Below are 72089 nucleotides of genomic sequence, written 5' to 3'. Positions count from 1 at the left end.
CTTGAGATGCTCTGGTAGCTTCTTCAACTCCTCCCTGACTTTGGATTCGGTCTCTAGCTCTTGCTTTGCTTGTTCTATGGACTCAGTGGGAATAGGTGAATTGTAGTTCCGCTCAACTAAGTCCTCCAGCTGCTCCAGCTAGAGTGAATCCTTCTCTGAAATTTCTTGAAGAAAATCTAAGGTTAAATTGTTGTCAAGATAATTTAATTAATTTAATTCATCAATAAAATTACAGTTTTCTTCCTGAGGTTGGCATAATGCTTTGTTCATTGAACACGTGACTTTAGCTCCACCAATACTCAATAATATTTATCCTTGAGTGACATTAATGCTCGCTTGAGCGGTTGCAAGGAAAGATCTTCCCAAAATTATTGGAATGCCGCGATCTTCACTCATTTCCATGATAATGAAATCTGCAGGGAAGAAAAAATTATTTACTTGCACCAGTACATCATTAACAATCCCTTTCGAGAGTCTTATTGATTTATCTTTAAGTTTAATTACAGTTTTACATGGCTCAAGTTCATAAAGCCCTAATTTACTAAAAGAAAAAAAGGCATAAGATTGATACTAACTCTTAAGTCGCATAGTGCCTTAATCGGTTTCAGATTTCCTATAGTAAAAATAATAATAATATTTCCAAGATCGTTGAGTTTCTTGGGCAGCTCCTCGGTAAACATGGCGTTGCACACACTTTTGAGTTGCACCGCTGGATCCATGTCAGGAAATTATTGTTTTTTATTGATTATATCCTTTATAAACTTAGTGTATTGTGGCATCTGTAGCAAAGCATTAGAAAAATGAATAGTGACTTTAAGATTACGAAAGGTGTGCACAAACTTTTCAAACTCCTTGGCGTTGTCCTTCTTCATGAACCTTACTGGAAATGAGGCCCTAGCTATCGCTTGGGGTGGCTTCGTCTCTATCTGAGTAGGCACCCAAACGGCTTGCGTCGCTCATGGCTCAGTCGGACAAATTTTCTCATTCGGGGCTTGATTAATATCATCCTTTATAGGTAAAGTATTCTAAAACAATGTGGGTAGAAAAGTGATTAATACTTCTATTTGGCAGCGGTGGTGATGCAGGTCGCTTCCCACCCCTTGTCTCTACAGCCAGGCAACGTTTCTTTTTGCCTTAGCTTCAATGCTTCAGCTATCTGTCCAACCTGTATTTTTAGCATTTTTTGATTGAGGCAGATATATGTCTCTGGAACTCCTGGTTTGCCCGCTCAGTATTTCTCCATAGTTCCTCCAAACTTAGCAGTTGACTTGTCGCTGTGGGAGACTGGGCAAAGACAGGTGCCTACTGCGGAAAGTGAGGGGTCTGAAAATATGCTTGTCGTGGATAATATCCCCGTCGTAATGTTGTGGCCCAATGAACTGTTGTGGCTGGTTGAATTGTTATTGAGGGCGAGGACTGGCAAGCCTTTGGGGTTGCCCCTTCTGGAACTGCTGATATTGAGGTTGATTCCTGTTGGCCATATAGAAAACCTCCGCTGGGTCCTGAGTCTGCTCTGTTTAGCTCTCAGCGACCTGCAGACTAGATTGGTCAACAAAGGCGCATTCCTCAGTGGTCACAACCTTATTAATTACCTATTTATTCTTTTTATTACCATATAGATCCTTCTTCACGAGTTTAGTCAACTCTTTAACTTGGATAAACATATTGTTTAGCTGTGCATCGTGCGAAATAATGGCAGGAACCTGGTATAGTACTCACGATGGCTCCAGCCTGTTGGCTTCTAGCCAGTTTGTCTGGTTGGCCGCCATCTTCTCAATCAAAGCCCTCGCTACAGAAATGGATCATGCCATGTGCGAGCTTCCTGCTGCCACATCCAGAGACATCCTTATTTAAATAATGATCCCAAAATAGAAGATCTGGAGCTCCATGAAATTAGGAATCTCATGGTGTGGGCAATTGCAGAGCAACTGCTTTTAGCGACTTCAAGCTTTGGGAAGGGTCTCATCAGCAACCATTTTGAAACTCAGTATCTCGTTCGCTGACTGATGGTTTTGGATACATGATGGTATTTGCTGAAGAAAGCCTGCTCTACTTTCTTAAAAGATTCAAGAATTGGGTAAAGCAAGTCGAACCTAACACGGCCCGACCGTGTATAATTATAACCAATATGATTTTCTTACCCACAAAGTTCAATAGAACAAATGGATTAAGAAAATGTATGAAAGAAAAGAGAAGGAAGAAGAAACGGTAGTGCAAAGAATGTGAATTAGTATGGATAATAACCAACCACGAGGATAAGTCTCGGACCTGAAATCAATCCATAGGTAAAAAAAAAACAATAGGCTAAATCCCATTGCAAAGGATTAGAAGCCACAAACCGATGAAATCACTCCAAAGACCCGATTTGAGACTCTAAATGCGAGGATATCACTCCCTAACACTAGAAAATTATAAAAGTGAAATTCGATTCAAGATGTAAAAAAGGTTTCCACTACAAATATAGGCAAGGACCTTATATAGAGGTCCTTGAGGAAAATAAAAGGCAACAAATAATAAAGGAAACAAACCAAAAGGTAAGTCTAACTATAAGGAAATAAATAATTATGAAAGTTTTTGATATGGAATTATATTATATGGAAACTTATAATAAAAGGAAATATATATTAAGGTAACTTCTAGAAGCCTCCATAAATGATGATTCCCTTGATAATCTTCCATGATTAGCGATTCTCTCTATAATTGATGACTCTCTAGATAATCTTCCATGATTAGCGATTCTCTCCATAAGTGATGATTCCCATGATAATCTTCCATGATTAGCGATTCTATTGATCTTTCAATTGGGATTCTTGCAGGTCCCATTGAAGGAGCGTCAGGTGAGGGCTAAGTGGTCTTCAAGCATCATCCTTAAATTGATTCTCCATGAAAAGTCGTCCGATCAATGCAGTGATGGATTTTTTAAACTGATGAGCTCAGCTTCGAGTGATGGGTCCCACGGGCATTTTAATGCTTGAAGATTGGATGTCCTCATCAGAACCACCTCTTGGCTTTACCTGCTAAAGAGAAGGGAAACAATATTAGTTTACCAGCGTCCTCCGTGATGCAATATGATTTGGAGGTGGCAGCGATTTTGTTGAAGTTCTAGAGATGCTTATAGGGGCTTTCATTGGGTAGCCTATGCAACTAGCTCTAGCTGGCCAGTCCACTAGTGTTGGGTTCACCTCATAGTTGCTAGAGCCTCTGGCATAGAACTAGTAATTAAAGTATTATCCAGAAGAGACTGATAGTGAACGTCTATCCGGACTTTAGCAGTTGGGCGATCAGTTGCCCTGTGTCCCTGAAATTGTCTCTAGTGGGGCTCAGTAGTAGGTGAGGGTGGAGTATTGGTAGCAGGATTCGCAGTGGCGTGGCAGTATGAGCCGTTTGGGCAACGATGAATGCGGTCTGGGCAGCCTGATCCTGCTCAACTTGAGCGAGATACCTGCATCCCAGCCATTCTCTGCTACAGGCTAGTCAGCGTCCTAATGATCTGCTCTTCAGTAGACGTCAGGATATAGGGAACAGTAGTTGGTTGGGGTACAGTGAGGACTTGGAGGGGAACCTCCTGCGAAGATTCAGATATGGCAGAATTGGTGGATGTCCCAGCGGCAGTCTGAAAAACTGAGACAACGGTGACATGGGAAGTGGAGTTTCCTTGGTTCGCCATAATCCATTCTTGAGTAGCTTCTCTAAACAAACATCTCTGAATGCGAGAAGAAAGAGTAGGGCTGGTTTCATGCTGAAAACATCTAGGACCCATAAATTAAAAATTGCCACATCAAAGAAAAAGTTAGTACAGACACAAGAATTAAAAAATAACAGAATTTAAAGGTAAATTATGGCGCAGAACTTGATTAGTTTAATATTTCATTATTTGAGTTTAAAATCCCTGGCAATGGCGCCAAATTATGATAAGCGAAAATTTGTTTAAACAAGAAATTTATTATGAGTTCATTGAGTAAATTGTGCATTATTGTGTATGATCAGATATAGATAAAAGAAATGAAGTTGTAGACCCTGAATCACATTATCAGAAATATTTATACTGTTTTTACTTGTGAGTTTCCCCGTCGAACACAGGGATTTTAAGTGATGAAATCAAATCAAGAATTTTATACAAGTTAAGCGCAATGGAAAAGCGGTAAGGCTCGCTCACTCGTGAGATAGTCAAGGAGTTAAACTAAGACATAATTAAAGTAAAGCGAGTAAAGTGAGCGGCTGGTGAAAATTGTAGTGAGGATAGTGCGCGAGCGGTGGATGCAGTGAGAGCAGTAGTGACCTATGGCAAACGGGATGAATCTGCGCGGGATATAGATATATGAGTGATACTATATGAGTGGAGAAGGGGGATCATATAATGTTGTGTCTGACTTGTCCGTTCCTTAATGGCTAGAATTTCATGGATGAAATGAGCGAGCGATGTTAGTGAGTAAGAGAAACATATATTTACAACACGTAATGATAGAAGAAATGAATGTAACAGAAAGATTAACACAAAAACTAAAATTTATGGTTCTTGACCTTAAGAGATTTACAACAAGACTTCAATGACGCCTAGAATCAAAACATTATAAGCAATAAATACTACTATCACTAGACATTTCTATGACCTAATAGACAAATGCCTATGCCCCTTTAATTATTCTAAACTATGTCTCATTAGTGGCTTTACCCTTTTGTTACCTCTCTTTAATTGGAATCTAATTCAGAACAACAGTTAAGCAGGTCGACAAGGCTCCCGCGTACTAAACTATATTGAACTTCTTAAATTTTGTAAAGTATGAATACTTGAATGTAGTTTTTCTTACAAATGGAAGCAGCAAACTCATTTTGAATGGCGGGTTCCAGAACATCAGTAATGTACCGAGATAGATCCAGTGTGGATCCGTGAAGGGATGACCGAATTTCCTAACGAATTTACTCTTAAAGTAAGCTGGTGGGAATGTTGATAATCTGATCCGACCTTCTAGCAGCTGTGGATGCCTCATAATCTGGAAAATTATCAGGTGCAAGGTGGGATAATGAATCGGCGATGATTTCTTTATTTTTAAAGATCTCTGCAGTTGTCTGTGGCATCAATTCTCTTTTGAAGTTGCATGCAAAAGTTGCGAGACGTTGGTGTCCCACTGGGTGTGCCAATTCTATTGTCGTAAAAAAATCACCTCCGGTGGCTTAATCGGAAGCCTGCTAGAATCGATTTGTTCGAAGGGTTTCATGATCTTCTGAAGAAAAGATTCGGGCTATCTTGTGATGAACAAATAATTAATTTAAAAAGAAAGCAAAATAAGGTTGATAAACAAGAAAGAAAAGTGTAAATAAAATTGGACTTAATGGAGGAAAACTGTAAAATATGGAAAAAATACAGAGAAAAATAATGCAAAGAAAAATTAAATTGAAGAAGAAGAAGAATTGATCTGTATGGCGTCTCTTTTTTTGATATGATCTATTCAACTTTTAATCTTGTTATTTTTTGAATGTTTTGATAAGGTCTTATCCGTATATTTTCTCCAACAAATTGAACCACCTTTATAGCCACTTCTTTGACCTTCTAACTCCGTTGTGCTGGTTCCAAGTCGAGCTGGGTCATTGGGCTGGACAGCCTTGCAAGCCCGTTCGTTGATCTGGATCTTCTGCAGGGCCGCAAACCTCTTTGGACTTGGGCTACGCTTGTAATGGGCCAACCCAATTAATTTTGGATGTGTACATTACGTCAATAGTTATATTTACTATTTAATTTTTGAATCAGTTTTTAATAATAAATTTTATTTTTGTATTGTATTGCAAATGTAAATTAATATGAAAACAATACCGTTCTATAAATATTTTTCTTCTATGATAATACCTTATATATCTTTTTCAAATTAATATGAAACACATTACCTTTTAATAAAAGGAAAGGTTAATAAAAGAAACAAACAAAACAGAGAAAGAATGAAAGAGAAAATTGAAAAAAAAATAATTCTACACATATACTCAATTATTATTTTTATATTTTATTTATCTTACTAACAAAATATATTCTACATTTTTTACAAAAATTGTCTTTTTTGTCCTCCGGCCGTGCATCATGTTCACACGATGGCTATTCTACGTGCGGCCACGCGTTGCCAGAGGAAAGAAATGATAATTTTTGTAAACGTATAGAATATATTTTTTACCGAGATAAATTAAGAATAAAAATGATAATTGAATGTACGTTGAATTTTAATTTTTTTTTTCAATAACAAAAAAAGAAAAGGATAACTAATAAAAATAAATAAAGTAATTTTTTTTTAGTCCCACAACTGAACCCCTTATTATTTTGATCCCATAACTGGAATGAATTTTTTTGCACATTTAGTCATCCGACGCCGGAAATGTCTGCGTGGCACCTACGTGACATGCTGGAGGACACATGTCCACTACGTTATCGCCACATGTCGAATATGTAGATAATTTTTATTTTTATTTTTAAAATAAAAAATAATAAAAATAAAAATAAAATAAAATAAGTTAATAAATAAAATTTTAAAAATATAAAATATAAAATAAAATTTAAAATTTAAAATAATGTTATAAAATACAAACAATAATTATAATTGTTACGTATGAAAATTATAATTAGGTTAAAAAGCCCAAGTCAGAAAGGGAGATGGGCCTACAATGGGGTCTGTTAAGTCGATCAGGGAGTGTTTCGAGAAAATCGGGTGAAATAGACGTATTTCTACGGAAAGTCCGAAGGTCGGAAAGTCCGCAGGTCGGATGGTCCGCAGGTCGGAAGGTCCGCAGGTCAGAAAGTCCGCAGGTCAGAAGGTCCGCAGGTCGGAAAGTCCGAAGGTCGGATGATCCGTAGGTCGGAAGATCCGCGGGTCGGAAAGTCCGCAGGTCGGATGGTCCGCAGGTCGGAAAGGTTCGCAGGTCGGAAAGTATGCAGGTTGGAAGGTCTGTAAGTCGGATAGTCCGCAAGTCGGGAGGTTTGTGGCTGGACCAATAAGTCGGGAAGTATGTGGTCGGACCAACAGGTCGGTTGGTTGGCGGTCGGATAGGCAAGTCGGGTAGTTCGCCAGTCGGGAGGTTTGCGGCTGGGCTAACAAGTCGAGAGGTCTGCGGTCGGACCAACAGGTCGGTTGTTGTGGAGGTCGGGTGCTGCGGAAAGTAAGTGAGAACAATAGCTTGGTTGGCTGAAAACACGTGTCAGTAGAGAAGGAGGTAGAGAACGGTTAAGAGAAATATTGTAACCGTTCGGGCGACGGTTCCAAGCACCGTTTCTGAAGGGTATTTAAGGATTGGGATTTGCAACTGGCAGGACATCTTCAATCATCTTCGATCGACATCAAAGTCAAGAGATTCGGGGATCATCACTTTAAATTTTCAATCTTTTATTTTCCAGTTTATTTTTTTTTATGTACAGTACAGTGTTTAGAGATTCCTAATCTCAGGCACTAATTAATCAAGTTCGAAGATAAATTCCTATTTTCGGATTATACTTTTTTATTGTTGAAAAAATACATCAACAAATTGGCGACCAAAGTGGGAGCAAGGCAAGATTGTTGATCCTACATCATCAGAAAATTTCATACGACTGAGGTCTGGCCGAATCATCAGAAAGATCGATATGGCAGGCTCACAACCTCAATCATCATCACTACTAGTAGTAGAAAATATTTCACCACCTGTCATGCCAAATTCAGGGGAGATTCCCCAACCACCTACCGATTGGTTGGCTTATGTTCAAAAATTGAACAATCAGCAAGCTTCGGCGATGCAAAATATGTTGCGCGAGCAACAGAACATCATGTTGCGTGAGCAACAAAATCTCATGCAGAACATGTTAGATCAAGCGTTGTCAAGGGTTACCCTCCAACCCACTCAGACGCCACCAGGGATATCACCATCAAGAATGCAAGCAAATTTCGCAGGACCATCATATGTAGACAACACACTTCCAAGTGCCACAACGTTCAACCGAATAGATAGGAGAAAGACTCCTTTAACTTTCCCTAACAATGTTCCTTTGGGACCAAGAGTTGATAATTTGCAGCCAAACGTTGTAAGGGAAGAGAGGCAAGGAGCACATGTGCAAGATCCCATCTTCATCCCTGACCAACAACATCCTCGTGTGGATCCTGAAGAGATTGCACAAGTTTTGAGAGTGCATTTCGGCTTGAATCCTCAGATGGCCAACCGCCCTGCTTATCAAAGACCTTTTCCCGAAAGGATCATTAACGATTATCCACTGCCAAGGAATTACCGATCACCTGATTTCCATGCTTTTTCAGTGGAAGATGGATCCTCTACCATAGAGCATGTGTTTCGCTTTACAGCACAGTTAGGGAAAGTTGGAAATAATCCTTTTTATAAACTACAATTATTTGGGTTATCTCTCACCAGAACAGCTTTCTCATGGTTTGTAAACCTGCCACCTGGGCAAATACAAACTTGGGAAGGATTAGAAATGACGTTCCATGCTAGGTTCTTCAATCCTTTACCGACTGTTTCTCTTACCGATTTATTGGAATTGAAACAATATCCAGAATAGTCAGCCTCACAGTTTATTGAAAGGGTGCGTTTGATGAAAGGACGTTGTCCTACTGTAATCAATGAAAAGGAAATGACCAACGTAGTGGCAGGAACATGCATGGTCGCCTAAGAGAGGCGCTCACTGCCCATGATGTGGAAGATTTGGCAAGTCTTGCTTCCAAGGCTGAATGTTTATAGTCCCTTTTTAGAGAAAAAGGATCAGAATTTCAGGCGCAGTAAAGTTCAGCATATGGCAAGCATGGAAACAAAAGCATACAACTTTGATTATGATTAGACAGAAGAAATTGAGGCTGAAATCATTACGGGAAAACCTTATGTATGCTCTAAGTTAAAGCCAGTACCAGGAACTGAAGGAAAAGGGCAACCGACCTTTGACAATTCAAAGGCCGATGAGATTTTTGACATTTTGCTAACAGATGGCCAGATCCGAATTCCAAAGGGGCAGAGGTTGGCTACTAAGGAAGAAATCAAAGGGAGGCCATACTGTAAGTGGCATAATTCTTCTACACATAATACAAGTCAATGCACTCATTTTCGAAATGAGATCCAGAAGGCTATTAAGGCAGGTCGGCTCAAATATATCACTTTGGGTGTCGAGCAACAACCTTTTTCCAAAAGTAACCACAACAATGGTTAATATACAAGCAAGTTCTAGATCAGAAAAAAGGAATTCATCAAACAGTGGCCGACCATAAGAAAAATTCAAGGTCTGTGAAAAAACAGTGGCTGAAAAATGGGATAACCAAGATGGTTCTTTTAATGCGGAATTAAAGGAGCAAGCGTTGGTTCGGGACCACCCGACTAGGAGGACGGGTTCGGTCGGAAGCAAATGGACTCGAAATAAGAAACCTTTACCAATTGCTGTGGATCCTCGCTTCCCAGGCATGAATCGTACTTAGATTTGGAATGCCAAGCGCAGGTATGCTGCGAGATACAGAGACAAGGTCGCTTCCTCGAGGCAACCGAATATGCAAGGCACTATTACTTCTCCAGAAGAAGGCCGGTCTATACGGGTCGCCTCATCAAAGCAACTGAACGACAGCTGAGGCGCTACTAAGTATACGGAAAGAGGTCGGTCCATCAGGGTCATCTCGTTTGAGCAGCCGAATGAGGCAGAAGGTGGTCGGCCCGTAGGGGTCGCCTCGTCAAAGCAGCCGACCAGCATACAAAATACTCTTAATTACAATGAGGCAGGTTGGCCCATGCATAGAAAGGGTAAAGGTGTATCAGGTGAAAGAATTGAAGGTTTCAGGTGTCAGTTTTGTGAGCAGATCAACATCAATCCATCTTTGGAGGAGTTTCGTTTGGAATCTCTGACAGTTCAACTTGAAACTGATGCCAGGGAAGAAATTCCGGAAGATCATTCAAGGTCCGTCAAGTCTCGACTAGGGCCACGTGTTCCCTGCCGAATGACAGAAATTAACTGGGTTGAAGAAGAACCCTTGTGGGCAAGTCTGGTGGATGATTATATAGAAGAGCCAGAATGGGCAAAGATTTCAGATCCTGATTTTAAATCAGAGGTTCCTCCAATAGTCTTCCCTCCCATTCCAGAAAGCACAACATCTCATTTAAAGCCTCTGTATGTTAATGCACATATTTGCGGGAAACCAATCACAAAAGTCTTTATAGACAACGGAGCCGTCTTCAATGTGATGCCTTTAAAGACTCTAAAAAAGTTAGGGAAGGGAATTCACGATCTATCTCCTGTGGATTTTGAGATGACCAGCTTTACAGGGCAACTGACCAGACCAGAAGGTATGATGGTCGCCTCAATTGAAGTCGGTCCCAAAAAGATCTCTTATGTTTTCTACGTCGTGGATGCAGATACTACATATTCAATCCTACTTGGATGAGATTGGATTCATGCATCTAAATGTGTGCCATCAACACTGCATCAACAACTAATGTTCTGGGAAGGCAATCAGGTCTTCAAAATGGAAGCAAATGACAATCCTTTCGGAGCATCAGAACAAGTTGAAGAATCAGTTTTTTATTCTGGTCATGTACCTTCAATGTCTCAGTTTTTTATGGCTAATGAATACCCAAAAAAGGGTTTAAAATTCATCGGCCAGAATTCAATGTTCTTTTAAAAGAACAACTGTACTGTATGGCTCTTGAGGAAGCCAAACCTACTTTTTATAATATATTTCTTAAGGAATGTGCAAATTTACAAGATTATAGTATACTTATTAATCAGTATTATTTAAACTAGCTTTTGAAAAAAATAGAAAAAATCAAAAAGATACATGTTGTTCATTTCCAAGAAGATGAAAAATTTCGTTGGCCTGATCTATTAGAGAAAACAGAGCCAACTTTCTCAGCACAAGTTCCTTTACTGGAATTTAACTTAGGAACCGACCTGGTTCCAAAAATAATCAGGATGAGTGATTATTTATTTGAAGAGCAAAAAACATTGATGCTCGAAGTTATAAAAAAAACATTGATGCTCGAAGTTATAAAACATTGATTGTTTAGCTTGGGATTATTCAGAAATGTCTAGTCTGGAGCGAAGTCTGATAGAGCATCGGTTGCCTATTAAAAAGGATTTCAAGCCTTACAAGCAATCTCCAAGGCGCATGAGTCTTGATTTAATGCCTCAGATTAAAGAAGAAATTCAGAAACTTTTAAAAGTAGGTTTCATTCAGCCTTGTCGTTATGCAGATTGGTTAGCCAATATTGTACTAGTGGTTAAGAAGAATGGGAAGATCAGGATATGCATCGATTTCAGAGATCTTAATATGGACACTCCTAAAGATGAATACGTGATGCCTATGGCTGATATGTTAGTTGACTCAGCAGCAGGGCATAAAATTCTCAGTTTGATGGATGGTTATGCAGGTTATAACCAAATCTTTTTGGCAGAAGAAGACATTCACAAGACAACATTCAGATGTCCAAGAGCTTTAGGTATTTATGAGTGGACTGTTATGCCTTTTGGTTTAAAGAATGCAGGGGCGACTTATCAGAGGGCCATGAATTCAATCTTTCATGATCTCATTGGTAAATCTATGGAGGTATACATTGATGATGTTATAGTCAAATCTTCCAGTTTTGAAGAGCATTTGAAAGATCTTAAAGATGCTTTTAGTCGGATGAAGAAATACAAGTTGAAGATGAATCCAACTAAGTGTGCTTTCGGTATCTCAGTCGGACGTTTCTTGGGGTTTTTGGTTCATGAAAGGGGAATACAGATTGATGCTAATAAATTATCTCAGGCGGTTCATTTCCAATGCTGCTGGCAAGGTCAGACCAATCACTAAATTATTGAAGGCAGGAAGAAGTGCTTTTGAGTGGGGACCAGACCAACAGACAGCCTTAGAAGCTATAAAGCAAGCGTTGGCTCAACCACCTGTGTTGATGCCTTTCAAGGAAGGTCGACCCCTCAAACTTTATTTGGCAAATACCTATGAAGTGGTCAGTTGTTTGTTAGCTCAGGATGGAGATGATGGAAAAGAAAGGGCAATTTATTACTTAAGCAAGAGTCTCACATGACCAGAATTAAATTATACAATGCCAGAGAAGATGTGTTATTCATTGGTGTTTGCATGCACCAAACTTGAACATTATATGTTGCCCAGAAGAGTTGAGGTTATTTCAAAGATTGATCTCATCAAGTTAATTTTACAACGACCTACGATGCAGGGTAGACTTATGAAGTGGGCTATTAAATTAACACCTTTCGATTTGTATCATTCCCCTTTGAGAGCGGTCAAAGGCCAAGTAATAGCAAATTTTTTGGCAGACTTCACAGGTCATGAACAGCAACCGACTGGGTGTATATCTTATGTAAGCACCCGAAATTGGTTAATGTTTTTTTATGGTTCTTCTTCAGAAAACAGGTCGGGTGCAGGTGTTTTGTTGGAAGGACCAGACGGTCAAAGGGTCAAATTACAGTTGCAATTAGAAGCCATGACCCATAATTCAGCAGAATATGAGGCTTTAATCTTGGGATTGGAGGCCTTGATAGCCAGGAAAGTTCAGTCGGTTATTATAAGAGGGGACTCTCAGTTGGTAATTAACCAAGTGAAGAAACAATATGTTTGCAATTATCCCCATCTACGCAAATACAGGGATTTGGTAGGTCGGTTGCTATCAAAGATCTCCGAAGTAATAATTGAGTTCATCCCTAGAAAGGAGAATCATTTTGCATATGACTTAGCTCAAAAAGCTTGCAAGGGAATCCCAAAAGATATATGTGGCGAGGTCGGCCCTGAGACAGAAACAGGAACTGACTGGAGGACATGACTGGTAATGTATCTACAAGATCAAGGAGCAAATGTACCGATTGGAATTCGACTAAAAGCTTTACGATTCCAATTAGTAGAAGGAGTGCTATATAAGAGAACATTCGAAGGATTACTCTTGAAATGTTTGGGGCCCAAGCAGGCTTTGGAGGTGATGACAGAAGTGCACAGTGGAATTTGTGGAGCTCATCGGGCAGGCCTGAATATGAGATGGGCTATTCATCGTTTGGGTTTCTTTTGGCCAAAGATTTTTTAAGATTGCATACAATTCGCCAAAGGCTGCCAAGAATGTCAGAGTCATGGGCAGTTGAATCACTTCCCAGTCATAGAATTGCAGACTATGGTAAAACCATGGCCCTTTAAATCTTGGGCTATGGATATCTTTGGTAAAATTCATCCTCCTTCGTCCAAACATCATTGTTTTATTTTGGTAGCAACGGATTATTTCACCAAATGGGTGGAGGTGGTTGCTTTGAAAAATGTAGATCAGAATGAGGTGATTGAGTTTGTGCTGAATCAGATCATATATAGGTATGGTATTCCTCATTCAGTAACAACCGACCAAGGTTTGGTCTTTACTGGGGAGAAGATTTTAAGCTTTCTTGGCAGAGTTTGGTATTCGTCTGAATCATTCTTCGCCTTATTATCCCCAGGCTAATGGGCAGGCAGAAGCAGCGAACAAGATCATTATTGGAATTATCAAGAAAACGATTGAAGGGAACCCAAGGAAATGGCATTTGTTATTATCTCGAGCCCTATGGGCACATAGGAATAGCAGAAATTCTGCCACAGGGTTTTCACCGTATCAACTCACCTTTTGACAGGATGCCGTGTTGCCAGCCGAAGTTCAAGTTTCATCTGGACGTACAAGTTTTACCAATGATGACTTTACTGAGGAATATCAACAAATTATGTTGCAGCAATTGGAAAGTCTGGATGTCAACCGACTTCATGCAATTGATCAGATTGTGAAGCAGAATGAAATCAGGGCTAAGACTTGTGGGAAGAAGGTTTTTTATAGAACATTCAAAGAAGGAGACCTGGTTTGGAAGACTATCCTTCCTACATATAAGCAGGTTGATCAATTAGAAAAATGGTCTCCGAATTGGGAGGGACCATTCATAGTTCAACAGGAGATCGGAAATGGTGCCTTTATTATTATAAATCAAGAAGGTAAAAGGGTACACGACTGTATTAATGCTAAATATCTGAAGAGGTATTTTTCTGCCTTTTCGGATAACAAGAAAGCATGAAACAGTGACTTTTTCAGAACCCGTTTGCCAAGGGTTCGAACCTAACAAGGGTTCATTCATTATCAGATATTGAGTCGTGCAGAGGGTTAATTTCTTCTGAGTCAGAATCTTCATTCCAATGATTAGGGATTACTAGGTCGGTACTTCTCCCATTGATCCTGCATCTTCTCAAGATCTTAGTCGGTCCGAACTTTCATGTCTATCACGGCTTGGCGCTCACGATCAACAAGAGTGCGTAATCTTGAAAAGATTACGCTCTGATTGGAGAAGGTATGATCCCAGCCAAGGTCTGGGAGTATGGCTGTCACATGGTGTTCAATGAAATCCATGTGATGATCAATGTCAGGAAGGCGATTTTGAATATGCCGAAGAGTTTCATATCCTTCTAATACATTTTCCATCAGACGAATAACACGATGAATGATTTTTCTGCCTCGTTTGGAAAATCTGAATTTGAAATCTAACTGTTTGAGTATGTATAAAAGGTCCTCGGCATGGCCTCCAACAGGATGATTACCCACAAAGAAGGGTTGAATAACACCTTGCCAATTGTTTACAAGAACATGAGGACGGTGGGGTGGCATTTTCAATATTTGTTAGTTGGCGTGCTCAAGGTTCGATTTGTGGTTAAACGTTTGTTTGTTGTTTTGCAAGGACTGCAAGTGTTTATAAGGAAGACGAGTTGGATTGATTCCCTGGAGGGTCGGAGTTTTGGAAAGTGATCCTTAACATTAGGACAAAAATTTATTTACCAAGTCAAAGTTTCCAAAAGTTTACAGAAGAGATCCTAAAGCAATTTTAATCTGGGACCATTTATCTTATGTCCTGGAGAGTCGCCTGTTATTAACAGCCGACTGATAGTGCCTTATAAGTTGGGATCGGGCATGAATCTTTAATTCCTGATCCAGGTCGGCTGAATTTTTCTTGTTCCGATCAATCAGACATTGTTCGTCTCTTATGTGGTCTTCCAAAATAGACTTTTCTTGATGAAGTGTTCTCAATTCAGCCTCCCTTTGTTGGATCGATTCTTCTATTTGTGCCTTGGCATTAGAAAGGCCCTCTAGTCTGCCAGTTGCTTGTTGAATAGATTCCTTGGTTTTAGTCAGGGAAGTCTCCAGACTTATTTGATCCAAGTCGAACGAGGGCGTTTTTCAGTTGTCAAAAGTTGAGCGAACAAAACTTCATTTCGGAGTTCGGATAGTCGCTCCATTAGCTGGTGAAGAATGGAGGTAGCAGCCGATTATGAAGGCACTTGAAATAAAAGATCACCAATGGCTTGAAGAAGACCGTCAAGTAAGTCTGATCTCAGGTCAGGGAAAGGTAGGTCAATTGCTTGCGCAATTATAGATCGGGTGTCCGTCAGAGTTGGCACAGCCGACAAGAGGGCTATATCAGAACATCCCTGGAAGAAAGGATGTTTATTTCAGAATAAATGGAGCGTAAATATTGAGAATTGACTGTGGAAGTTGAACTTACTTCTGGACGGATCGTGGTCGCGGAAGGCGCCAAAAGCGTTATAAGTCTGGAAGGCTGGGCGGCTAGTATTACGATGACCGACTCGTCGGCTGCTTCAAATGGACGTTGTGGTATGGATCTGGGTCCCTGAATGATGGAGATATAGTGTGTCAAAGATCATGTTGACACTAGCTTATAGTTTGGAAGTAGGAATCTCAAGTGTTTACCAGGTTAACAGAGGTCTCTGAGTCAGATGAGGGAATCTCTTGTAATTCTTGTAAGAGTCCTCTCGGTTGAGCAGGTACAGGTTCTCCTTCCTGTCTGTCTACTTCTGGAAGAGAGTCTACTGCCCTTGGGTCTGCTACTCTCAAGTCGGCAACCCCTAGTTCTGCTGCCCTTAGGTCTGCTACTCCTAAGTCTGCTACCCTAAGGTCAGGTGCATCTAGGGTGGTTGCAACAAGTTCGTCGGGAGAGTTACAGACAACCCGCCTCAGGGATAGTTCTGTCTTTTGAGGCGACCGCAGCAGAAGCGGTTGCACTAGAGGCGACTGTAGCAGAAATAGACGCCGGCGTGGCCATTGGCGTCATATCAAGAAGAGATGGGTCTGAAGCTACATAAGGCGACCTACCCATCTCTAGAGCAGTCGCTCACTGTTAGATGAAATCCTTGTCGTTGCCAGTTCGGCTGGTGAAGGCGCCTGCATTAAGGTCTGTCGTTTGGTCGGGGGTTCAGACGCATAAAGTTGGTCGGTTGGTGGCTTTGCTGCGTTGTTTGGGTTTGGAGCAGGTTGGACGGTCGCCCCGGTTAAAGTCGGACCTGAATAAAAAATATAAGGATTAATAAAATGGTAAGGAAAGAATCAGACTAAGTTAGGAAAATGAGAATATACCGGGACGAGGTCGGGTCTTTATGGGGGCCCGACCTGATGGGCAGTCTATCAAGGTCGGTTGATTGTTTCCAGAGATGGGAAAAGCTTGAGTCTGAGGAGCTCTTCTTTTCCTCTGCGGAGTGCCCGATCCGGTGCCTTGAATGATTAATTTCCTTTTGTATTGGTTAATGGGGTTGCCCCCGACACCACTACAGGCTGGGGCAGAAGAAAGCCCAGCAGGCGATCTTTGTCAGGAGCAATTAAGACCCAAGTAACCGACCACCACTCGCGAAAGGATTCAACTGAAGTTGGAGAAGTTCGGAAGGGAATGTAGGAGTTGAAAGTTATGTAATTAGTGAGTTGGGATATGTACGGGGCAATCAAATCAGGAATGACTCTCCCATCTGGACTTTGAATTATTAAATGTGGATGGGCAATGGGACCAGGTAAGCCTTGTTGGCATCCAAATTGGCGTGCCAAAAATTGAGGCTGGTAGTTGAAGGTATAAAATGCTTTGGGGCCTTTCTTATCCATTTTCTTGCTAATAAATAAGGACCTGGGCTTAAGAGCAGCATCCCAGGACGAAGAGTAAGTTGGATGTGGAAGTGGGTCTGGTTGAGACAAAGGTGAAGATATAGGGAATGGCCAAAACAGGTCAGATGCATAACCGATGTACTTTCAGTGCATATAAAATCGGGAGCTACTACGGTCGTCGGTCAAAATAGCAGTGATGATAGGGTCGGATGCTTGGAGGTTGTTGCAACCTAAACAAAGTCGGTTAAGGGCTATTCCTAGAAACTTCTCAAGTGTGGGAGCAACGGGAGGTTGACCAAGTTTGAAAGCGTCAGGAAAATAGAGACGGAACCATAGTTCTAAGAACCAAAAAGGACCCGATGCGGCGGTATCTAATTTTTTACCGTTCTCATGTGTAAGGCGGGCGCTAACCCTGGATAACCTTTCAAAAAGATTGGCAAGGAAAAGAGTACCCAGAGAAAAGAAGCGGCCAGAGGCTATATGTATGGCCAAATCAAGATGAGTGGGAAGGACACACTTCGAAGGAGAAATGATGACATACTTACAGAGCCAAAAGAGCAGAAAGGCAGTATGTTCGCGGTTGGTGACAGGGATACGGTCTGCTCCTTGTTGATCGTTTAAAAATTTGGTCCAGCCCCATTCATTAATGCTAGCCAGCGACCAGCCTGTATGGTCTGCACTGGGCTCTTGTCCGTCTAGGGTACCCATTACAGGGTCTTCTCCTATGACTGGTAGATGAGCGATCATGGCCACATTCATGAGTGTGGGGCCGATGGGGGCTGTTGGAAGAAGGAAGGCGCAAATCTCGGGGTGCCAGAACGCCGATATTGCTAGAAGAACTTTCTCATGTAAATGACATGGGAGAGTAGACAGGAGTATGGCCTGGTCGATGTGTGGTTTTTCCATTGATCTTGAAAGTGTTCCGCGACCCTTTTATACCAGGTGCGGTAGGGATCCTTGGGATCCGTCAGATGAGTTTTGATGTTATCGTGGAGGCGGACTGCGTTGTAGTTAGGATTGTTGACAACTAGTAGGCTTCGGGCTTCCAAGACTTCTCTCATTCGGTTGGAGTCTTCAGAAGTGGTGCAATATGGACGAATGGTTGGAGTGAGCATTTTCGTCGCCACGAGAGTTGTTTCAGGGATTGATCCGTCGAAGGGAAGTGCAGGAATATATTGGTTCGCGATGCTTTGGAGTTGCAGAGACTGCGAGTAACAGAGGCTAGTATTGAAGAAGAGAGAGTTTTGTGGCACCAGATGTGTTGCAGTAACTGATTGCAGTTGCAGAGGCAATTCCTCAATAGGGTTGTGGTCTGCGAACTTCTAAACGGCGATTGAGGAATGACGTTTGAAAATCCGATGGCGGCGGGCAAATTGTTACGTATGAAAATTATAATTAGGTTAAAAAGCCCAAGTCAGAAAGGGAGATGGGCCTACAATGGGGTCTGTTAAGTCGATCAAGGAGTGTTTTGGGAAAATCGGGTGAAATAGACGTATTTCTACGGAAAGTCCGAAGGTCGGATGGTCCGCAGGTCGGAAGGTCCGCAGGTTGGAAAGTCCGCAGGTCGGATGGTCCGCAGGTCGGAAGGTCCGCAGGTCGGAAAGTCCGCAGGTCGGATGGTCCGCAGGTCGGAAGGTCCGCAGGTCGGAAAGTCCGCAGGTCGGATGGTTCGCAGGTCGGAAGGTCCGCAGGTCGGAAAGTCCGCAGGTCGGATGGTCCGCAGATCGGAAGGTCCGCAGGTCGGAAAGTCCGCAGGTCGGATGGTCCGCAGATCGGAAGGTTCGCATGTCGGAAAGTCTGTAGGTCGGAAGATCTGTAAGTCGGATAGTCCGCAAGTCGGGAGGTTTATGGCTGGACCAATAAGTCGGGAGGTATGCGGTCGGACCAACAGGTCGGTTGGTTGGCGGTCGGATAGGCAAGTCGGGTAGTTTGCCAGTCGGGAGGTTTGCGGCTGGGCTAACAAGTCGGGAGGTCTGCGGTCGGACCAACAGGTCGGTTGTTGTGGAGGTCGGGTGCTGCGGAAAGTAAGTGAGAACAATAGCTTGGTCGGCTGAAAACACGTGTCAGTAGAGAAGGAGGTAGGGAACGGTTAAGAGAAATATTGTAACCGTTCGGGCGACGGTTCCAAGTACCGTTTCTGAAAGGTATTTAAGGATTGGAATTTGCAACTGGCAGGACATCTTCAATCATCTTCAATCGATATCAAAGTCAAGAGATTCGGGGATCATCACTTTAAATTTTCAATCTTTTATTTTCCAGTTTATTTTTTTATGTATCGTACAGTGTTTAGAGATTCCTAATCTCAAGCACTAATTAATCAAGTTCGAAGATAAATTCCTATTTTCGGATTTTACTTTTTTATTGTTGAAAAAATACATCAACAATAATATATAAGATAAATAAAGATATAGATATAATATAGTATATATGAAAATATTCTCTATGATATATATAGTAACGTATGTAAGATTATTTATATTTAAGAGAGAGACTTGGATAGAGAAATAAAGAGAAAAAGGAAAATTGCAGTATTTCTTTCATTTCATTAAATCAACCTATTTATACATATTTGATAACGGAATGAGTCACCATAACTAATTACATGGCAACTTGGAGTTATAACATGTCTTAAAACATATGACACCTACTAATATTTAATTGACACGTGTGTCATAACACTCCCCCTTATGTGTCATTAATTGAAATGTATATACTTCGTTAAAATCTTATTAAGAAAAAACCTAATGGGATGAAAACCCTAGCGAAGGAATTTTTTTTATATTTATATATTAAAAATACTCCCCCTGATGCGGACTTCATTTGAAATCTCGTAGCCGATGCATCCCGATGTTCTTCACCAGTTTCTCGAACATTGCGGTCGGTAAAGCCTTGGTCAACAAGTGTGCTAAATTCCGGTCCGATCGAGTCTGCTGCACATCTATTTCACTATTTTCCTGGAGATCGTGAGTAAAGAAAAATTTCGGTGAAATATTTTTCGTTCTATCTCCCTTGATATATCCTTCTTTTAGTTGAGCTATACAAGCTGCATTATCTTCATGTAAAATAGTAGGAGGACTATCTTTTTCAAATTTCAAGCCATAATTCTGTAAAATTTGATGAATCATTGATCTCAGCCAAACACACTCTCGATTGGCCTTATGAATTGATATGATTTATGCATGATCTGAAGATGTGGCGGTTATATTTGTTTAGTGGATCTCCAAGATACCACTGTACCGCCACAAGTAAATATTATAGTCAGACTAAGACTTGGCTTTATGCTGGTAAAAAAGATACCCAATATTTTCATATCCAATCAATTCATATCGAGATCATTTTGGATATAATAGGCCGAGATCAATAGATCATTGGAGATAACAAAAAATATGTTTGATTCATTTCCAATGTCGTTGTGTTGGCATTGTACTAAATCTGGTAATAAATTTACAGCAACTATTATATATGGTCTAGTACTGTTAGCCAGATATATTAGTGCGTCAATAGCACTTTTATGCAAATTGATGTACCAAAATTCCATTTTCCAAATGTTCAAGCTGTAGACCAAGACAAAATTTCGTTTTTCCGAAATCCTTAATTTCAAACTCTCTTTTCAAATATTCAATAGCTTTCTGGACCTCTTCAGGGGTTCCAATTAAATTCAAGTCATCCACATAAAAAAAAATATTATCAAAACTTTTCTCTCATTTTTCTTTATAAAAAGACATGGAAAAACAGAATCATTGGCATATCCTTCTTTCAATAATGATTCACTGAGACGATTATATCACATACGACCAGATTGCTTGAGCCCATAAAAGACTTTTGTGATTTAATAGAATAACATTCTTTTGGTTTTGATTTGTATGCATTAGGCGTACTAAATCCTTTAGGAATTTTCATTTATATATCATTATCCAACGAGCAATATAAATAGGCAGTTACGACGTCCATCAGACGCATATTCAAATTTTCATGTACTGCCAAACCGACAAGATATCGAAATGTTATTTCATCCATTACTGGAGAATATGTTTCAGTAAAATCAATTCCAGGTCTTTGTGAAAAACCTTGGGCAACTAGTCTTACTTTATATCTGGCAAACTCATTATTCTCATTTCATTTTCGAACAAATACTCATTTATACCTAACAGGCTTAACCACTTCGGGTGTTTGAACAATGGCTCCAAAAAATTTCCGTTCTGCAAGTGAATTTAACTCAGACTGGATCGTATCTTTCCATTTTGGCCAATATTTTCTTTTCCGACATTCATTAACTGATCTAGGTTCAGGATCCACGTCATTATCTATTATATCAAGTGTTACATTATATGCAAAACCATTATCCATAATTGTATCATTTCGGTTCCAATGCTTGCCAGTAGTAACATAATTTGTTGAATTTTCAATAATTTCATTCTCTTTAGAATAAATTCTATTATGATTAACATCCTCAACAAGTTTATCAGGATCAATTTCTTTAGAATCTTATCCACGTTACTACTTGTTTCTTGAGGATTTTGATTAACATTTAAATCTTCAATCATTTAATTTGTTCCTTTTTTTCTTTCGAGGATTTTTATCTTTGGAAAATACAGGTCTGCCACGCTTTAGTCGTGCATTTAATTCATTAGTACTTTCTAGTTTTTCTTCAGGAATAATAATTTTAGTAGGTACATTTTCAGCAGCTATATAAGATCTAGTGACCCTGCTGGCGTCACAAAAAGCATCAGACAACTAATTTGTTATTCGCTGCAAGTGTAAAATTCTTTACACCTCTGATTCACTTTGACTTGTACGAGGATTAAGAACATTGAACGATTTTTTCCAAGTAATTTCCTTTTTCAGTTGATTAGTTCTTTCCCTAATGTTGGAAAATGTGACTAATCAAACTGATAGTCAACAAATCAAGTCATAAATAAATAACTAATTAATGGTTCAAGATATTTAATAATAGATGGTAATTCATATCCGAAATATATCCCCAATCTCCGTTGGGGGCCCAATTTTGTACGTTGGGACAATGCAATTGGCACATAAACTGTGCACTTAAAAGTTCTCAAATGTGAAATATTGGGCTTTTCATTGTACACCAATTGTACTAGGGAGTAGTTATAATAGATTGCCGGTCTTAATTTTATCAGTGTTGCTGCATAGATAATTGCATGTCCCCAAGGAGATACTGGAAGTTTGGATTTCATTAACATAGGTCTTGCAATTAATTGAAACTTTTTTATAAATGATTCATCTAGAACATTTTGAATATGTACATGAGGTACAAGATGTTCAATGTCAATTCCAATAGACATACAATAATCATCAAACGTCTTAGATGAAAATTCACCAGCATTATCAAGACAAATTTTCTTTATTGGGTGATCTGGAAACTGAGTTCGTAATTTCATTATTTGAGCAAACAACCTCGCAAATGCCAAATTGCGGGTGGATAATAAAAATACATGCGATCATCTAGTAGATGCATTGATAAGTACCATAAACTATTTGAATGGTCCGCATGGTGGATCTACAGGCCCACATATATCACCTTGAATTCTTTCTAAAAATGTAAGGGATTCAGTTCTCACTTTTAGTGGTGATGGTCTAGTTATTAACTTTCCTTTTAAGCAAGGAACACATGTAAGCTCATATGTATTTAATACCCTTTGATCTTTCAAGTTCTAGCCATCGGTATTTTCAATAATTCTTCTCATCATAGTATTTTTGGGAAGCCCAAATCGTTCATGCCAAATCATAAAATCTGTAGACTTCTGGTCTACGAGATATGTTTCAACTGCATTAATCTTTGTGTAATATAATCCGAAAGACAATTAAGGCAATTTTTCTAATATATATTTATGCGCATGAATGAATTTTATAATAAATAAAAATTCATTATTTACCTCACTTGATGTCTCAATATGATATCCATTTATGCAAATATCATTAAAACTCAACAAATTTCTTTGGGATTTACTATGATATAGTGCATTTTGGGTGTCATGTTTTACTCCTTCGTGGAGAAATATTATTGCTTTTCCAGAACCCTCAATTAATTTCGCACAACCACTTATAGTATTCACCTCAATTTTTTCCAACTTCAAGTTGGTGAAATATTTGTTATATTTTACAATGGTGTGCGTTGATGCACTGTCAATGAGACATAAATTGTGTTTCATATTATTCATTATAGTGCGTTCAACGTTTATATTTCTTCTTTTAGGAGAAATATAAGAATAAATATATCAAAAATTTGAAAAAAATACATAGTTGTTATATTATTACAAAGTATAGGGAGCGAAAAGTACATGGGTTATAAAAATATATACACATATCTATATGTATACTATTATACCGTACTTCCGGGGTTTTTATAGTATCCACCTTCAGGGCATACCAGAAAATGAGATACATCTAACTGCGTATTATCAGTAAATTTATCACTCCCACTACCGCTGACAATATTTTCCGAAAAATTAATTTATGGAGGATTGATATTTTCAAGTGCTTTAACATTTTCAGGTACTTTGTTTATGTTTCAGATAATTCTGGTATAACTCAACGAAATGAGAGTATGAAAGAAAATTTTTGAACCAATGTCCTGTCATTCCGCAGTGATAACACTTATCCTTGGTTTTCTTCGAACTCCGAGCAACATCATCCTTAGGCTGCTTCAAGCCCCTATTTGGTTCCTGCTCATTAAAATGTCCCCCACGGTAGTAATGCGAAACAAACCTACCATGACCACGTCCACGGTCGGCTCCACGTCCACGTCATTCCACGTCCACGGCCTTGTCCGTGACTTCGTCCACAGTAGTATCTAGGAATATTATTCACACTGAATCGCATTCACTTCAAGGAATGGACTTGCACCAATTGGCCTCTAATAATTTGTTATTCTGTTCATCAATAATGAGACAAGTAATAAGATTACAATAGTTAGTAAAACTCCTTTCTCGATATTGTCGTTGTAAAACTATATTAGAGGCATAAAACCTGGTGAACGTTTTTTCCAACATATCCCTATCAATAATATTTTCTCCACAAAATTTTAATTGGGACGTAATTTTAAACATTATAGAATTATAATCGAAAACTGTTTTAAAATCTTGCAAACGCAAGTATTGCCATGTGTGTTTCGCTTTTGGCAATATGACCGACTTCAGGTGGCCAAATCGATCTTTCAAATTTGTCCGTAATTCAAACGGATCTTTCACTATCAGATATTTCATTTTTAGAGCTTCGTCAATATGATGACGTAAAAAAATCATTGTCTTTCCGCGTTCTTGATTTGTGCATTCATTTTCACTAATTATTATTTTCGAAAGCCCCATGGATTTAAGGTTCATCTCGACATCCATTACCCACGGCATATAATTACTTCCGATAATTACTAGTGGGGGAATTTCAAATTTCGCTATATTAGTCATGGTTAAAAGCAAATAAATAAACTCACCAGAAATTTCGCAACTTGTTTCAAATAACCTTAAAAAACTAGAAAATGCTATCTTTATATTAGCACTTCCTCGGCAAAACTTCTTGCTGATAATCTGTTATAAAATATATAAGAATAATTATAATATATAAGATAAATACTCTCTATGATATATATATAGTAACGTATGTAAGAGTATTTATATTTAAGAGAGAGGAGACTTGGATAGAGAGATAAAGAGTAAAAAGGAAAAATGCAGTCTCTCTGTCATTTCATTAAATCAACCTATTTATACATATTTGATAACACAATGAGTCACCATAACTAATTACATGTCAACTTGGAGTTATAACATGTATTAATCCATATGACCCATTAATATTTAATTGGCACGTGTATCATAACAAATAAAAATATTTTTAATACATGTTATAACTCCAAGTTGCCCTATGTTTAATTTTATAATTTTTTACTTTTTAAAAGTAATATAGAAAATAAAAAAAAAATAAAAATTATTCATGTGATCTCCTTCATACTACGCAAGTATTTTTTACGATGGAGGACTAAATGTATGCAAATTTTTCATTTACAGAACATTTTAAGACAATTTTCAATTAGCAAAATAAATGATAAAAATATCCAATTACGAAAAAAAAAAAATTTATCCAAAAAATTAATGCTAGAAATGGGGAGAAAAAAATAAAATAAAAATCTTATTTATATATGCAAAAATATATATTAGTTTTATAATATACAAATATATAATAATATTGAAAATATACTTAAATTAGTTTAAATGATGACGTGACTATTATACTTGAAAAATATGGTATAGGTTCTCTAAATGGTATAAGATTGACCTATTCAGTACCCTAGTTGCTAAGCAGATCCATGATTTTATACAACATAATATAATATTGTTCAATATAAAATCATGTTTTGTGTTATTTATATGTTGTATTGTAGTCATAAATATATTTATTGTACTAAAAAAATATATTTATTGTACTAAAAAAAATTAGGGAAAATTGCAAAAAAATACCTTGTATAATTATCATTTTCTAACATTTTTTTTTTACTTTCGTAATTTAGGACATTATGTGTAATTCGAACATTATTTTTGTCCTCCGGCGCTGAAAAAACGCACGTGAGCGTCACGTGCGCCTTCGTGGCATGGCCGGCGCATATGTGGACGTCGCCGTTGTTGTGTTGTCATCCGTGTGGTCATCGGACAGTGACGTGGAATTATTGTATTGTTACTTTCGCAATTTATGATATTATGTGTACTACGGGTATTATTTTTGCCCTCTGGCGCCGAAAAAATAATTTGTTCTAAATTTTTTTTTTTTTTATTTCAGTTTGGTCCAATTGAGCCAAATTAAAAATTTTAGAAAACATATAATATTGTTTTAAAAAATAAAATAATTTCACGTCACATATCAGATGACCTTAGAACAAATTGTTTTTGAGAACCAGAGACAAAAATAATACTTGGAGTACACATAATATCCTAAATTGTGAAAGTGAAAAAAAAATTCCACGTCACCTGTCATGGACCGAATTGATCAACTACACAAGACACGGAATTAAACTAACTAAGCGGAACTAACTAAGAAAGAAAAGAACAAATTAACTAAGCGGAAACGAATAAAGCGAGAAAAAGGATAATTGAAAGAGAAGCAAACCTAAGTAAGTACTAACGTAAGAACGACCCGATACCCTTCTAGCATCGAACCATCCTCCACGAAGGCACCACCTCGGTCGACACTTTGGAGAGCTCTTCCATCTTCCCCAAATGCCACGAACTTGAGGCTTTATACTCAAACCCGAATTTTTGAACTAAACCCCATGGAGCATGCAATGGAATTGCATTCCATGAAATATTAGACTAAAAGAGAAAGTATTGCTATCAAGCATAACTTTCCATAAAAAAGGAAATGATCAATAATGATCAAATATTCATAAAAATATTCTTGCTTGGTGTGTTTTACAAAGCACCTTAAGAGTCCTATTTATAGGAGTGGGGGAAGGGGCAAGTGGAGTGATTTTCCAATGTGGGATAGGTTTAGTATAACTAAGTAACCTCTCATTGATTGACACCTAGCTAATGGTCCCCTCTTGCATGTGAGAGGCATGTGAGAGAGCTTATTGTATATGTATATGTATAAGTGGTCCCAATAGATGGTCCCCCCCCCACTTAAGCATGTGCAACCTAGGTTTATATAATTACCTATTAAACCCTCTATTTTAGCAAACTCCTAGGTTTGTACAACTTTTCCGTTAGTTTTCCGGTTGAGGCGTTGCAAGCTCCAATGTAACCTTTACAACCACGGCACTCGCCCTAGGCTTTCCATCAAGTCCTCGCATGTTGTAACATAGTCCGTTGGTTGGGCTCCAATTCTGTAATTTCTTTATTAGGCCTTGCAATTTTTCATTGCACGCTTTCGCTCGAGCTCTCGAGACTGGTCCGATTGGAATATGTGGAATTGCAAGTCCCGATCTTTTCGTATCCATGTCATCCTCTCCCCCTTCAGAAGGTTGATCCATCAACCGTTGTGCTTCCTCATCGGCTCGATCATAGAGTGATAAATCTGCAATATTAAAAGTCGGATTAATACCATATTCATCCGGAAGTTCCAAACGGTATGCATTATCATTAATCCTTTCAAGCACTCGAAATGGCCCATCTCCTCGGGGTGATAGCTTTGTACGTCGTCTTGCTGGAAACCTTTCCTTCCTCATGTGAACCCAAACCCAATCGCCAGGATGCAATATTACAGCTTTACGTCCGCGGTTAGCGTACTTAGCATATACCTCCGCAGATTTTTCTAGACTTGCTTTGACATCCTTATGAAGTTCCTTTATGCGTCTTGCTCGTTCCCTACCATTAACATTTAAGAACTCATTGCTAGGCAATGGTAAAAGATCAGTAGGCGTTAGTGGGTTCATTCCATAAACTACTTCAAACGGTGACATGTGTGTGGCTGTGTGGATATGTCTATTGTATGCAAATTCAATGTAAGGAAGACATTCATCCCAACTTTTACTATGTGAATTCACAATAACTCTAAGGAGATTACCCAACACCCGGTTTACCGCCTCCGTTTGTCCGTCAGTTTGGGGGTGATAGGATGTGGAGAAAAGAAGCTTAGTACCAATTTCGTGCCACAACGATTTCCAAAAGTAACTCACGAACTTTGCATCACGATCTGAGACAATAGACCTTGGCACTCCATGAAGGCGTACTATCTCCTTGAAAAATAGTTTGGCGATGTGATGGGCATCATTTGTCTTTGCACAAGGAATGAAATGCGCCATCTTGGAAAACCTGTCAACCACAACGAAAATATTATCTTTAGCACGTGCTGTTCTAGGTAAACCCAACACAAAATCCATACTAATATCAATCCAAGGTCCCTCAGGGGGTGGAAGAGGCATGTAGAGTCCATGTGGCTTAAGTGTTGACTTGGCCTTAAGGCACGTCACGCATCGCGAAATATAATCTGCAACTTGCTTGCGCATTCCAGGCCAATAAAATTTCTCTCCAAGAGCTTCCATTGTAGCATTCTTCCCAAAGTGGCCCATCATGTCACCACCGTGAACTTCTTGTATTAGTAACTCCCGAATGGAGCATTTTGGGATACAAAGTCGATTATCATAATACAAAAATCCCTCATGTCTGCAATACTTATCATGCCCATGAAATTCACACAAAGCATACACATCTTTGAAATCCTCATCAGTGTGGTATAATTCCTTAACATGCTCAAATCCTAATAAATGCGTGGACGCGTATGAAATTAAAGCATACTTGCGTGAGAGTGCATCCGCGACAATATTATCCTTACCCTTTTTGTACTTGATGGTGTATGGAAATGACTCAATAAAAGATACCCATCGTGCGTGCCTTCGATTCAGCTGTTGTTGCCCCCTCAAGTGCTTCAAGGTCTCATGATCGGTGTGTATCACAAACTCTCGTGGCATCAAATAATGTTGCCATGTCTTTAAAGCCCGTACCACCGCATACAACTCCTTGTCATATGTAGAGTAATTCAAGGCAGCCCCTCCAAATTTCTCACTATGATAGGCTATGGGTCAACCTTCTTGAAGCAAAACTGCACCCATGCCTTTGCCCGAAGCGTCACACTCAAGCTCAAAGGTCTTCTCAACATTTGGTAGCGCAAGTACTGGTGCTTGAGTAAGCTTTGCCTTCAATGTCTCAAACGCTTCTTGGTGTGCTTGCTCCCATTTAAATGGGACTCCCTTCTTGAGCAAGGACGTGAGAGGAGCAGCGATCAAGCTAAAACCAGGCACGAACCTCCGAAAAAATCCACACATTCCCAAAAACCTCCTAATTTCTCCCACATTCATTGGAGGTGTCCATTCTTTAATTGCCTTTACTTTTGTTTCATCAACCTTCAAGCCATCCTCGCTAACTACAAACCCAAGGAAAACAACTTCATTAGTGTGGAATATGCACTTTTTAAAATTAGCATAGAGTTGTTCTTCCCTTAACCGTTGAAAGACGAGTCGCACATGCTCCACATGTTCATTTTCACTTTTACTGTAGACAAGAATATCATCAAAGTATACTACAACAAATTTACCAATGAAAGCACGTAGAACATGATTCATTAAACGCATGAAGGTACTAGGAGCATTAGTTAGACCGAATGGCATAACCAACCATTCGTACAAACCTAGCTTTGTTTTAAATGCCGTCTTCCACTCATCGCCGGGTTGCATACGAATCTGGTGGTATCCACTCCGAAGGTCAATCTTGGAGAAGATTCTCGCCCCATTGATCTCATCAAGCAAGTCATCAAGGCGCGGGATTGGGTGTCGATACTTAATTGTAATCGCATTCACCGCTCTGCAATCCACACACATCCTCCAAGTTCCATCCTTCTTGGGGACAATGATAACAGGAACAGCACATGGTGATAAGCTCTCCCGAACCCATCCCTTCTCAAGAAGTTCTTGGACTTGTTTTTGAATCTCCTTATTCTCATTTGGGTTGCACCGATATGCAGGACGATTTGGGATCGAAGCACCGGGTACGAAGTCAATTTGATGCTCTATCCCACGAATGGGCGGTAGTCCTTGCGGTAGTTCCTCCGGGTATACATCCTTCATCTCTTCAAGCATCCTAGCAAAGGGAATGGGAAAATTAGTGAGTAGATTATCTTTATCAGAATGAAATAAATCTTTGCATAACAACATAAAACAACCCCCCTTTTGATGATCTAGGTCACCAACTTCTCTCTGAAAATCGGTAAGTGAAAGAAGGATGTTGGAACCCTTAGCAGTAGACTCTCTCTTTTCCTCTGTGGATACTTCTTTTCCTTTAGTTCTTTTAAGGCTTTCAGCCTCTTGCATCTTCTTTCGCAAGCTTTCTTGATCTTTTCGAACCTCCTTCAATGGCAAAGAAGGAATCATTACCTTGTAGCCCTTGTCATAAAATCTAACTTTGTTAGTCTTGCCATCATAGATAATTCCTTTATCGGATTGCCATGGTCGGCCAAGAAGCACATGGCATGCGGTCATCGGAGTAACATCACAAAGGACATCCTCTTTGTAGGGGCCGATTGAAATAGGAACTTTGGCTTGCCTAGTGATCTTCATATCTCCACTAGAGTTCATCCATTGAAGATGGTATGGAGTTGGATGCTTGATAGTTTGGAGTCCAAGCTTGTCTACCACATACCAACTTACGACATTGGTGCAACTTCCATTATCAATGATTATCGACGCTCGCTTCCCACCAATCTTGCACCGACAATGGAACAAATTCTCCCGTTGCTCCTTAACCCGATCAACAAAATTTTCTGACTCCTTGGGAACTGCTCCAAGCATTCGCAAAACCACTAGAGAGTCCCCGGATGAATCCTCTTCAACGTGCTCTTCCGTCTCTTGGATTGCTTCATCCTCACTCGCCTCAACTTCATGTTCCCAATCTTCACCCTCATCATCCGACAAAAGTACATAGTCCCCATTGTCACAAAGCACAACAGTTCGCACATTAGGGCATGTATTGGCATAATGACCTTTCCTTTGACACTTAAAGCATGTGACTTCCTTTGCTTTGTTTGGTGAACCATCCTTGCTGACTTTCCTTGGTTCATCACGCTTAACCACCTTAAGCGGCTCATTCTTGGTCGTTTGCTTATCATCTCCTTTGGGCCAAGATTTTGTTGGTCCCGTATTACCCCCAAACTTGTTGAAATTTGGTGACGTCTTTCCAAAGCTCACACTTACTCCTACCTTTCCATGCGATTCAATCTTGGTAGCAAGTTGGACAAGTTCCAAAGTAGAATTGTAAGGATACATATCCACTTGAATCATAATATCACGCCTCAGCCCCTTGAGAAACCGATACATGGTGACTCCATCATCTTCCACAAGCTGAGCCCGCATCATAAGCATCTCCATTTCCTTGTAGTACTGCTCAACTGTCTTGCTACCTTGGACTAAAAACTGAATTTTCTGAAGAAGATCCATCCGATAATGCGGGGGCACAAAACGTGCATGCATAGCTCGAGTAAGGGCTGCCCATGTCTCAATCGGAGGCATTCCGGACCTTGCAATATCAGCTTGTATCTTCTCCCACCAAACAAGAGCATACTCCTTAAACTCCACAACAGCAAGCTGAATTTTCTTGAGCTCCGAGTAATTATGACATGCAAACATCATCTCCACTTTGCTTTTCCACTCAAGAAACTCATTAGGTTCAGCCGATCCTACGAAAGGTGGTATGGAGAACTTGATGGACTGCATGTTATCATCAACCTCATTAACTCGAACTCGGCTCCTTCGGTTATGGATATCTTCTTCCAAGTCAAATTCATCAAGTAACTCTTTGGTAGCATCCCGTCTTCCTCGTCGGCCTTGGATAGATGTAGGCCTTGGACTAGTATGACGCCTTTCGTCAAAATCATCAACTTGGATAGATCGATTTGGGAAAACACTTGTTGAGCCCATAGGTTGCTTGCCAAGGTGGATTTCTTCACGTCTAGCATCACTATGACTTCCCCTTTCTTCAAGAGTAGCAACCTTATCGAAAACCTCATCGAGTTTCTTTTCCATGTTTTGATCAACCTTCCTTAACAAGGCCTCCGCATAAGCCTTCATCCGAGCATCCACAACATCATCTATGTCATCTCGAACATGATCAACTTGACTCCGTAGGTCATGTATCTCTCGACCTTGCTGATCCACACGAGATGTCATGCTATCCATCTTTCCACCTAACTCGTCTTTAATATCTCGCATATCTTTGCTTTGCTTATTTATCGCAGCCAAGATATCATCCAACGAAGCCATACCTGCACCAAAACAAACTAATATATGTATATTGAAAGTTAGTTCTTACAATTCCCCCCCTCTCGCACACTCGTGTATACCTCTCGACAAATGGATAGAGTTTCCAAGCTCTTAAAGTGTGCCTTGATGGAGTCGTAAAGGTGGAACCTGAGTGACGTACGCGTTTAAAGTGGACAAGAAACTTTAAACACGACTCAATCAAAGAAAGCTCAAGATAGTGTCAATCATGCAATGCAAAGAACCATGCTCATTCATTCACGGACAAATGACCAAACATACACAACACACAAATGCCGGAACTAAGCAAGTCGACAACAAACACAAGCTGAATGATCTCAACAACCACCAAATCACCACAATACTCAACTCCCTTTAAAACGTGTCAAACAAATATGACAAGTACAAAATCGATCCAATCTCAAAAACTCAAAACTGAATAATCAACTTCAATTACAAATTCACAAAAACTGATTAATATAACTTTCTCACCACTTCACAAGCTTTCCAATGACATATCATACGCGAAAAATGGAGCTCGTATGAGAAAACTACAACTCAAACAAGATTATCGACAAAAAAAAATTGCTCTAGTCCTCCCGCTCGATTTTGTTTTTGTATTTCATTTTTTTTTTCAAATATTTTGGTTTTCTTTTTCTTTTCTTTGCAACATTTTTTTTTTTTTTTCGCAACTCTTTTTTTTTTTTTTTTTACTTTTTCACGGCAATATTACGAGGCCTAGGCAAAACAATACATCAACAATAACTCCTTACACTTTCCCAACAACATCCAACTCAAAATTATTTCAACCTCACTTTAAACAACAACGAACTCAACAACCCGCAAACTTGCAAAACTCAAACAAGAGCAAAATCGCAAAACTCAAACAAGAACAAACTTGCAACACTCAAACAAGAACAAACTCGCAAAACTCAAACAAGAGCATGAAGTGTACAATTAAAATCACTCGTCAACAAAGTCACAAGCTTGAGTTCATATAATGCATATGGATGTAAGGTGCATGTTGTACACTAGGAAGCATAGAGGATCAAATCGTCTACACTAGAAGGCCAAACAATGACAAAACTCGACATCAAATCTACGTCAAGAATATGCAATAAACAGCTCGACTACGCAACTAGAGGAATGAATAAAAAAGAAAAGATAACAAAGGAATTTTTTTTTTTTTCGGAATTTTCGGAATAAAGATAGTGTAAATTGATCAAACTGCTCTGATACCAAAATTAAATATATGTCATGGACCGAATTGATCAACTACACAAGACACGGAATTAAACTAACTAAGCGGAACTAACTAAGAAAGAAAAGAACAAATTAACAAAACGGAAACGAATAAAGCGAGAAAAAGGATAATTGAAAGAGAAGCAAACCTAAGTAAGTACTAACGTAAGAACGACCCGATACCCTTCTAGCATCGAACCATCCTCCACGAAGGCACCACCTCGGTCGACACTTTGGAGAGCTCTTCCATCTTCCCCAAATGCCACGAACTTGAGGCTTTATACTCAAACCCGAATTTTTGAACTAAACCCCATGGAGCATGCAATGGAATTGCATTCCATGAAATATTAGACTAAAAGAGAAAGTATTGCTATCAAGCATAACTTTCCATAAAAAAGGAAATGATCAATAATGATCAAATATTCATAAAAATATTCTTGCTTGGTGTGTTTTACAAAGCACCTTAAGAGTCCTATTTATAGGAGTGGGGGAAGGGGCAAGTGGAGTGATTTTCCAATGTGGGATAGGTTTAGTATAACTAAGTAACCTCTCATTGATTGACACCTAGCTAATGGTCCCCTCTTGCATGTGAGAGGCATGTGAGAGAGCTTATTGTATATGTATATGTATAAGTGGTCCCAATAGATGGTCCCCCCCCACTTAAGCATGTGCAACCTAGGTTTATATAATTACCTATTAAACCCTCTATTTTAGCAAACTCCTAGGTTTGTACAACTTTTCCGTTAGTTTTCCGGTTGAGGCGTTGCAAGCTCCAATGTAACCTTTACAACCACGGCACTCGCCCTAGGCTTTCCATCAAGTCCTCGCATGTTGTAACATAGTCCGTTGGTTGGGCTCCAATTCTCTAATTTCTTTATTAGGCCTTGCAATTTTTCATTGCACGCTTTCGCTCGAGCTCTCGAGACTGGTCCGATTGGAATATGTGGAATTGCAAGTCCCGATCTTTTCGTATCCATGTCATCACCTGTCCGACTACCACGCGGACGACAACACAACAACGGCGATGTCCACATATGCGTCGGTCATTCCACGAAGGCACACGTGACAGTCACGTATGTTTTTCCGGCGTCGGAGGGTAAAAATAATGCCCCGAGTACACATAATGTCCTTAATTGCGAAAGTGAAAAAAGAAAGTGTTCGAAAATAATAATTTGACCTACATACATGGCATTATTAGCGGTTTTCCCTAAAAATTAATAATATGTATTATATTATCATGTGTTGTAATTTATGTATTATCTGCATTATATATAGATATGTATGCTAGCTGAGTTAAATTAGCACTATGCTGATTTGACAAGTTCAATATATAAATTGCGGCGAACTAAATAATTACACAATAATATATATGTTAATAGAAGATTGATTTGTTGTGGAATTGTAAAACGTTCAAGAGCATCTTCAATTTTAAATGGAGAGTAATAAAAAATTAAATCTAATTTTTAAAAATTACGTATGCATGTCATGTGGTTTTGATCCTGAAAAATTATTTATATTGTTTCATTAGGTATATTTTTTCCAGTAAAATTATATACATACATGTGTGTACATGTATGCACTTATTATTTTCACAATTTATGTTATTTGATATATATTTGATGGTGTTAGTTGATTTTTGGAAATGGGGATAACTGAGTTATTTCATTGGTCCTTTTCGATTAATTAACTTATTTTACATATTGTACACATATTGCAGAGTTTTTTTTGATATATATATATATATTTATGGATCTATTATTTGATTTCTCTGTGCAATAGTGTTAGGTGGTGGTATCACTAGAGTTAGAATATTCCACCTTAATGTACTACAACGCCTTCATGATGATGGAGAATAATAATCAAATAATTGGATGACTTGGTGACATGATCATGCAAGAACTAGATCCAATATAGATGACATTTTTTCAATTTAATCATTTGTATTATGTGTTATTTAATTAGATAAGCTTCTAGTCATGTTACTAGTAGGTTAAGATTATATTCCAACTCCAAAAACGATCATGTTGGGCACATGATAAGGACTAGAGTTTTCAAATTTTTCTTTGGTGATTTCAAGTTGTGCAAATTAAATTACATCATACGGATTAGGTCTAGACAAAAGGATCCTATTTTATCACAGATGTTGAGGTGTCTTCTTGTTAATTCCGACAACATCAGCTATATATGTATTGTATGGAGGTTATATTGAAGTGGTTGGAAATACTCTTATGAGTTTATCAGATCCTTTTTTTAGTAAGTCCATTGCTATAGGGTCGAGTATTTAGCCGTTTTTTTAGACAATATATATGTTCTTGGATTGTAAGCCAAGGTTTTTCGGTTGTGTTTCACTATTTTCGTTATTAGCATACAATTATCATTATATTATGCTCTCTCTATCCTAATTCAAAGTATTTTTTTACTATTTTTGTCGGTCCAACTCAAAAGTATCTCTTTTCTAATTTAGAAAAAATAATCATACACTAATACTAAAATATTTTTAACGTTTACTTAAATTATAAACACATAGGGCAAAAATTTCAAAAGTTTTTACACATTTCCGCTAACCAATAAAATATCATTATTTCTTAATTTAGTACAAAACATCAAACAGCCCCTTTGGATTCGGACTGAAGGAGTATTAATGATGTGATGTACATTTGTTTATTTCCTAACATATTTTATGTCTAACTCTTAAAGTGATAAAATTATGTAACACAAATAAGAAAATATTTTATTCTTACATGCATGGAATATTTGGGACATGGAACATCTCAGGGCATAAGAGTATAGACAAGGTGACTGAACTCATTATTTTGTAATAAATATAAACTATTAGATATTAAAACCTCTTGTGTGGGGGGTAGCTTTTGTAAATAGTTTAAAATGGGTTTTTGAAATTAAATAAATATTTTGGTTATAAAGATATATTTTAAAAATTTATATTATATTTACGGTATTTATCTTATTTAAAATATTTGTAGGATTATTAGACTATTTGTAGGCTATTATAGATATATAGAAATTTTTATGATTGGACGAGTGAGAGAGAATATTGTAATTTCACTATGGCTCTAATGTCATATTAAGAAGGGATCCGAGATTCTAACTTCAAATATATTGGTATTAAGTGGTTTAGTATAACACCTTGGCCCGCAAACCACGTAGATCGGCTATTTCAGGATTAGACTGGCCTCACATGTCAACACGCGTCTTTTCAGCATGCTTTGTCTTCACTCACGCGCACCCTGGGAGACTTTCAGGGGGTCACACATCATGAAATTACCTTAGAGAGCGCTTTGTCTTTACTCACACTCAGCTTCAGAGACTTCCAAGGGTCACCCATTCTGAAATTATCCTAGAGCAAACACGCTTAGCTCTAAAGTTCTCTCCAGTGTACTCTCAAAAAGGAATATGCACATTTTTTACATTAGTAGTCTATTCAATCTATTTAACTTTGAGGGTATCCTTCTAGCATGTTTTATCCTCGCTCACGTGCACCCTAAGACACTTTTCATAGGGTCATCCATTCTGAAATTACCCTAAAGTAATAACGCTTAACTCTAGAATTCTCTTAAGTGAGTTCCCGAAAAGAAATTTGTACAATTAACATAAGTAAGATATTCAATCCATTTAACATATGTTCAACTTTAGGGGTATCACATCCTCCCCGATTCATCACTATTCAACTATGGGGTATCACAAACAGTCATTCACCCTTATAAGCCAGGGAAGTCCCAACATTAATTCCAATGTGGAATATTCTTAACACTCCCCCCCTCTAGATCGTCTCAAAAACCTAATCGGAATCAATACCAAATGCTAGCACCATGACTCTGATGCTAAAGGAATTCGGAGTTTCAACTTAAAATCAATGGGTATTAAGTAACTAGTCATTCACCCTCATACGACATGAGAGTCCCAACATTAATTTTAATATGGGATATTCTGAACAAACATTGTGTCTCAAATCATTTGATACAACTAGAAACACATACAATCAACGTTTCCAATGATCCGGGATTGGAAATCTTAAATAACTTGTTGCCAAAACTTGCTAAAAACCAATGTAAGTTTAGATTTTAGTTTTTTTATTTATACATTCTAGATGACTAGCTAAAATATCCAGTCATGCGATCATTTAGTTTTCTAGAAAACTATTGCTTTTGTAACTTCTTATCTATCTCTCTTGTTATAAATGTTATTTATATAAATTCATAGGTTTATCAAAATATTTCATGCTTATGAAGCCAAGTTATCGATGTTTAGTTTTGTTGGTGTTCCCTTTTAGTTAATTAATGGATATTTATGTTTATATGATATGATTACGTGTTTCATATATTTTTCATATTTTTCCTAATATGTACATAGCGGTAAAGGTGAAAAGCAAACAGACAATATATTTATTGTGCATAATGATAGGAAAACCAATATTGTAGTGAAGAAGAATTTCAATTCAATATCTCATGAATCCATTCAGAGAGATAAATTATCCATCAACTTAATTAAAGTATGATTTCTTGCTTCATGAATGGGCAGAGGGTTGGAAATTGCAAAGGAGATTTAATGATATCGACGTCTAGTGATAATGTTTATGACCTTAAAATAGATTACATTTTGATCAATATGTTAAGATTGTGAATGATGATTGACATATGTAAAAATGTATAAATCAGTTTACAAATCGATGAAAAAATCTCCCATCATTTCCGCAAGCTCAAATAAGTTGTATTATTTATACTATATGGATGTGAGACGAAAATATCCATCTGAGAAGCAAGTATCCAAAATAATAAATTAGGTTTTAATTGCTTGTATGTTATTCTTGAAGTAACTTCCACATGCAAAACTTACATTGTTGCTTTATGTTGTAGGAGATTACATACTAATAACAAAGTGGAAGAGAACATATATTGCAAATATTAAGGAAGAGATGGAGAATATTTCATGGCCTTCAGACAATCCAATTACTAATTTAGTAATTATATTGTAAATTGTATGATTTTCAAGGAATGTATATATGCTCCAAAAGGTGGTATCAATGACATCTTACTTTATAAAATAATTCTAAAATGACAAATATATATATATATATATTGTTAGTGTGAATGATTTATTAAATATATATATATAAACACTAAGAGGTGTTAGTGGACAAAATAGTATAATTGTGGTATCATTTAGAATATGGTTATGGTTTGACATGGAGTTCAGGTTGTATATTTTCACCATAGATACATTGGCAACACAAGTTTATTTGGACAAGTTGTAGTCGTGTACGAGATTTAAATTCTAATTCAATGTTTTAAGAGTGATCAAATATTACATTTGCTAGGTTGTATGTCAATTTTTCTTAGATGTAGATGTTGAATATTGTCCCACATTGAATATCGTGTGGGAACTCCCTTGACTTATAAGGGTGAAGGGTCACTCCACCTATCACCAATTGGTTTTCAGTTGGAAACCTAGATCCCTTCTTAACATGGTATCAAAGCCATGGTACCCATACCGGGTATTGATCTGGCTTATAAGGGTAAATAGTCACTCCATTGGAAGACTGGATCCTTTCTTAACAGTAGATTCAAGTTTCACATTGAAAAATTAGAAAAAGAATCTATATCTTATCTTATAAGTTTCAACACATAGTTCCACTAGTATAACATATTTTGGGAAAATTTTAAAACAAAGGGGAATGAATATTTATGCGTTAATCATAATTGGGAAGGTTATAAAATCTATTTATATTTACAACATAGTGACTTACAATGCGTAGATGTGGGATTTGCGAGGACTTGCCTACATCCTTGAATTTCTTCATTGGCTCTTGTAGTGAACCTATGAAGTCACGCAATCAAGTTGAAAAGTGACAAGCCACTTTTGCGGTGTTTCATGGTATATTTTGATCACTATGCTAAACCTATTTAGTTATATGAAAAAAAAAAATTATATTTCTTCCGTCTAAAATAATTATGTTAATTTCATTTTTTTTATTTGGTATAATTCATTTATAATAAATAATTTTATTTACTTATAATTTTAGTACCTTACTTTAACAAATGATAAGTAATTATTCACTAATTTTCCATTTACCCAACTATTTTTATTAATTTTCTAATAAATTTGATATAATACTCCTACTTTATTTTTTACTTATCCAAAATTTATTTTAAAATGTTGTTATTTATTAACCTTCTTCGTACCTTATCAAAGTGACATAAAAAGCCTGGAGAAAGATAGTAATATAGGGGCGTCAATTCGTATTTTCGGGTCGTATTCGTATCGAGTTGAACTGTAGGTATAACAAAAAAATTTCCAACCCGAACTTGACCGAACCCGATTTTCAACCCAAAATCCTAAATCCGAACACAACTTGAATTTCTTTTGGATCACGTTCAGGTCAACCTAATTTTGTTTCAGATCACCTAATAATCCGAACGAACTCGGAGACTTAAAAATTCTGATGCAAAATAGATAAGAAAACTTGATTTTATTTTTTATAATTATTTTATTATTTTTTCCATTTTAACTTTTTTATATTATTTTCTTTTGTAATATACTCCTTCATTTCCATAACCATTAACATATTTTTCATTTATATTTGTTTCATAATAATTGACACATTTATATTTTTTTGTAAAATTTACTAAAATCAAAATATACTTAACAAATATAAATTAACTTAATTAACTAAATATCATGTAACTTCATACATTATTTATGATCCATTCAAAATCTTTTTATTTCTATCTATCTTAAAACAAACAAATATTTTTATTTACATTTAAAACTTCACATCTTTTATAAAATTAGTTCATGTTAATTATTAATAAATAAATATATATATTTTTTCATTTACTTGTATTACAGAAAATTTTATTTTATATAAAATGATATCTATATTGCATATATTTTTTATTACAGAAAATTTTATTTTATATAAAATGATAGATATTGCATATATTTTTTATTACGATCCAATTTTTAAAATATTTAAATACAAATCTAATTTTTTTAATTAGATATATTAAATTTATTTTTTGCAATCTAATTTTTAAAATATTTAAATACAAATCTAATTTTTTTAATTAGATATATTAAATTTATTTTTTGCAATCTAATTTTTAAAATATTAAAACTATAAATATTATTTATTAACTAAAAAATAATATAATATAATTTACTCTTATTAATTAATTAAACATCATTACCTTAACTATTGAGACGGAGGGAGTATTATAACTTGAAATAAAAAGTAAAAATAATTTTAATTACAAAACCAAGTTAAAATCATGTCGGGTTTGGGTTTCAGATTATCCGGTGACCTGATTTCTATATTTCAGGTTATCAGGTAAACCTAAAACCTGACCTAATTCTACTTCTTTTTTTCTTTTTTTTTTCGGATTCGGATTGACCTTGTCATTTTAAATTCGAAATACTTGAACCTGAAGTTAAAATTTTCAGGTCGAATAAGTTCGACTTTTTGGCTCGGGTTCAATATTGACACATGTAAAGTAATATTGTGTCTTGATATTAAATTCATTTTAAGTTTATATTTGAAAAGAAAGTTCAACATTAAGTCCAAATATCTAGAGGGTCGTAATTAATATAATAATTTTTTAAAATAATTACATTGGTAACTAAAAAGTTGTGAGCTTTATTGGCCAAACCTTTATTGAATTTTGAAAAGCCCAAAATATGATAATTCACGCTACAAAATGTTAATTCTACCTATAAACACTCTAGTTATTTTTTCGAAACTATGATGAAAAATTAATCATATCCGCCGCTGGGAGGACATAAATAGAGTCCGTGAGGTTAGGGAAGAAATGAATGAATTTTCTAGATCTAGCACCATTGAGGTGAAAGTTTGATGATTCTTTTTTGCTTGAGCTCTAGATATAAAAATTTATGAGTTTGATGTCCTACCGATAGATTGAACTACATTTAATTCAATATACACTAACATCATCTCTTGAATCTTTAGATACAATTGGAAATATATAATTGTGGTTTAAAATTGATTTGAAATAGAATTGATTTTATTTTTTGTTTAAATAGTTTAGTGAGAGAAAATAGTATATTTTTATTGGAGACGTTTGACTTGAATAGTAGAAAGTAAAAACAAACACACCCATAGATTTTTATTTTTTTCGATGTTTGGGAATTGGAAATGCGGAACAAATAATTTCCAATACTTATTCTAGAAAATAATATAAGTATTGATATTTTTTGTTTATACAATCTATATTACTAACTAGCTATTATCTCTGTTTATTTTCTTAGAGCATTATTTCATGTGAAACCCTTTATGCAACCTTTGTTAGAGAAGTTATGTAAAATAAAATAAAATTCGTAGGTTTATTAAAATATTTGATCCGGATGAAGCCATGTTATATGATGTTTTATTTTGTTAGTTTACCAATTTAGCGAATCTAACGGATATGCATATATGATGTGATTAGGTGTTTCATCTTTGTATTAATAATATATTTTATATATTTATTCTACACAATTGCAAAATAAATTTATAATTTTAATTGTATTATTTTTACTCATCTTGCAACACTTTGCAGTATCACTATGAATAAACCAGTAGAAAAACATTATTCAAAATATTTAAACACTATAGCGGTGAAACATGCATCATCAAAATGAATGATACGATATGTGGGTTGTTTATGTTGTAGGATTCTATGCTCTTGTGTTTACACTATGTAATGTCGATAGCGGATATGTTGATCGATGTCACGACCGAGTACCAAATTTTGTCTTTTATAAATGAGTATTTTGGCTACAACTATTTTTATATTGCTGAAGAGGATACCTACAAAACAGTTTTCCGATGTCTGGAAGCTATTGTCATTTTTGGACTAAAAAATGATGGGGCTAGTTATCAGCAGGTGATGAATGTCATCTTCCATCATTTGATTGTAAATTGTATGATGATGTGCTGGTCAAATCCAGATCTTTCAAGAATCACTTAGCGGATTTGCGAAAAGCCTTGCTACGGATGAGACATCACGAGTTGAAAATGAATTCAGCCAAGTGTGCTTTCGGAGTGTAAAAAGATAACTTCTTTGGTTTTCTCATACATCAAAAGGGGATTGCAGTGGGCCTCAACAAAGCCAAAGCTATCAAGATGCTAACTCTGCCCAACAACATCACTAAATTGTAGAGTCTCATAGTAAAAATCAATTTCTTCGGGAGGTTTAGTGCCAATTCCGCCAGAAAAATAAAGGTATTCTTCGTGGTAGTGTGAGGAAATAAGGAAGAATTTGAATGGGGAGACTTGTAGCTGAAAGCTTTGGACCAAATTAAGGAGGTTCTGACATCTCTACACGTCTTGATGCTATCAATACCCGGAAAGGACCTGAAGCTATTTATCGCAACCACTGACAACATCATTGGATGCTTGCTAGCTCAAGATGACACATGGGGTTACGAATGAGCAGTTTACTTTTGGAGCAAGATCCTGGATGGGGCAGAATCTCGATATTCCCCTATGGAAATGCATATATTTGTACCACGCATGTACTAAGCTAGAGTATTACCTGACACTAGAGGAGTCTAGGGTACTTTGAAAAGTGGATCTTCTACGACATCTGTTGAGCAAGCTTGTCCTCCGAGGCTACATGGTGAAGTAGCCATGAAATTGGTTTCCTTTGCCTTGACGATGAGCCTTTACATGCTATCAAGGGGCGAACAATAATGGATTTTTCTAGCAGAATATCCTAGAATAGTTCAGTCATAGGAGGTTTCAACATCGTGCATTGGGTTGAAGCCTTGGCAGATTTTATTTGATGGATCTAACACAAGAGAACCTTTTGGTGCTGAAGTATTCATCATCAATCCCAAAGGACATAGTTGGCGGTTTTTTCATAGTTTCCATTAGGATGTACCAACAATCAGGTGAAGCACGAAGTGCTACTGATGACATTGAGGCTCATGGTCTCAAAGAAAACAAAGAATATTCACTTCAGAGAAGATTCTCAGTTGATGATCTGCCAAACATTGGGAAAATTCCACTATAAGGAGCCAAACTTACAGGATCATAGGGAACAAGAAGCTCGATAAGGAAACCCTGGAGGACATTCATAGGGAATAAAATTATGATGTAAACAATCTAGAACAAGAAGTTTCCGGGTACCAATGAAAACGGCTAGTGTGTGCAGTGGTTTTGGATCCTACAGACTGGCAGAAAGAATATTTTAAATATCTAGTTGATCCAAGCGCAGTGACCTCAAGACAGTTAAAGGAACATATACTCAAATACACCATGTTGGATGGAGAATTGTTCCTCCGGAGGCCAGATGGATCTTTTGCCTAATGCTTGGAACCCATATAGGCAATGAAGGTGACGGCAGAAGTGCACAAATGCATCAGAGGAGTTTATCAAAATGGAGCAACATGAGATGGAAAATTTTCCACTATGATTACTTTTGGATAACGATTTCCATAGACTATTGAATCCATGGCTGTGAAGCATGTCAACGTCATGGTTTCATTCAACGGAATCTAGTAGAATAGTTACATTCCATTGTAAAGCCAGATTTTTTTTCGAGCTTGGACTATGGATATCATTGAAAATCTATATATGTCATCATCAAAGGATCACTCCTTCATCTTGGTAGCCACTGACTATTTCACTAAGTCGGTGGAGGCAGTACCTCTCGTCTAAGTTCACAAGAATCATGTAATCATGTTCATTAAGAATAACTTTATCCATCCGTTTGGAATTCCAAAACAATTTTAACTAGTGTGAGAACCAAATCTTCACAACCCAACATAAAATCAAATTCAACCCCTACCATCCTTAAACCAATGAGCAGGCAAAAGCAATAAACAAAGAGTTGATTGCTATAGTGAGAAAATCATTAGTGAAAAATCCATAAGGATGGCATGGAACTTTGGAAGAAGTACTATGGGCTTACTGTAATACAAAATCATCCATAACCAAGAGTACCCCTTTCAAGTTAACTTACAGACATGATGAAGTTTTGCCCATGGAGATTATGAATCATCTTTGTGGATACTCAAGAAGAATCATCTTTCAATGGAAGAAAATGATGTTATATTATTTCAAGATTTGGACTCACTGCCTGAAGAATAACTTCAAGCTTTGGATAATATCCGCATAAGGAAGAGACAGATGAAAAGAGAATTCAACATTCATGTTCAATATACATTCTTTCAAGAAAATGACTTAGTGTTGAAGATTATTATGCCAGAATATGTAAAAGATATTGAACTTGGAAAATGGTCACCCAATTGGGAGGGGCCATACATAATTTTGGCTAAGCTACATAATGGTTCCTATAGGATTATGGAACCTGGAGGTAAAAAGTTTGATATTGCTATTAATGGAAAGTATTTACAGAAATTCTACTCATTTGTGTGAGAAGAAGTGGATTAACATAAGCAGATGCACAAAAAAGTAAATTTCATGTTCAAACGGGCCAAAAATAGTAGATAGTTCAAGGGTGAAATAATTCTACTATGGACTACGGATCTTTAGAGATGTTTTCAACTTCTGCTTTAAGAAGCTTCTCAAACACATCAACATATTTAGTGGGAGGTATGATTGGATCAGAAGTAGATGGAGTTGCTTGTATAACAGAACGAGCAACAGGAAGTAGCATAGGCTGCGCAACAATGATAGATCCCTTGACGGGGCAGACTGCAGATCGCTCAAAATGGAGGCAGTCACGTTGGTAAGCTCAGCAGCTTGATTGGAAGGTTCTACGCCGCAGGAGAAGCCTGCCATGTCAGCTGTTTGAAGAGACATCCGGATAGCTGCAATCCCATCCCAGGCATCGTGCAGCTTCTCCAAACCTCGAGTTGCCTTCTCCAAATTCTTTTTGGACATAACCCTTGTTGTTGCAGTTGTGCAAGAAGGAAGTCCAGCTTCTTTGCCCGAGCAAACAAATCCTCTGATGAGTGGTTCAGTCCATCAGGCTCTCATCCAACTGGAAAATGCAAGCTGGCAATTCCTTAAACATTTTTGCATTTTTTCCACTTCTGCCCGAAGATAGTTTTGTTCTGCTCACAAAGCCTTCACGTCTAATTCTTCTTCAGCAAACTTATGGCGTTCCATGGTGAAGGCAGACACATGCATGCCTTTCTTGAGCTCGAGCGAGGATAAAAAGTTCATTTTCTTTTGATTATTCTTCTACGGGGTGCAAAGGAGCTTGGATTTATCTGCCACACCCCCTACCTGATCCAACAGTCTTTCCAGAATGGAGAGACATTCTGTATCACTCGATTTGTTCTTTTGGATCATTCGGAGCAAGGATATTTGCATGAACTCGATGGTCTGCGGGTGGGAAAGCATTCCAACCATAAGAGTTTTCAGTGGACTCTCGGGGGTGATAGGATTTGCAGAGATTTTGTAATAGACATGTGCGGAGCTATTGGAGAAACTTTTTTTCATGCCCGCTAGTGGAATCGGAGCATAACAAACAACTTCGGGTCCTAGTTTAGGCTTTGAAACTGGTGAAAGGGGAGAAGCGTGGGGAGTTTCGAGGGTCAGTTTCTTTGGAGGTGTCTGTGGAAGCAGAAAGTGAGTGCTCCAAATAAATGCCTAGATGTGAGAAATAAAACAACACCATATCTGATGGGGAGGAGACACCACATCGGATCTTTTCGTGGGTTTTGGAGTGATGGGGAGTGTGGAGTGACCTCTGCTGTAATAAGGCGTTCAGAGAAGCGGTGGCAGAGCATGTCTCATCATATCCAAAAATATGATAAACTTAGATTTAATTTTTCATTCAATTATTTTTGGTGGGGGACATTATGTTGAGCTTAAAATATGAATTTTTGGGGAAACCCATTCTAGCAGGCAAGCTTGGTGGAGGCCCAGATGAGAAAAATGAAGCCCAAGTTGGTTGATCAGTGGAAGTCTGGCTAGACAGAATTTCGAGGTCCATCGAGTGGAAGAAAATATATAGCTGACTGAATTGTTAAAGAGAATTAGTGGTTGTGGACGGTTAATAAGGAAGTGGGGGTTTGAATTCAATAACTTGGGTGTTTTTTAATCGTTATTGGATATAAATAAAGATTAAAGATTAAAATTAAAAAGCTTGGAGTAGTGGGAAGCTTCATTTAAATAAGCTACTCAAGTACCTTTGAGATTTTCATGGTTAATAAAGCTAATTATTGGAAGAAGTATGAACTAAATACACATGATAATAGTTTACAAAACACATGTAATAATTTATCTCAGTTCAAGATGTGTGTTAACACAACATAAATATACCATATAAATTGATAACATATGATAATAATTCACACAGAACTTAATAATATAATTTAGCCATGAGTTGAGCTGTAGTAGTTCATGTTCCTAATCAGCACTCTAACGGCACCTATATGATACATACAATGGACGCAAACCAATTTTTATAAGTGTATGTTTTTAATGTATATTCATTTCTATTTAGAATAGATGAAGAAATATAAAATTTCAAATATGTCCATGAAATATACGTAGATCTTAAAGTATAGGAGATGATAATTGTTAAGAGGATAATCTCACATAGTGCGAAAAAAAATAATAAAAATGCGAGAGTGTAAACAAACAAAAACCTAGCTAACTATTTCACATCATTCAAAAAGGCCGAAGATGCATTATTAGGCCACGAATGGGAATGACAAATATGACCGAGAGGAGAAGAACCTGTATCCAACAATATATATATATATACATATATTCACTTTAATAATTTTCTCTATGAGATCAAATCGAATTATAGAATCAAATAAAGTTTTATTTTTCAACCTAACTTTATTGAACCAAGCTTGAGATGTATTGATTAAGTAAAGATGAGTGCTATTTTCTTGTTAGAAAATATTTTTTTGTTTGAATTTTGGACTTGAGATCAAACCTTGTTTATTATCATTCTAAAGAAATTATAATAAACAATGCTAACTTCTTATCTTACTCAGAGGTTTATCGAGTGTCAAGAGTGTATTTATGTAATTGTTTTGTGTTTAAATAGTTGTTAGAGGTGATGATTATAAAAATAATAATAATAATAATAATAATAAGAAGAAGAAGAATAATCAAAATATATTTTTATAGAGAATAACGAAAAATATGTGATAAAAGAACTAACAAAAAATCTCATAAAATAACAAAGCCTTTCAATCTACTTCAATACCATTTTAGTTTTTAGATTTTTGCCTAATTCACTATAATAATCAATAAACCAAGTTTAGAGTTGCTTGACTCGTATAGCTCTAAAACAACTTGTGTGAAAAGAATAAGGTATAAAATACACTAACCAGAGTCGAGATGGCTTGGAGGTTGTTCGGAATACTAGTGAAAGATTTTCTGGTAGAAACCAACCAAGTTTCAATTAATTAAGTTGTTTGAAGGAAAAGTGACCATGAAATATTAACGTTATGAATTGATCAACACACCTTTCTTTTATAGTTCCAAGGTTGCGGCATATTTTTATGATCGCGTCTAAACGCTCATGAGTTTCTCCAGCATTAGGATCATTGCTGTCAACCTACAGAGTTCCCGGCAATTGGGAAATGATCATCACCATATTCGAAGCAATAATAAGAATTGGGAGGTAGAATGATGATATAAATGTAGCGAATATAAATTCAAAACAATAGCTAATTTTTTTGTTTTGAGACTTTTTAAAGTTTTTTTACTATGTCATAATCAAGATTAGTAAGAAAAAGATGAATTATTTCATTTAACAAAATATCACATCCATCACACTATTTAAACAAAGAACCATAACATAAATTCCAAAAAGATCACGAAGTAAAATATTTGAAATGAATGGTTATTAGTAAGAGAGAGTTTTTTATAACTTTGTATCATTTTAATATAGTTTTTACTTTTCAATTATTCTCAAAAACCCCCCATCTAACATTTATGCGATAAACATTACATATAATAAATATTTCACATAAAAAACATATATATAAAGAAAGGCAAAATATAGCTAACACATAATCTCTTTAATTGAAAGTCTTCAACGGTGTGTTTGGTCTAAACTATTTGGGCTACTCATTTCATGTAACGATTAAATTTTAATAAAAGGGTAAAATCCTGAAGACATTTGAAAATTGATTTCTATAACATTGTTTTCGATAAAATTCACAAATTAATTAAAAATTAACTTTTATTTTATATTTCAAATATGTGGTGATAGTAATCATTTCAATTTGTCTTTTATGTTTGATTTATTATTATTATTATTTTATTTTATTTACCGTTTTGTGATGTGGCGTATTTGTGATGTATATCTAAATTTAGTATAATATATATTTCAAGTATTATCTAGATATATAATGCAATGGAAACAATGTAATGAATTTGAAAGAATATATTTTAAATACCTCTATTAATATCAATGAATCAAAAAAAAAAAAAATTGAATTTAAATGAATTACAATATTGATGAATTTTAAATCTATTCATTTTAAATCACCTCTCAAAGCCAAATTCTCCCCATAGAACCTAATGTAGTTTGATGAATGCATCATACCTTGGATTTGAGCATATACGAGATGTCGTAGAAAGCTTGATACACGTCAGACTTTGTTCTAGTTTTGTAGAAAAGTTTAGCAGCAATACCTGGGTAAAAGGAAAAACACCAGAACAAATATAGAACATAAATATTACCTTTTTTGTTGTCGGATTGAAGAACCCAAAATGAGCAAGCTGGACAAGTACAAGATTTCTGGAAGCTTGCCTAGATTTTTTATATTCTATTTTTTATTTTTTATGAACTCTTATTAGTGTGGGCAGATTGCAAGCCCTAGGATATAGTTTCAGTATATTTAATCATAGTTGCTTGATTTATTTTGATTTCTTTCGTTGTCAACAGTGAAATACTTAGCTTGGCAGCGCTCTAAAAAACTACCAAAATTTGTGGTTCTTCTGCTTTCTTTTTTTTTTTTTTAAGTTTTCTTGGTGATATTTTCATAACGTAGAAAGGACTAAGTTGATGCAGGTTGTTTAATAAGTTAAGCGAAAAGTCTTGCACATGAAAAAAAGAAGCTCATTAATAAGAAGATTCATTGTCTTTACTTACCACCCCTCAAATTGATGCCAGTACCGTTAAATACTTGAATGTTATTGTAGCACAAGGCTAATGTCCTAAATATGATCACCTGCAAATATATATAATGAAAAAGAGTCATTGTAAGATGGTGTGAGAACAAACATATCGAAAACAGAATTAAAGATTATATATGGGTCCTTCCAATCCGAACCAGTTGGTGGTAATTTCCTTAAGTAGTACTGTCAAGAAAATTCATTTATAGATTACCTGTACTATGGCGTAAAATTGAATATATGCAGGATCTCGCAGACTAGAGATTTGATTTAGGGAGCTCTCCACATGCACTAAGGCATTTGTGACCATCTCGTTCAGGCAAAAAAGCGCCTTCGCAGAATTTCTTTCCTCCTTTAAGTCCTGATTAATTCATATGTCAAGAGCAAAAGAAACATAAAAAAAAAAATTAAAAAAAAAATAGATGATGGAACTCAACAAGAGTTTGTATTATATAATTCTTTCCCTCAAAATATCCCAAATACCTCGAGCTTGTCGACATATTTACTCCATATTTGACGGGGCCAGAACATGCGAGCAGTTGGCATCGCATTAATATCATCAAGATAGTCCGTGATGATGTCTAATTTCTGCAATGTTTGAAATTAGAAATAATTAATGGGTTAATTGGGGAAAAATTGCAAATTTAACAATATTATCTATATATGGTCAATTATCACTTGATCCCATATATATATATATATTCAGATTTCGTTATGTACCTTAATATATATATATATATATATTTATCATCTGGCCTCTAAAAAGACAAAAAAATTGGTGGAAGGAATATATTGCAAGGTACACAACCAATACACAATTAATGTATTCAATTGTGTTTTGGTTACTACTTTGAAATTTTTTATTTATTTTTTATTTTTTAGTCCTCCGGCCTCTAAAATCGTATATATATGTGTATATATATATATATATATATAAAACCAATGCCAATTGATGTATACAGTTGTGTTTGGTCATGTACTTTACAACATTAAGAATCACTTTTTTTTTTTTGTCCTCCGACCTCCGAAATCACACATAAAATAAATGGTTCGAAGGGCAAATGAAGGGATTTTTTGCAAGATATAGAACCAATACACAATAGGTGAAATATGTATGCCAAAAGTATGTAATAATTGACAATTAGTGCATGCATGACTAAATTTTCCGTTTTGGTCTTAACTGATGATGCAATGTGACTTAGCTGCTAATAATGGAATGAACAATAGGTACCTGACCAAGTACACCCATGGCCTCGGAGATGTCATCCGAAACAAGTTCTTCTTTTCCAGAAACATGCAATACTTTCGCCATTCCGATTCCAACAAGCCCAGCCACGTAGTAACAATATTCATCGTATTCATCTAGCGTGTCGATCTTGAAAAATACAACATATATCATTTTCGTAGCTCTACATCATATAATGTTAATTAATTTGTTGTATTTATACCTTCTTGCAGATAAACTTTGCCATTCCTTCACCCATTCTCTTCGCAATCTCCTCGATTATTTCCTGATAACTGCCAACGAGTAGTACTTACCTTATTCTTCAAGCTAATTCTCAAAAATAAAAATAAAAAGCAAATTTTCAAAATAAAAAGCGGTCATTATTGAGACAGGCTCCCTTACTTTGATATTATTACCATTGATGAAACTTCTATGGTGCAAACTAGATCTACATGTTCAATGAAACTTCTATGGTGCAAACTAGATCTACATGTTTCTTATTTTTTATGTCTCACATCTCATATTTTGTTCCTTTTTTAAAAAAGGATTAAACATTGTATTCATATTTTAAGTTTTTAATTTATCATTTATAATTATTTGTATTATACTCTCTCTTCCCCGTAACAATGAACACATTTTTTATTTTCATCTGTGAACACTTTTTTTTATTTTGAATAAAAATTATTAAATCAAAATCATACTTAACAAATATAAATCAACATATAACATCATAAATCATGTAAACTCACTCAAAACTCATTTATTTCTATATTTCTCCTAAAAAAAAAATATTTCTATGTATATTGAAAACTCCACCTCTTTATAAAATTAGTTTATGTTAGTTATAAATAAATAAAAATATTTTTTTTACTCGTATTATAGAAAAATTTATTCTATATAAAATGATATCCATAGTGTATATAATTTTTATTATGATATAATTTTCTAAAAATATTTAAATACATCTTCTAATTTTTTTAATCATATATATTAAATTTATTTTAAAATAATAAATATTATTAATTACATAATAATAAAAAATAATATTATAACTCATTATTATTAACTAATTAAACATCATATTCTTAAATACTATGTTACTAATGAAAGCGGTCAATTATCTTGGGACAGATGAAGTATTATAATTACTTTTCACTAATATATATTTTTGTTTTTAATTTACTAATCATATCCCATCTAAGTTTCTATATCTACCATGTATATGTACATGACATGAGACATGGGACGGAGAGAGCATAATTTAGAATTACTGGAACTTAATGTAGATATTGATCATATAAACAAGCTTAATTTACATAGAATTTTTTTTTAAATTAAGGCACTATTCATTCATTAATAGTAATTTATTCAAAAAAATATCTTAACAAATACTCATTTCTAATTTAAATAACTGTATTAAAAACTAATTTTCTATAGAGAACATTACATTCAATATATTTTTTTATATATATATCTCATCAAAGGCTTAACTTTTTCCTATTCCACGTGTTGGGATTGACCAACTCAACATCAGTATGATATTGTCCATTTTGGGTTTTGCCACACGGATTTGTTTTTGGTTTTTTCCAAAAGGCCTCATGCTAGCGGAGTTTAGACTTGCCCAAACGGTTCAAACCGCCGATTACCTTTTATTAGAATATCAAACTGAAACCGAACTGTTCGAATAACGGTTTCGATTATGATTTGACGGTTTCGATTACGGTTTATAAATCGACAGTTACGGTTACCGCCGGTTTATATATATTCATTTTTAATATTTTTCTTTATATTTTTTTATTTTTCTATATTTAAATTTTATTTAAAAATAATAAAATTTGATTCTAATTTTATTTAGATATAGTATTTATTATGTAAAAATAGTATATATAAATAATTAATTAGATTATTACAATATAAAAATAATTAAAATAAGGGTACGTTTGAGAATTAACTATTAGCTGATTCAATTAGCGATTTGTATTAAAATATTTGGTAAAATAATTGTTTGACATTAGCTGTTTATACATAAGATGATTATTACAAACATTGATATATATTTTTTTTAAATATTTAATTTTGTTCATTTTGGTTTGAAGTTTATGAGAATTTTTGTTATTAATTATTGAAAATTATAAAAATATTATAAAATTTTTATTTTTATTTTTATTATTTAGATTTGATAAAATTATTTTCACTAAAAATTAATAATTTTTTTATTAAAATTATGTAAAATATAAAATAACAAATCTTTCGTATATATTTTTTTATTATGTTAATTATGTTTTAATATATATAAATAAATTAATAACCTTTGTTTTTTCTATCTGATTTAGTTTTAAAAATTTATATATTTTACAAATAAAATAAATTATATGTAATAATTAATAATTATTATTATTTTAAATTTTCAAAAATAAAAATATAATTAAATATATTAAATATATTAAAAATAATTAGTAAATACTGCTATAAAAATATATTTATATGTATAAAATAAATAAGTTTTAAGGGTAAATAAGAAATAACCAAAATTAAAATGAAAAAGCTCTTTCAAAACGTTGGGTAGATGAGCTTTTCAGAAATTCTTTTTGGATCCAAAAAGCTCTTTCAAAACGCTAATTTACCAAACACCTAAATTAGCTTTTTGACATATCAAACAGCTAAAAGCTGTTCGATAAGCTAAAAGCTCTTCAAAAAGCTCTTTCCCAAGCACCATTTTATACTTTTTTACCCTACTCAATATTTACACATCCAACAGACACCGCCGCTGCAGCCACACCAAATCAATCACCGGCTTCTTTTATCTCTTCTTTTTCTATTTCCTCTTTCCTCTTCCCTTTTCTTTTTTCCTCCTTCCTCCTCATCTTCTTCTACGCTATGCTCTGCTGCGCCTGCCACGCAAGTTTGAATTTTTTTTTTTTTAAAAGCCAAACCGCTAGTTCAAACCGTAAACCGGCGGTTCACAGTTCGGGAAAATCACAAACCAAAACCGAACCATAATAATGACGGTTTCGGTTCGGTTTGTACACGGTTTCGGTTTGAACCGTAACCGCCGGTTTGGCGCCAAACCGGCGGTTCGAACCGTCGGTTCGAAACCGAATGGGCAAGTCTAGTGGAGTTGATTTGGGACTTATAAGGTGTGGAATTTTATTCACAACTTTCAATGTGGGACTTGAATTTGCACCCCAACAATCCTCCCATCAAACCAAAGACCAACCTATGGGCCTCGCCTGCGCACCTTGTACCGCCTATCACAAATGGACCCGTTGTCTGACCTAACGCCAGGAGACTTACGACACAATGCGGCTCTGCAGGTCACGAGGGTGAGTCCACCACCACAATCAATGTCCGATGCCTCTCAGTCCATCGTACCAACGAATCAGGCTCTGATACCACTGTTGGGATTGCACCAACTCAACACTAGTATGATATTATCCGTTTTGGGCTTAGCCCGCACGGATTTATTTTTGGACTTCTTCCAAAAGGCCTCATAATAGTGAAGTTCATTTGGGACTTATAAGGTGTAGAATTTTCTTCACATCTTCCAATGTAGGACTTGGGTTTGCACCCCAACAATCGTCCCCTCAAACCAAGGACCAACAGATGGGCCTTCCGTGCCCAACTTGTGCCGCCTTTCACAAAGGGACCCGTTGTCTGACCCAATGCCAGGAGACTTTCGACACAATGCGGCTCTGCAGGACATGAGGGCAAGTCCACCACCACAACCAATGTCTGATGCCTCCCAGTCCACCCTACCGACAAACCAGGCTCTGATACCACTGTTAGGACTGAGCCAACTCAATACTAGTATGATATTATCCACTTTAGACTTAGCCCGCACGGATTTGTTTTTGGACTTCTTCAAAAAAGCCTCGGGTTTGCACGCCAACACCAGAAACTCTTCAAAACTCTTAAACTTCCAATTCACTCATCTAAACGGAGAATCAATCAATTTAAATAAACGTTGGTTTTGCTGACAATAATTACTAGATAATGTAACTGTTGTATCCGAAAATTTGAATATTCTTAATCTCGCGACGGCTTGATGAACCATTCGGAGAATGGATAAGGTTTCTGTAGGACACTCTAGAAAGCCCTAGGTGAATTTTCGTGTCTGCAAAAAAAAAAAACAAAAAACAAAAAACAAAAAAACAAAAAAAAAACTAGCAAGAAATCCTCCGATTAAATTTTAAAAAAAAAAAACTGTAAAATGAAATTGCATTTAAAGTGGAAATGAAGGTTGAAAATATATTTGGAATGAAAATCAAGTTGGAAAAAATGAAATAAACTTACAAAAAAAACAATGGACAATGAAAGTAAAGTATGGGAAAATAAAGATTAAAAAAATCAGATAAGATAAATTGTAAATTAGTTGTGTTGGTCGGGAACCATTTCTTCATCCTCGATCATCTCTTTTTACAGTCTCACGTGGAATTGAAATTCTACTTTATTGATTGGATATAACTCCCTTAATCAAACCATGGTAACTCTCATGTCTCCTGTAATAATCAACTCCTTAAGCTGCCCATATCATTTAGTGACCACTAAAACTACCATAATCTTTGAATAAACCCATCACTTGATTCAACTCATTAAATAACTTCTTTTGAAATGATGATAACTCTTCCAGCCCAAATCTTTAATTGCTAGACTTTAATTATATTAGAGTAACTTTCAGGTTGTTTTAAACATTAAACCACACTTTTTTTATGATCATCAAGATTTTCGCAGTTATTACTCCTTTCAATCAATTTTTTCGCAAGGCTGCAAATTTTTTGCAGCAGATCCTCTTCCACTAGACTTAATCGACTTGGGACTTACTCCCTAATCTTGGGTTACTGCTTCCTTCATTACTTGGGTCTCCTCGGATTCGGTCCAGCCTAATCATTTGAGTTTTCCACCAATAATTACTTTTGGGCTCAACATATTGTCCCTGTAGAAAAATGAGATAAAAAATTAATTCTTAACTTTATCACACTTTATAATATGATGCAACAAACTCTTCCTCCGCTGCTTTGTTCGAGATGGGGAAATTATCACTCTAAGCAATATCCCTTCACTTACTTCCCATGTTCTTACTCAAAACCTCCTCATTTTTTTAAAAAATCATCAACCCTAAGATCATTTGAAATTTCATTTTTTTATATTTCTTCACCTTCACCTTCACTTTTAATCCCCATGATTGTCCATCGCTTCTAGTAAATCACCATCCTCTAGCAGAAATTCTCCACCCAGCAATTCAACTCCTCGTCTAATGATTTTTCTGCAGTCTATTTGTTGCCCTCTTCTAGTTCCAGTAATAGGGGATCTTCCGTCTCCACTTCGTCTTCTTTCTTCTGGTGGTTAAGGACTTCTCCTCTTGGAAAAAGGTGTTGATGATGCCGAAACCTAGAAGAATTTTCTGCTCGAGTCAGATAACCTCCCGATTTCTCAGCCTTGGTTGAAAATTGATGTTTTTCCCTCCAAATTTACCCATATTCTTAGCACTTCCACTAGTTTTAGGACTTGGGTAAATAAATTGGGACCTTACTTTTTCCGTTCATGGATGGATTTAAGGATTTATTATATGATAGATTTGTGCACTCACCATCTTCCGCACGATAGTGAGTTAAATAGGGCTCTTCTCTGTTTATGGGACTCTAGGCTGAATGCTCTTATTTTTTCCTTCACCATCCTGAGTCCCACAATTCTTGATGTGGCCATGATCTTGGGGCTGCCTGTGAAGGGTTTACAAACTTCTCTAATAACCCCTGGCATGTTTGCTCTTCTTGGTTTCCTCAAACTATATAACAACAAGACTACTTTTAACCAATTCAAGGCCCAAAACACTCTTATGGTGATGTAAAATCCCCGGAGAATAATGTCCTGTTATTTTTCTAGTTTAGTAAATATTCTGCCTATTTTACTTACAAGGGAGTAGTTAGGGAAGCCAAAGCATCTTTAATACCATAATTTTTGGCCAAGAAACTGATTTTACTTTTTACTTTCTAGGATTCCTTTACTGAGGCATTAATGATTTGAACGGCAAGATGGCCAAATCTCCTCACAAAAGACCCTGTGTAATCGCTCCTTTATGGTTCTTTGACTTGTGAGCAAGACTTTACTTCTCCAAGTTTACCTATACACAAACCAGGCCTAGCATATTTTGTTCATCTTCTTTCTTGCGAAAGCTTTTTCTTTATGGTCCGCTTCCCATAAACAATGCCATTCGATTGTTCACTCTCTTATGCATGTTTCCTCAAGGCCAAATGATTTTTTCTATCCTCTATCTGAAAGTGGATTCAGTTCCTTATGGTTTTTCCGGTTAAGGGATGGCAACCCTATCCAAAGCCTCAATACAACGTATGTTGGAACAAATGATTTGATGCTCAACCAATGATCACAGTTTGTTCTTTCTCCTTCCACTAAAATCCTCTTTATTCCGAGCCTTATTAGCCACAATTCTTGACCAAATAATTTGGCTTAGTTCAGGACATTTCTTCTGTTGGTTGTATCTTCTTATGCCACCCTACGAAATCTGAACTAATATTTCTGTTGAAACCCTAGCCATATGGCATTCTTATATGCTGGAAATTGAGGGTCTATTGTACTTTTCTCATCAACTTCAACTAGTGGTCACCCCGCCCTTCAAAGATTGGTGGGCGGACATCAGCAAATGACTGTTGCCAGAATCTCCAATCACCTATGTGGTTAAATTAATAGATGAACGTTTCAACGACGAAGCTGCCCCAACTTTGAAGTTGAAGACATATTGGTGACCAGATCCATTCCGGCTTCAGGTATTTCCTTTTAAACTTCTACATTATTTCATTGGCGGATATTGACTGATTTTTTTCCCTCTCCTTTGCAACTATATCCTCTAATAAAGCATCCATAGTCTCTGCTTCCACATCCTCTAGACGTTGTTTCTTCAGAGGTTTGCCACACCGGAGGTCACTCCACGCCCAAGCACTCTGAGAGCTACCAAGAAACCTGATGAAGCATCTCCCCACTACCAAGTACAAGATTACTTCATTTCTCCAAACTTTTTGTGTTCTTTTTGGAATGCTAGCATTTTGTTTTTTAAGGCGCCTCCGAAGAAACCGACCATAAAGACTCTTCGTGTTTCTCCTCCTCTACTAGCTCCAAAACTTGAGCTAGAGTCCACTCCTACCCCTTCCATTCCATTGGCAGACATGAAGAAGTACTTCTTTAGTAGCTCTACTCGTCCACCGGTCGTGGAATCTCAAAAATTTCATTAGCTCTCGAAAATCCGATGGACACTCTTTTGGTTGGCATGTCGTCGAGCCCACAAACTTTCGAGATCATCCAAGTATTGTTACTCTAGATGATAGAAAAACAAAACCAATGACCCATAACGCCTTTCCATCTTGGAAAGCCTGGTGGACTGAGTTGGCGATGTGGTGGTGAACAGATCCAAACTCCTCCACGCCTTTCAGGGGAAGAACCAAAGGAAAATGGACTGTCTATCAGTTTTGGAACAGCATAAATGCATGCATATGTCTGCCTTCACCATAGAATACCAAACTTTAGATGAAGAGGAATTAGGGGTGAAGGCCTTGCGGGCAAAACAAGAGTACCTTTGAGCTGAAGTAGAAAGAAAGCAACAATGATTGAAGAAACTTTCTACCCTCATTGTTCAATTGGATGCAAGCTTGATTGATTGCACCTCCCGCCAGGTGAACTTGATTGAAAAATCAAAGAAGATTGACCTACTACTTGTAGAACTGTGGCAGAAATGGTGTTGTTTGAGAAGAATCCGGAGAAGGCAGCTTGAGGGTTGGAAGAATTGCAAGAGGTCTGAGATAAACTTGCCACCATCTAGATGTCACTCCAAACTGCTGACGTGGAGGGACTCTCCATTAGCCCAGGTATTTCTACCGATCAAGCTGTTGATCTTTCTAGCCTTGCCACCTCCATTCTTAGTGAGTTGTAGTCCACTTCTCCATATTACTTTAGTCCTTCATTCCACTGAATCCACTAATCCACCAATGAAGACTTCTCAGACCGTAGCTAAATCCGTCCTTCAGGATCCTCCATCTATAGTAGAATGATTCCCTTTCTAAACTATTGAGCTAATTTGGCCTGTCTAAACTTCATGTTTTATTTTGTTTTGGTGAACTTGTTTCGACCGCTTTTTTAGTATGATATATGCTTTATTAATCCATATATTTCCAAAAAGATGGATAGAATTTCTGTAAATGTTTTTCGTTTATGGTAACATCAAACTTTTTTCCTTCAAGCTCGATAATTTTTTGCGCCATTAAGAAACTTGGCTGAAATCGTCTATGGCCCTTCCCAATTGAGTGACTATTTTCCAAGTTCAGCATCTTTTGCATATTGTGGAAAAAAGACCTTAAGCACTAAATCTTCTTCCTGAAAGGACATAGGCCAAACATGTTTGTTAAATCTCTCTCAGTTTTTTTATTCTTCATTAAGATATATTCCAAATTTGAAGTCTTTCTTCAGGTAGAGAATACAACTCTTTTAACAAGGCAACCTTATTTCCTCCATTGAGAGTTTATTCTGTTTAAGTATCCGCAAAGATGGCACTGTAATCTCTACAGGTAAAACTGCATCATGTCTGTAGCTCAATCTAAAAGGGGTAATCTCAGTCACCAATGAATTTGCATTGCAGTAAGCCTTTAGTACTTCTTCCAATGTCGCATGTCATCCTCGTGGATTTTTTTATAATGACTTCCTCACTATAGAAATCAACACTTTGTTTCTTGCTTTTGTCTGCCCATTAATTTGTGGATAATAGGGTGTGGAATCCAGGATCTTAATCCCTTATTTGGAAACAAAGGCTTTAACTCTCTCACTGGTGATATCTGTCCCTTGATAGGTGATGGTTTCCGGAATCCCAAATCGATAAATCAATTTATGTTTTATGAACTTGATCACATAACTCTGGCAGACTTGGAGTAGTGGCACAACTTCCGTCCACTTGGTAAAATAATTTGTGGCTACCAGGATGAATGAATGAATGATCCTTTGACAATGACGGATAGATATTTCCAATAATATCCATAACCCAAGCTCGGAAAGACCATGGCTTCACAATGAAATTCAGCTCTTCCACTAGAATTAGCCGGATTAGACCGTAATGCTAGTGTGCCTCACAGCTACGAGCATATTTTATGCAATCCCTAGAGATTGTGTATTAAATATACCCATAAAGGAAAATAGTCCATATCATGTTTGCTCCATTACAATGAGCTTTATTTATGCTCTCATACATATCCGTCATCATCTTCTTTGCTTCCATATGTCTTAGGCATCAAGGATTCCATTCGGCCTTCTGTTAAACAATTTTACATCTAGCACAGTATATCTAGTAGGTGCTCTTTCAGCTCTCTAGAAGCTATTGTACTCAGATCTGCTAGCGTTCCTAGGTACTCCTTCCACCAATCTGCTAGATTCACGTCTGCTACACATACCATGCATTTCCGCTAATATCTGGAAGCTTCATGTACTAAGCCATTTTCCTCTATATTTTTCTTCTTGGGGATATCTTCCAAAGCTACTTTGTCAAACTGTTTCAACAAAATTTTCATTTCCTTTAGGACCTCTTGCAAATTTGGCTTCTTGCAGCGGACCTATCCCAACGTTTGACGGATCACTAATTGAAAATCTCCTTTGATATGGATATTTTTCATGTTAATACTAGGAACTGCAAGGCAATCAATAAAGCTTTATACTATGCCTGGTTATTGGTGTATTATAATGGCAATTGAGAAGAAATACGCCAATCTTGTCTTTTAAGACTTATGATCACTACTCCAGTGCTGGTGGATCCTCATGTACTAGATCCATCAAATAGAACCTCCTACGGTTTTAGCCCAATGTAAGCTGATGTAATATGACTGAATGAACCATTCCAGAATGTTCCACTAGAAAATCTACTATTGTTTGCCTTTTGACAGCACAGAGAGGCTCATATGTCAATGCAAAAGAAACCAATTTTATAGCCCATTTTACTGAAAGCCTCGAAGAGCTAGGCTGGTTAGAAAATGGCTCAAGAGATCCCCTTGCAAAGCGCTTTTGTTTCCACCGGCTCTGAGGTAGTATTCTAATTTGGTGCATATATGGTAAGTGATAAACACAACTTCTCAATAGGGAAATACCGAGATCCCTACCCTCTACGTCTCTTGGGCTAACAAACATCAAATGTTATCATTAGTAGCAGCGATATATAATTTCAACTCCTTTCCTAGAATAGACGGAATCAACACTGATGAAGATGTCACCACTTATTTGATTTGGTCTAGAGATTTCTGCTACGACTTTCTGTTAATTGATTGCTCGTAACTCCCTTCATCAAAGCATGGTAACTCCTATGTCTCCTTCAATGATCAACTCCTTGACCAACACATATCATTTAGTAACCACCAAAACATTACCATAATTCTTGAATAACACATCATTTGTTAACCCTCGACTCAGTGAATAGTTTCTTTCTGAATGTGCGTAACTTCATCCCCCAAGTCTTTAATTGCTAGACTTTAATTACATTAGAGTAAATCCCAAGTTGTTTTAAGTATCAAACCCTACTTCCTTGATGATCATCAAGATTTCTGCAGCCATAACTCATTTTCATCAATTTTTTCGCAAAGCTATGGATTTGTCTGCAGCAACCTGGGTCTTTTCCACTGGACTTGATCGACTTGAGCCTTGCTCTCTAATATGGTTGTTGTTTCCTTAATTGGTTTGGCCTCCTCGGATTTGGGCCAGTCTAATCATTGGGTTTTTCCATCAATAATTATTTTACGGACCCAAAGAGTTAGTTTGGAAGTATTCCTCATTAAGTAAATCCCACATCAAATAGTTACTACTCACCACCAGTCTAACGCGAGCGAGTTTTCTTCCATACACTCATCATCCATTCATAATAGATTGCGATAATCAAGGGAGAAGTTTATCTATTGTCCTATCATAAGAATATAATAATATATCTTATATAAAATGAATATTATATATTGTTCAAGAGAGTAAGTATTTTTTAAAGAAAATTTATAGTCCATTCTTTCGCACATATAATTATTTTTTTGTGGTTTGTTCCTAGAGGATTTTCCATGTAAATTTGTGTTAATATATTTTACTAACATTGAACTATACTCTTCATCAAATTTTCACTAGTCAAGTTCCGTGTATATATATATATATATTGACCAAAAAATTCTCCAACACTAAGTTTTGTGATTTTAATGATACGTAGGGTGTTTAGTAAATGATGGTTCCAAAGAATACCGGGGATCAAGATCCAGGAAAGCAGCGGAGACATGATGGAACTCCTCCATAAGAACTTTTTCGTCCTTTGTGCCACCTGCCGGTCCGAAACCATTTGAGCGAAAATGTCAAAGTGATGATGAACTCGTTCAAAGATAAACTAAATTTAAAGGGAACGGAAAGATGAATCAATTTATATGAATAACTTTTTCCAAGAAAATATCACGACATGTAAAAGTAGTGCCATAATTTAAGAACTCACATGAAAAACTCCTTTCTTTATCGCGTATGTGACTATGGAAAGATTGTAGAAGAGGTAGTTTAATCTCTGCGGCTATACTTGTATCATCCTCTGCAATTCAAAAAGAAAAGAAACGGAAAGGAAAATTCTTACCAACATTTTGAGTTAATAAAAAATTCAATCATGTACATCGTATTTGAGAGATTACCTATTGTGTCGAGTGCTCGAAGAACTAGATAGAAAATACAAATCTGCAAAGTTCAGACAACAAGAAAAACGTGAACAATGTTCTTATATACTCTGACTTCTTGTTGTTCATTTTAGTCGGATCAGGGTATATTCAAACCAAAGGGATTCATGTTGAACTAAACAGAGTTGGGAGGTGTGGAGTACATGCTCGTATAAGTTGAAACGATATCAAACTCAAATTTGGAAGGTGTTCGAGGGGACTGCGCCATTGTCAAGGAAAAATTATTTGGAGATAGTAGAAATTCAATCCAAACCTAATCGAAACACACCCATAATAATACACCACATTATATATATATATATATATATATAATAGTTTGAATTCTTTCTATTTCTAACAAGAGTGCTTCAAAAGATTATAGTTTGATATCAACAAATTTAATTGTGTTTTTCGAAGTTATTTCTTGATTTTTACTATTTATACTATGTATTTTTTAATAATATATATTTTTTTTATCTAAAAAATGTACAAACCAATTTGCGATTTTTTTGTATTTTCATTTGTGTTTTTTGATTTTTGGGTAAAATAGTAATCAGAGTTTATATGGCACATTTTTTAAGTGTTGACATTATTAATTAAAATATTTTTATAAATAACGCCCCATTTAATATATATTTGTAATTAAAAATTATATTTAAAAGTTACTTTTATATATTATCCAACACTTTTTTAAGCACATGAAATATTTATTTTTTTGTTTAAATTTATTATTATTATTATTGTTTTTGTTGTTGTTGTTGTCAACACCTTCCAAAATTTTCAAACTATTCTATATGAGCCTTTGAAATATAGAGAAAAATAATGTTAAATTTAGAATGTGTGATGCTGATTGCATGAATTGAGGTGGCTGAACAAAACAAAAATTGCCAATCGGTGTCGGACATAATTTTAATATTTGATAATAAAAAATAAAAACCAAGATATAGACAGAAACAAGTAAAAAAAAAAAAAAAGATTTGCAAAATGGTTTTGGAAAAAAAAAAAAAAAACCCTGAGAAAATATCATTTGAAGTTTGAATAGACAAAAAAATATTAGACATTATCACATTAGAATGAGTTTGGTTTGTTAGACTGTGGAATAAGCAATGCAAATTTTATTAATTTCCGAGCAAATTGCATCATTGTGTATATTTAGAGACTACATACTACTATATATCTATTCCATAATAACAAAGCATATTCACTTTCTGTTTGCTTATTATCATTATTTTTATTATTGGTCAAATCATTGTTTAAGTTAGTTTTGTTCCCCTCTCATTAGATATTGCAACCAACTATTGTCAAAACATATTAGATCAAGTGCATAAATTAAAATTAAAGTTAAAATTAAAATTTCAGCACCTGTGCTGATCATTTAGAAAATAATATACGAAATTATATTATTAGTAAATTAAATTATTAAGTAATCAGCGTGTCAAAATACAAAATAAAATTAACAACTACTGTAATTTGGTTTGTTTATGTGTTTAATTTTATTTCTATTTAAGTAATGATTGAATTTAATATTTTGTAAAAAAATTGATATATTATGTGATGTAAATTAACAAATATTAAAGTTATTTCAAAATTATTAACAACAACAACAAAAAAGAAAAGCAATGTGAATTAAGAATCTGAGAGTATTAATATTTAAAAAGGGATTAAAGAGTAGTGGGATGGATGATGATAAACTCACAGCATCACGAACATGGGGATGAAGGTGGTGAATAAGGACGAGACGACCTTCCAATTTGGCAAGCATAGAGTAACATATCTGCCAGTGCCGCGGCTCTGCCGGAATCTGCATCTCCGAAGCTATGGATGCCAGCTTCAACCTCACCATCGGACAAAGCTCATCCGGATGCCTCCAAATGGACCGCAAACTTTCCACTTTCAAATTTGATCTTTTTCTACCAATGCTGCTGCTAAGCTGTTGTCCTCCGAATTGGAGAGCAGGGCTACTTACTGCTGCAAACACTTTCCAACCAACAAATATATTTCCAATTAATCGAGGCTCTCTCTCTCTCTCTCTCTCTCTCTCTACTTATTATGCTTTCAAACTAAATTCTTCTTCTTCATCAAACTTAATTTCTCCATTTTAATTATATAAAACATATATATATATATATCCAATCAAAAATACTTATTTTCAATCCATTCAAAGTTTTGTTATTTCAAAACCATATATATAAAACACTCAGAAAATGAAGTATGAAATATAGGCGATATCCACTATATATTCTAGGATTGAAATGCATATATATATGTGCTTACTTGTCACGATTCAATCCAAATATCAGTCGCCTTAATCTGTAGCATGCACTTTGATTCCTATGATAGTGAAATTACCTTATAAAGTCAAGCATCATAGATATATATATATATGTATATATATAGTGAATGACCGATGAGCCTATATATTATATATATTATAATGTAAGATATAAATTTGATTAGATATTAATTTCAAAAATACATATTCCAAGTGTTTTAGAAAACTATAATATGGATGTTGTTGAATATATTTCTATACATCATTTACATCTTAAGAATGGGGTGAATACAAAACACAGCCTTAAATTATTAAAGCTGTCACTATTATTATTATTATTATTATTATTATTATTATTATTATTATTATTATTATTATTATTATTTATTTATCAGTATTATTAAAAAAAAAAGCACATGGATTTATTGTTTCAAGATAATAATAATAATAATATATTATATGAGGATAAATTGAGAAATAGCAACGTGGTTTGCCCGTTACGTCATCAATAATTAATAATATATTCAAATGAAACAAACTGTAAGAAGGATGCATGCTCTCTACGCTTAACAAACATAGTTACATGCCGGAAATAAAGGTCTGAATTACTTGTTCAATCTATTTTATTTAAATATATATTGACAATAATTTATTTGATGGAAATGGCGTGTGATAATGAAAATAAAATTGGAAACACGATCGGAGAAAGTCTTCTTCCCATAAAATGAAATATAAGTCCAGTAAAAGATGCTATGGGCTGGTGGGGGTCATATGTTCAAACCTTCGACGCCTTCAGATCTTGTCTGCCACACATGATTTATCTAGTGTAATTTATATTATCGAACCTAGTTTACAGGCTATTAGGTTCATCCGTTGTTTTACCTAGAGCGCATTCAATGATTACGGTTTCAAGTTCCCACGTCATCAATATATGTAAGTTGTAGTGCTTTAATATAACTAATTGTTCCCAAATAGTTAAAATGTTTCTCGAAGAAACACTATGATTGAAGTCGACAGAGAATGGAACAAAAGTAAGATCTATCATCAATGAAAAGGAAAAACTCCTAGGTGATCTTTTTGCGTCCGTGGAAAAAGGGATTGGCAGAAAATCCGCCGATTAGGATGAAAGAAAAAAAATAAAAACTTAAAAATAAATTACATTGAACTAGAAAAAGTTACAAGAGGAATTGAAAGAAAAATCGTAAAGAAAGTTGGTAAATATGCAAAAGAGTTAAATACTTGAAAAAGTAAAATACTAGAAATAAGGATAACAAGATAAATATAAAGTTAGTTGATTGGATTGGTCGAGGACCTTTTCTTCTTCGACATCTTGCTCCTTTTATACCGTACCAAAGCATTATCTTTCACCTTCATTAAATCTCATCATTAATCCTACTTTATAACTACATGTAACCGCTACAATATTCTTACTCTTTGATGACCCATAATTGAAGAATATGACCTATGATCATCCAACAGCTGAAACCTCCTAAAAAACATTGAATTTCATCTCCCAACTCTCAACTCTCTTAAAGTTCGCCTCCCTTGAGCTTTTAATCACCCTTTTTTTTTTTATCATTGATTAAAGTAACTTTCGCCTTAATTACTCTTCATTAATTAATCTTTAGTAACCCCCGAGTTATTCTTTAATCATCCATCCTTCATTGCGGCCATTATGATTTCTGCAACCATTGCTTCCATTTTTACGCAAGGCTGTGGATTTTTCCTCAGTGTGTTGAGCTTCTTCCAAATGGGCAAATTTTAGGCTGCTTACTAGCTTCTTAGACCTCCGACGATTTGGTCTACTCCCAACAATTGGGCCCACTTGGACTTTCTTAATCTCATTTTCTTTAGTCTTGCCGGCTGCAAATTTTTCTATTGAAAAATGGACCCTGAAGTTCTTTTTGGGCTGTACTTCCACTGAGCTTAATCAACTTGGCTTCATTTTCTCACCACGGGCTGTTTTCTTGTGTGGAATTTTCCTCAGATTTTGGGTTCAACTCCTTACTTGGACCTCTGCGGGTTTAGGCCAGCATCAATGGGTTTTTCCACCAATAATAATTTTTTGGGTCCAACATTTCTAAAATTTGGTGGGTTTCTTGGTATAACAAATACCCCCCAAAATATTTGGATGGTTTGACTTCCAAAAATATCTAACATTTTTGTAATATAATTTTCCTTCAAGAAGTTCACTGGATTACCTTCTAGTGGCAGAACGAATGGCCAAGAAGCAGGATCTCTTCTCCACCCTGCAGACTGGTGTTAGCACTATTTTCGTCGCTTTCAAGCCTAAGAGGATAGTTTTGTGTGTCCTTCTAGTTGATTTTGTTTGCAGCTCCCACATGCACTTCCTCTTTGATTTTGAAAATTAGCTTTGGATTGAATTGTCTGGTAGGCAGTCAAGGTTCCACCAAACTTCAAACCAACCTAGGCATTTCATGATGCTCTCAAGTGAAGTAGTCCTAAAACTCTTGAATCAGTGCAATCAGCTTCTCTTTTGGCTCCTAGGCTAGTAAAGTCCTGATCTTTGTCATTCGAGGCTCCATTTTATTTTCTAAGTTGACATCCTCTAGTGGATCTTAAGCTTCAAATGGCGGAACTTTCCTCCGAATGGATAGAATCAACTTTTCATCATCGGGACTACTGATGGGTGGTGAAATTTCTTCAAGTATTTCTTGCCCCCTTAGCAGATTCCGCTATTTGCTCCTCGTAGGATAGCCTCCGCAGCAGGTCCTTTCATTTGTTGAAGAACTCGAGGTCATCAGCCTTTACATTCTTTTATGAAATATGGTTGTAGGTCGGCCTTCGTCCGGACCTCAAATACCTGGGGGTAATGTTGCATTCCTCCAAATTCTTGAAATCCTGCACCATCATTGACAAAGGGTACACATTTGGAGAATAGTTTATTGCCTCTATAGCATGGGCCTCCATAAGCGGATCCGCTTCTACCTCTACTATATTCACCTTATCCCCATTCTAAAACATGGCTTTCTAGTGGACTGTGATAGGCATACAATGTAATGTGTGGATCAGGTCATGAAAAAGGATGGCAAAATATGCTCTTTTCCCTTTAATCATGAAGAACGCTATCCAACCCTTTCTACTTCAAACGGTGACATCCGCCACCACCATTCCAACAACCTTGTGAACATTATCTATAAAATCCTTTTAATACATGGCCGTTTGAATCAACTCGTTGTTGGTCTCCCCAATCTTTCTCACCATGGCTAGCATCATGATATTAACGGAAGTTTCGCCATCCATTTACACCTTACTCATTGTCTACCCGTTCAGGGTGATAGTGAGAAAGAGAAGCTTCAGACGCCGGGTTGCTTCCTTAGTAGGTATTTTGAAAACCAAGTCTTCCTACCTATTCTGTAGGATTTTTCATGTAATCAGCCCACAAAATTTGCTTAGAACCGTCCATCGAGAATGATGCACTTGGATCGCCATTTCTGCTTTGTCCGCAAGTGGCTCCGCAAATCTCCTTGTGGTTGATGGTTGTAACCTCCAAAATTCATAGGTTTTGCCTTGTTGTGGATATCTATCTGAAAGGTTGTCTTTTGTGCTCGATGTTGGCTGCATTTACCACTTTTGCGTCTTGATTAGCGGTTTCTATCGATTTTTCTGCTAGTTCACTATCCATCTGCCATGTGCTGGAGGTTGCTCCAAACATCGTGTGGGTTGTAGATTTATTACCACCTGGTTCACTAAAGATAAGAAACTAACTTCCATCACTATATGATAAGGTGAAAATATGTTTAAAATAGAAATCCCCAATGGTGGCCTAGTGTCATGCCCGATCCTAGTGAGTGTATCCTCCCACAGTAGCTTTCAACCCTCATGTAGTATGGGTTGTTTAGTCTTCCAACATGGCTTCCAACCCTCATGTAGTATTGGTAAAACAAGTAATTGGTTTTGGTCTGGCTGCACTCTAATAATATCAGTGGATTAACGGCTGAAGGTGGCCCTATTGGCCGTCTTCTAGGTCTTAGCAATCTTTTACATCCTGAAATTCTTGAGGGACCATAGGATGTTCCTCCTAGCTTCTTTGACTTTTCGAAAGTTCTTTCCACCACTAGAAACTTCAAAAACAACTTTAGGAAGAAATGTCTCCCAATGGGGCTTTTTTCTGCTGATCCTCCTGACCTTTTTCCGCTAGTAAGCCTTGAAAAAGAACTTCCAATGTTAGCAAGTCACCGGTGACTAGTGGAAGTATCTTTTGGAACCCGTCTCTTGTGCTTATTGTTGGTGGCAGAATTCTACTTTACACATGAGGCACCTGGTGGAAGTTGAAGAGGTAATGGGCGGCTCTTTTTGGGAAGCCTGCTTGATATTAATAAATTCAGGGGAACCTGGTGGAAGTTGAAGAGATAATGGCTTACCTTGGGGAAGGCATGATTAAAAGCATTCTGGTACTATCACATCCCGGAGAAGAAGGTGGTTCTCTCCAATTCGGTCTGGAACAGACCGTTGGTATAGTGGCCTTGTAAGTATTTTGAGAGCATTACTAAAAACATTGTGGAGCATTTTCTCCAATGCATCCAGATCTGTTGGAGGATTTATTGGCATATTTTTCTCTGCCCTTGTGGTTGATATACCACTGGTAGAACCTGTTGAACCATTTTTGTAGTAGGGTGTTCATCCATATGAGAAAACCACAAAGACCATATTTACCACCTACTGAATGTGGCTGATTTTCCATTGAAAGTGGCGGAATCAGACTCATTGGTCCTCTTATAGGCAGCCTTGGTCGTAGCACTTCTTGGACGGCCTCGAGTGGTACTACGAAAGGCCGATTGTAGGAATCGGCCGCTCCATTGGAATCCGAAAAGGTGGATATGAGCTAATATTCTCGGATGCATGTTGTTGTAGTGCATATAGAAATGCTATGTTTGTTCTGCTTTCCATGATCATCTGCCCCTCAGCCGATATGTAAATTGGTGGAATCTGGGGGTACGAACCTCATAAGGTTTATATATTATTGTTGACTCCATGCCGCCCAATGTACCCAAGGTTCCGCTGGAAATGATTGAGGGATATTAATGATATTATCAGCCAACAAAATATAAATCTTACTATCTGATTTCATAAATTTATTAAATAGAAAAATTACTTTTGTTGAATTGGATTTCCATCAAAAATAAAATAAAATTCAAAAATGATTTCAAATTTAGATGTTTTGAGTTTGAGATGGTGGATCTTTAAGCACCGGACCTAATTACCTAAATAAATCGGGTAAAAATACAATGAAAATAAAGTGATGACCTTCAATAGAGTTTTTCTTGAAATCTTGATGAGAATTGAAGATGCCTGCCTTCGTTATTGGAAATACTTTAAATAGACATCCTCAAAACTCCTCTTAACCCCTGTTGTTCGGTTATTCCAATTATGTGCTAACTATTAGAAGTATTCTGCTTCATAACCCTATAAATTCAGGACGGTAATTGCGACACCCTCAGACTTGCTTGCTATTCAGCCACTTTCATCAACCCAACGATTCGTACCAACATGGCCTTATAATTTTGGCAACAAAAGTCATATTGTCCAACTTCATTTTTCCCTTCTATTTTGGTTGTCATGCTCAAACTTGTGTTTGGTCACTTGGACCCCGGCCTGAAGCCGGCGAGGCCACCTTTAAGCTAAACCAAAATTGGGCCAATCTCCCAATGGGCCGTATCCAAAATTAAAAATTAGGACTCAACAACTTGCATCCTCCCGTCCTAATTTCAACAGTTACATCTTAGATAATGGGAGATGTGACAGCTAAAATTGCGTCGCTCCCAAATCTCCTTAGCATATTCACAACCTTCCCTATTCCGTATCGAAAAAACTTTTCAGGGACCATTTTTCATCGTAATGGAATTTGTGTCTGCTCTCTCTTTCGATGGCTCTTCTCCGGAGCCACCGCTGGAGCTGACCAAGTTTTCGCCCATATTTTTTGTTCCTATTTTTCGACGGCAGATGATGTTGCTCCAGTGATGGCGTTCTTGGAAGCCAGCAATTGCCTCGCCATGAAAACCCCCACTTCAAACTGGCACACCACCAAGACAGCATCAAAACCAACCTCACTGATCCAAAACTCACATTCCGAACTTGGTATAGTTGTGTCGCTCGCAAAAACGGTGAGCAATGGCGACTCCAGGGGTTGGACAAAGCAATTTTCTTCTCCACCCAAATCTTCAACTTTCACGACATTATTCTCCTTGGGATTGCCACTTTCTTGGATATCAAGGTGGGCACTTTTCTTGTTGTCTTCTGGCACAATCAGCCCAACACTTTTGGGCATGTCGATTATAGCTCATCTACCAGTTTTGGATGAGAATCTTGTGGTCGGGACCTTGGATGGGGAGGAGATCTCCTCCTACCACCCCAAGTGAGCTTTAAGGAAACAAAAATCCAAGATCATTGTCTGGGGTTCGTTCACGGAGGTGCATTGCAGCCAACCCAATACACCGGTGACCAAAAAGAAGCACATCACCTTCATTTTGTTTTGACTATGCAGATATGTTGTTTGTCCGTTCTCAAAATTCATTACATATGCACACTTAGATATTGCCATTCATTTGGCCGAAGGCCGATTTTTGTCAATGGAAACTCTTTTCTTAGCTAAACTTTTTTAAAATCTTGCCAAAGCTAGCATCAGCCTATCTAGAAAGGCCAAACTTGATACCATGTGTTCGACTATTTGGTTCCTAAAACTCTTATTTCAACTCTACTTTTCTTCCATTTTTTTCATTGATTTTCCATTTTTCCAGACCCTGCAGAATGTTGGGTCATTCCCTTCTCCAATTTTTTCACGATCGCAACCACTTCCTTCATCCCCAAGATACCATTCATTACATCATCTAGACTGACCCAACCGAAATCACATATTACTCCTACTGAAACCATGTCATTTTCTTTGACAGACCTTCCATTTTTTTCCTTACCCTCTCCCTACCACTACTAGCCCCAATACCTTGCCCGTCAATTAGGCTGCCATCAAGGCTTCCCCGGTCTTGTCTCTCGTCGTCACTTCATCTTCATAAACCCCACTGATCTAGCCCGATCCCACCAAATCAAACCCCAGATCGATGCCCTTTATATTTATATAACCTCCTACTCTTACACCCCTTCCAACTTACCTCCAAAACCATCGAAGACTTCATGGAGTGGTGAGAACTCATATGGGCAATCGTCGGGAAGCCGATTTCTAAGTGTATGAAGGTTTTATTTCCAACCTCTGTAGTCATGCCTAGGCCTCACCGTGGACCATCATCTGATCCACCAGCACCACTTCCGAAATGTAAACCCGCCAAATATTGTGGAATGAGTTCTAGCGCTCCCAAAAGCCAGAAAACAATCCCTGAATCTTTTACACCAACCATTGCTCATTTGACACAAAATACCACCTTATGACTCACCAAAACAAATCTTCACAATGTCCTCTCCACGGATTTGTATTCTCAGCATAAATTGGAAAAATTCTTTTCAGCATTTCCTAATTGTACAACGCCCAGTTGGTGGACATGCTGAGGACCTGCTCCAAGTACTTAAGCAACTCAAATTTATGTTTAAATTCTCCCTAAAGGGCCAAAAGACTATGCATTGAGTCACTCACTAAATGGAACGTGTTGTAGAAAGTTACAAACCCTTAAAGACATCTTGAGTCAAATTCCCGATTTAAACCACTATATGGATATGATTGAGCACCATATTATGGCAGTGTCACCTGAACTAAGCTAGAATAGTGTCTTTTCTCAACAGAGGGCTCTTCTCCCGACTCTATGCTCTTATAGACAGAGAATGTTGACCCCTTGATAATATGAATGAGCAGACTAAGTAAGACCTTAAAGAAATACGAAAACAATGGAATGATACTGTCCTTACCTCAAAGACCTTCTAATAAAGAACCAGTTTATTTGCCCAATCAATGGGGAGATGGCTCCGAATCTGAAGAAGACAAT

At 36.5% G+C, this 72089-nt stretch overlaps 1 protein-coding gene across 2 annotated transcripts; it reads right to left on the bottom strand.

Moving 5' to 3' along the window:
* Positions 1-46151: 46151 nt before the first annotated feature.
* LOC127254227 (squalene synthase 8-like) lies at positions 46152-64231 on the bottom strand. 2 transcript variants are annotated; one of them, XM_051279233.1, is made up of 14 exons: positions 64143-64231; positions 63565-63845; positions 61848-61890; positions 61661-61750; positions 61420-61495; positions 50393-50462; positions 50176-50319; positions 49428-49532; positions 49159-49305; positions 48922-49000; positions 48373-48461; positions 47285-47376; positions 47147-47195; positions 46152-46227 (listed from the first exon to the last, which is right to left on the bottom strand). In XM_051279233.1, coding segments are annotated over exons 1-14 (1284 nt in total). In that variant the 5' UTR covers positions 64144-64231; the 3' UTR covers positions 46152-46209. The 2 variants fall into 2 exon arrangements, with proteins under 2 accessions (XP_051135190.1, XP_051135181.1); XM_051279224.1 differs by lacking the exon at positions 46152-46227 and adding an exon at positions 46299-46538.
* Positions 64232-72089: the final 7858 nt, after the last annotated feature.

This window comes from Andrographis paniculata, unplaced genomic scaffold, assembly GCF_009805555.1.
Source record: "Andrographis paniculata isolate CXL003 unplaced genomic scaffold, ASM980555v1 Contig12END, whole genome shotgun sequence".
Classification (NCBI taxonomy): Eukaryota; Viridiplantae; Streptophyta; class Magnoliopsida; order Lamiales; family Acanthaceae; genus Andrographis; species Andrographis paniculata.
Note: the sequence above shows the minus strand (reverse complement) of the source record. Positions and strands in the feature narration are given on the sequence as shown.

Excerpts from the sequence above, each read along its gene's own strand:
- LOC127254227 (XM_051279224.1), bottom strand. Across the intron at positions 49,306-49,427 it reads AATATGTCGACAAGCTCGAG|GACTTAAAGGAGGAAAGAAA; the intron begins GTATTTGGGATA and ends TGAATTAATCAG. Across the intron at positions 47,377-48,372 it reads CGTATATGCTCAAATCCAAG|GTTGACAGCAATGATCCTAA; the intron begins GTATGATGCATT and ends GGAACTCTGTAG.